General features: G+C 33.2%; 4 protein-coding genes and 1 non-coding gene across 9 annotated transcripts in view; 2 read left to right on the plus strand and 3 right to left on the minus strand.

Moving 5' to 3' along the window:
* Window positions 1-8,609: 8,609 nt before the first annotated feature.
* On the minus strand, window positions 8,610-15,075 carry LOC108451169 (aconitate hydratase, cytoplasmic-like). The gene is made up of 6 exons (XM_053027560.1): window positions 14,952-15,075; window positions 13,971-14,083; window positions 13,761-13,859; window positions 13,196-13,675; window positions 12,933-13,031; window positions 8,610-8,675 (listed from the first exon to the last, which is right to left on the minus strand). The coding sequence occupies exons 1-6, from the start codon at window positions 15,073-15,075 to the stop codon at window positions 8,610-8,612; spliced, it is 981 nt and encodes a 326-aa protein (XP_052883520.1).
* A 1,862-nt stretch (window positions 15,076-16,937) lies between these two features.
* On the minus strand, window positions 16,938-23,005 carry LOC108453314 (microtubule-associated protein 70-4-like). 2 transcript variants are annotated; one of them, XM_053028112.1, is made up of 12 exons: window positions 22,403-23,003; window positions 22,203-22,288; window positions 20,692-20,757; window positions 20,442-20,612; window positions 20,150-20,320; window positions 19,871-20,026; window positions 19,621-19,767; window positions 19,464-19,535; window positions 18,867-19,376; window positions 18,602-18,783; window positions 18,079-18,121; window positions 16,938-17,459 (listed from the first exon to the last, which is right to left on the minus strand). In XM_053028112.1, exons 1-11 carry the CDS (start codon window positions 22,659-22,661, stop codon window positions 18,097-18,099), a joined length of 1,845 nt encoding a protein of 614 aa, XP_052884072.1. In that variant the 5' UTR covers window positions 22,662-23,003; the 3' UTR covers window positions 16,938-17,459; window positions 18,079-18,096. The 2 variants fall into 2 exon arrangements, with proteins under 2 accessions (XP_052884072.1, XP_017606829.1); XM_017751340.2 differs by lacking the exon at window positions 18,079-18,121 and having other exon boundaries at window positions 22,403-23,005.
* Window positions 23,006-26,067: 3,062 nt separating this feature from the next.
* On the plus strand, window positions 26,068-28,647 carry LOC108452285 (E3 ubiquitin protein ligase RIE1-like). The gene is made up of 5 exons (XM_017750062.2): window positions 26,068-26,785; window positions 26,924-27,043; window positions 27,168-27,300; window positions 27,392-27,550; window positions 28,275-28,647. Exons 1-5 carry the CDS (start codon window positions 26,280-26,282, stop codon window positions 28,434-28,436), a joined length of 1,080 nt encoding a protein of 359 aa, XP_017605551.1. The 5' UTR covers window positions 26,068-26,279; the 3' UTR covers window positions 28,437-28,647.
* An 11,772-nt stretch (window positions 28,648-40,419) lies between these two features.
* On the minus strand, window positions 40,420-40,526 carry LOC128293493 (small nucleolar RNA R71). The gene has a single exon (XR_008283674.1). It is a non-coding gene; the product is annotated as a small nucleolar RNA R71 (small nucleolar RNA).
* Window positions 40,527-67,598: 27,072 nt separating this feature from the next.
* Window positions 67,599-72,089, plus strand: part of LOC108453667 (protein VAC14 homolog) — a 9,502-nt gene continuing 5,011 nt past the window's right edge. For all 4 annotated transcript variants that reach the window (XR_008283114.1, XR_008283112.1, XR_008283113.1 and 1 more), the window contains exons 1-16: window positions 67,599-67,950; window positions 68,061-68,174; window positions 68,290-68,355; window positions 68,925-69,014; window positions 69,120-69,239; window positions 69,333-69,361; window positions 69,477-69,619; window positions 69,698-69,792; window positions 70,015-70,101; window positions 70,306-70,413; window positions 70,538-70,629; window positions 70,789-70,870; window positions 71,045-71,110; window positions 71,443-71,558; window positions 71,730-71,850; window positions 72,064-72,089. The exon at window positions 72,064-72,089 is cut by the window's right edge and continues 136 nt beyond it. Coding sequence is in view for 1 of the 4 variants with exons in the window: in XM_053028347.1 (XP_052884307.1) it covers window positions 67,861-67,950; window positions 68,061-68,174; window positions 68,290-68,355; window positions 68,925-69,014; window positions 69,120-69,239; window positions 69,333-69,361; window positions 69,477-69,619; window positions 69,698-69,792; window positions 70,015-70,101; window positions 70,306-70,413; window positions 70,538-70,629; window positions 70,789-70,870; window positions 71,045-71,110; window positions 71,443-71,558; window positions 71,730-71,850; window positions 72,064-72,089 (1,445 nt within the window). In the remaining 3 variants the exon portion in view is untranslated. The remainder of the gene's footprint in view (window positions 67,951-68,060; window positions 68,175-68,289; window positions 68,356-68,924; window positions 69,015-69,119; window positions 69,240-69,332; window positions 69,362-69,476; window positions 69,620-69,697; window positions 69,793-70,014; window positions 70,102-70,305; window positions 70,414-70,537; window positions 70,630-70,788; window positions 70,871-71,044; window positions 71,111-71,442; window positions 71,559-71,729; window positions 71,851-72,063) is intronic.

Below are 72,089 nucleotides of genomic sequence, written 5' to 3' on the forward strand. Positions count from 1 at the left end.
ATTCTTAATTATGAATATTGTCCCTAAACAAGTGTCTACAGAGCCTATTTATAGAGTTAGGGTTGGCCGTCATCCTTAGCCCTCGGCCGGCTGATGTTTTTACGTAAATATATATTGTATGGACCAAAATACCCTCAGCTCATAATTCTTTTTTGTGTAGGGCCGATGTCACGACATTTAGTGTCTGTGTCACGACATCGACGATAGTTTGGTTGGCCTCATGTTCAGCTTCAGAGGTGTGTCAAGACATCCATTGGCTGTGTCGCGACACCAAGGGCAATTTTAGATTTCTTGTAATTTTCTCTCTATGTTGCGACATTGGACTACAGTATTGCAACATGACAACCAGCCTCGAGCTCTTATGCCTTTGAATGGTGTCTTGCATGCTCATTAAGTATGTTAGCCCTCCTTTGGGTCTCATTTGACTCTTATGGTCATAAAATGACTCGATTTACACTTTTTATTGAATCAAAGCTAAAATAGAAAAACTAACTAAAACTTACTAGAAATGCTCGTATTCAAGCTCCTTAAGTATGAAAACTAGTTTAAGTTGCTACACTGAATTACGGCAGATCAGAATTCTTTCAGATAATGTGTCATAGGCATGCCCAGGTCTTGCCACAAGGGTGGAATATTAACTCGTCATTTAGGCATTGCAAAATTCACAATATAGACCTTCCAAAAAACTTGCCACATGTATTCCCCAAATTACCCTGCCACTGAGGCTTTCTAAATAACACGCTAAGAAGGTTTTACAGAGAGTTTACGACAAAGGCTTTACAGAATATGCTATGTCCATTGTCTTTTCACAATGATTGTCATACTGGCCTTTTCCCGTGTTTACTATCTTGACAGACGTCTTCAAACACCATATTGAGGTCCATTATTGTATCACATATTTTCTTGAAACTCCACCAGTTCCCCCTTAACGCCAACATACATTGTCATACACCACTCAAATAACATAATGGATACATCTACATAGATTTCACTCATAATCTTAACAGAGACATACTTTTTAACATATAACTTCTCATGCATAATTACCACACATTATCATATTCATGCAACGCATCATACACTTCAAAACATACATACGAATGCTTCACAGAGAACATATAACCATACATACACAGAATAACTTCTCAAGAAGATATGCGTATCAACCATACAAGGAATCATTATAATATAGTGTGCAGAAGTTGGGTTTAGAGGCTTATCAGAGACCTACCTTAACCTCATCTTGGAGCTTCCATTTCAAATGTTCATCCCAAATTAGTAGCAACTGCTTAAAAATTCATAAGATTTCCATTATAATCCCTATTATAGACATTTTACTAACATTTCAACTACATGTGACCCCCAAGTAAGGCCTTCCTATAACAGCCTTCCTTTCTATAATTGTAACGTACAAAGCTGTAAGACTTACTAGAAGGCTGAATCGTCTAATCGTTAAACAAAAACTTAGTTCGATCTTAATGATGATGATGATAATGATGATGATGATGATGATGATGATGATGAGACTGTTGAGGTTAGAAAGAAGAACCTAAACATTAAGTAGATAAAAAAACCATCTGAAATGTTCCCTTCCCATAAATATACTCTCGGTCCCTTCGATTTCCCTACAAAATCTAGGGTAAGTATAAGAAAATTTGGCAAAGATTTAACTTACTATTGACTAGTCATTGGTAGGGTCTAATCAATCCAATTGACTCCTGTTGAAAAGTGGCCAACCATACTGCTATGATGATTTGATTAATTGGCTTGTTTTAGTGTACAAGCAATCTTTCATATATCTTGCTACCCAGATCTTTGCTTCTATTGTTGTAGAATCCCAACAACTCCCAACTAAACTCAATACAAGATCCTTGAAAAATATTCAGACAAATCGAGTGTACTATGTGTAATACCCCCTACCCGTATTCATTGCCGGAATAAGGTACGAGGTATTATCAGAGTTTATGAATTAAATTTTTTTTAACTCAATATAACCCCTTTATAGATATCTAACCTTCCCTGCAATTTTAAACCAAAAACAATTCACATCAACCAATCCAATTCAACATATTTTCAAAATAGATTAACGCATATAGATTCACGCATATTTATAAGATAACATCATCACATACCAAAACCAGGTTTGTTAACCATACCAATGACTAACTTTGCATTCATTTCACGTTAACATTTACTTTATTAGCTTATACATGCCATTGATTTCCAAAATAAAGTTTCTTGATATACCGAAATCTTGAAGTTGATAGTGTGATGTGTCTCCGACTAAATTTGACCTCTGAACTCTTAACACTACAAAACAGGGAAAAAGGAAATAGGGTAAGCACTTTGTGCTTAGTAAGCTTATGTAACAAGAATTATACTTACCTAATATTTTCAATACAATGCAATAAACATTCAAATATCCATTCAATGCATTATTACCCTAACATGCACAAACTCAACATTCAAGTTAGTACAATAATTTCCATGTGTCAATAATATATATATCATGATTGTTGAACTCATCGATACCATGATTTCCATTCCCTTATATATTTTTTTTCATATTTATCCCGTTGAATCTCTTGGAATTTTCGATGGATTTTTAGAGGTACACTTTTAGTGTACATTTTCGGGTCCGTCAATTCATATTCATGAGCGCACATTTCCATTTCAGAGAGCACACTCCCGCGAACCTCATCCTTACAGCGGGGTTACCAGTCCAGGCTAAATCCCCTATAATATAAACTCATAGAGTGTTGTCGGGATTACCAGTCCAGGCTAAATCCCCTGCAACGACAATTACTCTAATGAGCTTGGATCTGAATTACCAGTCCAGGCTAAATTCAGACCCTGATTCGGATTACCCGTCCGGGATAGATCCTTTTTACCCTCAATTTCTTTTCAGAGATCCATCGAATTTCCTTTTTATTCAAACGAGATTTCTTCCTCTTTTTATCAAATATATCAATGTTTCATCAATTTTCATACAATGAACATTCAAATTATTTTCACATCAATAACATACATTTCAAGCATTTAAGAATATAATTCAAGTTACACGAACTTACCTCGATACTTGTTCGTATACACAAATCTACTGATCCCAAACTTTTTCTTTTCCTCGATCTAGCTTCGTATTTGAATTTTCTGGATCTAAATAAATAAATTTAATTATCAATTTAATACATTTCATGTTAATATGCAACATTCTCTATAATTCAACTATTAGTTATAATTCATTCAAAGCTGTCTACTTGAGTCACTAAATTATTTTTATCTTGAGATACAGAACTCCAAATTAGGATCTGCTAATTTTCCCTGAAACTAGACTCACATATATTCTTACCATAAAATTTTCAGAATTTTTGGTTTGGCCAATAAGTACAGTTTATTCTTTAAAGTCACCCCTATTCTGCTGTCTGATAGTTCTAAACCTTCTTCACTAAAAATTAATTATCTCTTCATACAGGATTCAAATGATGTTTTTGTTTGTTTCTATTAAAAATATACTCATTCAGAATTCTAGACATATAAATTTAAGCCCCTAATTATTTTTATTCAATTTTTTATTATTTTTCAAAGTAAGAACAGGGGAACTCGAATTCATTCTGACTTTGTCTCACAAAATTCATTATATCTCAAGATTTACAAATCCATTGCTTACACCGTTTCTTCTATGAGAAACTAGACTTAATAAGATTTAATTACATATTTTTCATCTTCTAATTCTATTTCTAAAAATTATGGTGATATTTCAAAGTTAGTCTACTGCTGCTATCCAAAACTGTTTTAGTGCAAGCTGTTTATTACCATTTTTCCCCTAGGCTTTTAATAAATGATAATTTCGTCCCTACTCAATTAGCCTCTCAATTGAACTAATTTTTCTCAATTAACACTTTATTCTATCACCTTAAACTAGTTTACAACCTTTGGAAATCATAATTTCAGCACTAGACTTTAATTCCAAACATTTTCACAATTAGGTCCTAAAAATCAATTTCTATTGAAATTACCTAATAAAATCATCTCATAAACAAATTAAAGCTTCAATTTCATTCTATTTCATCATAAACTTACAGCACTCAACCATGGTGACTTTCAATGTCATCTATGAAATCAAAAACTAATGAATTTAATAGTAGGACCTAGTTGTAAAAGTCTTAAAAACACAAAAAATATAAGAAAAAGGCAAGGATTAACTCACTTGGTGCAAAAATTATGGAATACCAACTTAAATAACCCCTCCTATGGCGTTTTGGCTGATGAGAATGAAGAAAAATGAAGAGAAATCTAGATATTTCCTATTTAGTCTTATCTTTATTTAGTTAATTATGCAATATTCTAATTTTTCCCTTAAATCATCAATTGTCCTGCTTATTTCATGCCCTTTCCGTCCATCCCAAATAAATTTTGGGTCTAATTTCCTTTTAAATCCTTTCTCATTAGACACTTAAGCTATTTAATCATTCTAGCAACTTTTACACATTTTCCAATTTATTCCTTTTCATTTAATTACCTACCCAAACATTAAAATTTTCTAACGAAATTTTAATACCACATCACTAACATTTTATAAATATTTATAAAATATTTCCTACTAACTTTTACGAGATCAAGGTCTCGATACTTTGTTTTTACCCAATTCCTTCTATAATTTCTTTTTTTCTAACTAACCACTAAATTGGTAAAAAAAATTTATCGATATTTTCATACGACTTTCCTATTATATAAATATTCATGCAAAAATATTAAAATAAATTTCTCTTTAAATCGGATCTGTGGTTACGAAACCACTGTTCCGATAACCTTGAATTTAGGCCATTACACTATGTCTTGGTAATGTTTCAGGTTTGGCATAGTTTTAAATACAATTAAGTCTCCTACAGCTTACTCATACACTTGGTAGGCTCTCAATGCTCAAACAAAACTCTGAGGCCTGCTCTTTTTAGGCTCACACTTTCTTGGGCGTAATCCTTTTTTACTTGAAAACATCCTGCAATTAATTCTTTAGATACCACCAACAGGCAGATACTTTAATGCTAGAATGCGCCAATACTTTAACTCGCCATCCAGTCAATAGGGTAGTGGATTATATTACACAGTGCACCAAATAATTTACATACATACTTTACTCATCTTTTCAGATTCGCCGATTTTGGAGATGTAACATGGGCTAGCCACACACCCATGTGAGTACTGTAGATTTGGTTAATTAAATTTCACATGGTCTCAGTTTGTTACACGACTCAGCCACACGGCCATATGAATTTTGATGTAATTTTGCATTTTGATCCACATGATTTCTTAGATTTACACGACCTAGACACACGGCTGTGTGACCCTTTTTTTGCATGATTACCTTTATCTTTTGAAAATATTTTAATTTGATCCTTATTTGTGTTTGGGTCTACTTCAGAGCTTCGTAAGCTTGAATAAGACTCAAATTTAATCGTATATCATATTATTGAATGTTTATGACATGATTGATTGTTTGAAGGATTTATTTATGATTTAATTGATCTGTAATTTTAGAAATGTTTATTAAAGCATATGTAAACTCGTATAAGACCGAGAAAAGTCATATTTGATGATTATACATTGAATTGACTATCATTTTGTGCTCATGTTAATTTCAATGTTAAATGTGTATTTATGAAATAATTCTATGTTTATTTGAAGTAATTAATGTGAAGCAAATGTGTTCTGTTCCAACTTTGACTATAGCACTCCATAGCTCAGGTCCGATGACTAGACAGGGTGAGGGTTGTTACATATCTATTTGAACTCAGGCTTTTACTTACATCAAAGTATACGAGTCACACATACATAGTTTATCATCCACTCAAGATTAAGGTATACATAGTTTATCATCCACTCGAGATTAATGTATGTCCCACTATGAACGTCACAAGTGAATAAATCCATATCTTCTAGGATATATTCTACTTGGGTCATGTCCAATGTACTATCAGTCTAGTCAGTCACATCTATGTCTCTATCTTCTAGGAGTCATTCGCTCTAATGCTTAAGACAAAGCATCTTCCCAGTTGGACTTTATAGACAACATATTAGTCATTCAATTGGTTTGCTAATTTCTGATTAGACTACAAACATGTTTAGGTTTATCTACCAATTCAAGTTGTCTTTCTATATTATGATTTGACCACGTAATATCACTTAGCATTAATTAAATGTTAGATAACTAAAGAGCCAATATTTCCATCCATTTTGCTTTGCATGCAAAAACATTGAGGAAAATATACATAGACTATTGATGTAATCAATGGATATTTTATTAAACCATTTTTTTTTGAAAAATACAAGTATACAAAATGAATATATTACACTTAGGGCACTAGATCCAACAATATGGCATTGTCCATAATGGATGTTGAATTTGTGGCATTTTTAAGTGACGGTTTATAAGTGTTTGGCCTTAAAGATTTTAACATTATTTGGGATTTAATAAAAACACATCATAGTGATGGTGTAATGCAATTTCAAGTTGCAATTGCATTCATGATGGACCACATATATTTTTAATGACTAAACACATAGGCACCAAGTATAATTTTGTAAGAGGCATGGTTATGCATAAGGTCAACATGTAGTAAACATCTATGCATAAAATGCTTGCAAATTGATTTACAAGATTAATACCTAGAGATTATATAATGGACTTGTTAAACTGTTCAAGTTGACTATTACTTTTTCCCATTTGTGTTATTGTTGATAAAGATTAATGCATTCAAAAGAGTAGTACTTTGTTTCATGAATGCATATAAATGTGTGTGTATGTTAAATAGATATATAAGATTAAAGGTATGTCGGAAAGATGATTGGCCTTCTCACACAAGCAATCTCCTTTATGGCTTAGTGTTAGATGAAAATGAAATCTTTAAAACTGAGAGTTTTAACTAGAGCTCAAGCTTAAAACGAAATTGCCTTGATAACATATCAAGATGAGGTCATATAGTGATGAAATTATGACCAAAAGTAAATAAAAGATCCTGCAATTCATTTTATCTATCTTTTATGCTAGGTGGAAGCCAATGTTGAATTTTTTAAGAAAGTAGAGTTATGGACTCAAGTTAGATATTGAATGTATCTGAACTATCACCTGTATTGTATTAGATTTTTTAAAAAGATATACACTACAAGGGAAGATGAGGAGTAATATCATAGCATGTGTTTCATAGCACATGTGCATTATACGACCAATAAGGGTAACTGAAGAATTGATCCCTGCTTCGAAGTTGTGCAAGACTCATGAGATCAAACAAGATCTCTATTTAATACCCTTATTGACATTTAACTGTTTCTTGAAGTTTCAATTCAATGTTAGCTATCTCAGAATGTTATCAATTGTCATGAATTATATGATCTAATGGAACATATCTAGAGAACAATTGAATTAAAATGAAAAAATTTAAGAAAAAAGGAAAATCATTTAATGTCTCATTTAGTTGTACTTATTGGTCAACCAATTGTGTTTTATATTGTAAACACAATTATGAATACAAAAGTTTAGTATATTATTGATAAAAGAGAGATCTTAAGAAATTTGAAGTGTGACTAAATGAATATGAGGTATTACATACTTACTCTACTTAAACTTAGAGTTGCTATATATACCTAAGAGTTGTATAGCAGTCAACTCTGTAAATTATAAAATATGCTAATCGCATGACCTATTTTATTGTACGAAATTTGTGAAGAAAAGTGATGTCGATCTCCTAAAATTGATTATATGGGTATTGTATTTATGTGCGAGTGGAAAATGTTGAAATCTGGTTTCGAATTCACCCACAATGGGTAATTCCCAATTCAAATTAATAATATAAAACCGCTAAAGCAGTTATACCACTATAACTGCCAAGGCAATTAACATGAAAATATAAATAAAATAAAGGAAGTTTAACGTATTGGTTTTTCGTGAATGGCCAATTTCAAAATAAAGAAAGAATTATGCAATTCTTTCACTAAGGCTCCATTTTTTTGCCAGTAAAATGTTTTCCGGAAAATGATTTCTAGAAAATGATTTACTTTTCTGAAAATGATTTACTTTTCTAGTGTTTGGATGAATCTGTGTAAAATATTTTCTGTTGTTTGGCAGATTTCCTGAAAATATTTTCCAGAAAAACTGTTTTTACATATATTAATAAATTTATATGTCATATACATAAGTAGTTCGGATTACATATGTTGGTTTTTTAGCATAAAACTAAAGGAGGAAAAGAAAAACGAATGAAAATAGTTTGAACAAGAAGAAAACTGAATTTGATCTCCAAAAATCAGATCTTTTCATTGACTTGAGAAGCATTTATGTTGCAATGAAATATGGCAGTTACCTAATGTATAACTGCTCCCACTAATACATGACTAAAGCTTAGCTAGAATTGCACACAAAATGTAGTGACATACTAGCTATAACATTAAACATAAATCAACAACTACTCCTACTAACTTTAAAAATTGAAGGGGGAAACTACCAAGTCCCGGTAATGGGAAATTTTCGGCTATTTGATAGCCTTATTTTTATTTACATCTCACATTCTACATTTGATGGAAATCTTGGAAAGCTAGGCTCCCAACCCATGGATTTACTACTTAATCAAGTTTCTGATAACATATGGAAGTATACCACCATTATTGAAGTAGGCCAATTCAACCTGCAGTTTCAATCACAAGGTTCAGTTTTAGTATTATAAAGTCCCAAAAAAAAAACAAAAAACGTATAGCATATAAACTTTTTAAACTGTTCTCACCATGCTTATATGTAGTGGCATTTGATGCAAGAAATACATTAGTTCAAGGGAATCACATCACATCCCAAGCATTAAATTGCTTGGAGTACAAGATAAATATGTACACTTTCCATCAGTAAGTTGCCAAGCATAAAGTTGCCAGGCATAAAGATACAAGGTATGTTATTTAGATTTCGATGTGCATTGCATGATTATGTGTCCAAAACAACTATGCTTTAAAAAAAAAAGTTTATCTATATATTTGAAAGGTCTTTGAAAGATCATATTCTGATATTCATATCTGAATGTATTGGACATGGATTTTGGATGGAAACTTCAAGAAAAGAAAGAGTTGAAGCAACATAGCAAGATTGGAAATAAGTAAACTTTGATTTCTGTAGATAAACATGTCATGCAAGGACTAAGGAATTATCTTACTCGGACTTAAGGACAAGTATTAAATAGATTGTGTCTTAGATAAACATATTTTAATTTTAATTTTTTATATATATTAAAATATCTTATTTTCATATTCATGTCTGAATATTTGTCAAAACAGATGCTTAAAGAAAAAAAAAGAAAGAGAGTAACGTATATTTCAGACAAGGAAGAATGTTGAAATGTCCAGGCAGGGATAATCAGACAATAGCAGATTATGAAAGACATGTATAATTTGATGGATTACGTTGCTCATAACAAATTATTGTGAAACGATTTATTACCTCAGTGTCGAAGTGGACAGTGCAGGTGAAAGACTTCCCATTATCAATTGTGACAGTTACATCTTGGCCGGGTCATATTTCATTTATTTTGCGTGGGAGATCAATGGTGTAACGCTCGTGACCTGTTAAACCTGGTGTGTCCACGTCCTCACTAGACTTGAAACAAAGTGGAATGATTCCCATTCCTACCAAATTACTGTGATGGATTCTTTCAAAACTTTTTACAATTACTGCTTTTACTCCCTGTTCATACAAAACATTAGCACGTTACTTGAATTCGGGACTAGTATCAGATATAGATATATGCCTCAGACATGAATGTTCATGTAATACCCCCTACCCGTATTCATTGCCGGAATAGGGTACGAGGTATTACCGGAGTTTACAATTTTTTTTTATATTCAATATAGCCCTTTTATAAATATCTAACCTTCCCTGCAATATTAAATCGAGACCAATCCACTTCAACCAAACCAATTCAACATATTTTCAAGATAAATGCATGCATATTTATAAGATAACGTCATCACATACCCAAAACCAGGTTTGTTAACCATACTAATGGCTAACTTTATATTCATTTCACGTTAACATTTACTTTATTAGCTTATACATGCCATTGATTTCCAAAATAAAGTTTCTTTATATACCGAAATCCTGAGGTTGATAGTGTGATGTGTCTCCGACCAAATCCGACCTCCGAGCTCTTAACACTACAAAACAGGGAAAAAGGAAACGGGGTAAGCACTTCGTGCTTAGTAAGCTCATGTAACAAGAATTATACTTACCTAATATTTTCAATACAATACAATAAACATTCATATATCCATTCAATGCATTATTACCCTAATATGCATAAACTCAACATTCAAGTTAATACAATAATTTCCATGTACCAATAATATATACCATGATTGATGAGCTCATCAATATCATAATTTCCATTTCCTTATTATTTTTCCATATTTATCCCGTTGAATTTGTCGGAATTTCGATGGATTTTCAGAGGTACACTTTTAGGGTACAATTCCAGGTCCGTCAATTCATATTCATGTGCGACATTTCCATTTCGAGAGCACACTCCTGAACCTCAACCTTGTAGCGGGATTACCATCGAGCTAAATCCTCAATATAAACTCATAGAGTATTGTCGGGATTACCACCAAAGCTAAATCCTCGCAACGACAATTACTCTAATGAGCTTGGATCTGAATTACCAGTCCAAAGCTAAATTCAGACCTAATTCGGATTACCCGTCCGGCTAAATCCATTTTACACATATTCTTCGGGAGGGCTATATCAGGATAGGATCACCCGTCCGGGCTAGATCCTTTTTACCGTTAATTCCTTTTCAGAGATCCATCAAATTTTCCTTTCATTCAAACGAGATTTCTTCCCATTTTATCAAATATATCAATGTTTCATTAATTTTCATACAATGAACATTCAAATCATATTCACATCAATAACATACAATCTCAAGCAATTTAAGAATATAATTCAAGTTACACGAACTTACATTGATACTTGTTTGTAAACAAAAAAAAATTTACTAATCCCGAACTTTTTCCTTTCCTCGATCTAGCTTCAGTATTTGAATCTTATGGATCTAAATAAATAAATTTAATTATCAATTTAATACATTTCATGTTCATATGCAACATTCTCTATAATTCAACTATTATTATTTATAGTTTATTCAAAGCTATCTATTTAAGTCATATTCAATAAATTATTTATAACTCGAGTTACAGAACTCCAAATTAAGATCCATTAATTTTTCCTGAAACTAGACTCATATATCTTCTTACCATAAAATTTTCAGAATTTTTGGTTTAACCAATAAGTACAGTTTATTCTTTAAAGTCACCCCTGTTCTGCTGTCTGACAGTTCTGACCCTTCTTCACTAAAAATTAATTATCTCTTCATACAGGATTCAAATGATATTCTTGTTTGTTTCTCTTAAAAATATACTCATTCAGGATTTTATATATATAAATTTAATCCACTAATTATTTTTATTCAATTTTTTATGATTTTTCAAAGTCAGAACAGGGGAACCCGAATTCATTCTGACCTTGTCTCACAAAATTCATTATATCTCAAAATTTACAAATCCATTGCTCACACTATTTCTTCTATGAGAAACTAGACTCAATAATATTTAATTCCATATTTTTTTCATCTTCTAATTTGATTTCTAAAATTTATGGTGATTTTTTAAAGTTAGTCTACTGCTGCTGTCCAAACTGTTTTTGTGCAAGCTGTTTATTACCATTTTTCCTCTAAGCTTTTAATAAATGATAATTTCGTCCCTACTCAATTAGCCTCTCAATTGAGATGATTTTTCTTAATTAACATTTTATTCTATCCCCTTAAACTATTTTACAACCTTTAGGAATCATAATTTCAGCAATAGACTTTAATTCCAAACATTTTCACAATTAGGTCCTAAAAATTAATTTCTATTAAAATTACCTAATAAAATCATCTCATAAACTTAAAGCTTTAATTTCATTCTATTTCATCATAAACTTACAGCACTCAACCATGGTGACTTTCAATTTCATCCGTGAAATCAAAAACTAATGAATTTAATAGTAGGACCTAGTTGTAAAAGTCTTAGAAACACAAAAATTACAAGATAAAGGAAAGGATTAACTCACTTGGTGCAAACTTATGAAATACCAGCTTAGAGAACCCTCGTATGGTGTTTTTAGCTCCTGGAATTGAAGAAAAATGAAGAGAAATCTAGATATTTCCTATTTAGTCCTAGTTTTATTTAGTTAATTTTGCAATATTCCAATTTTTCCCTTAATTTATCAATTTTCCTGCTGATTTCATACCCTTGCCGTCCAGCCATAATAAATTTTGGGCCTAATTTCTTTTTAAATCCTTTCTCATTAGACTCTTAAGCTATTTAATCATTCTAGCGACTTTTACACCTATTACAATTTAGTCCTTTTTATTTAATTGACTACCCAAACATTAAAATTTCCTAACGAAATTTTAATACCACATTACTAACATTTCATAAATATTTATAAAATTATTTTCGACTCAGTTTTACAAGGTAGAGGTCCCGATACCTTGTTTTTACCCAATTTCTTCAATAATTTTTTTTTCTAACTAACCACTAAATCGGTAAAATTTTTTCTATCAATATTTTCATACGATTTTCCTATCATATCAATTTTCATGCAAAAATATTGAAATAAATTTCTCTCTAAATCAGATTTGTGGTTACGAAACCACTATTCCGATAACCTTAAATTTAGGCCATTACAGTTCAGCTTTTCATTTCTTAGATAACATCTCATACTTATATCGAAATATGTTCTGGACATGAATACTTCATGAAAACTAAAAATTCAGAGTAAAATGATTACTAGAGAAAAGGACAAGCACAAGAGTAAAGACCAATAAGAATTTCCTTATTGTGGGGAAATTAGGACTTACCAATAGTATTGGGCCTTTGGCAGCCCAATCTCGGGAGCTACCACTTCCATACTCAGCTCCAGCCAAAACAATGGTGTCGTGTCCTGCATTTTTATACCTCTGCAATTACATGCTAATCAAAACCAAAAATTTGATTGTAAAACTAGAAAAAATGGACTAGTTTCTCTCTAATGAAAAATGGAAAATGATATGTAGTTGTTCCTATTGAAAAACAAATTGGTTTTATGTTAATTGTGGTATATATTTAACATTGAAGAACTTACCATTGCTGCATTAAATACATATAGTTTCTCTCCTGTGGGGACATGTATTGTCTTAGGTCCAACTTTCCCATTCAACAGCTTATTCATAAGGCGGATGTTAGCAAAAGTTCCCCGAGCCATCACTTCATTGTTACCACGACGACTTCCATGTGAATTGAAGTCCTTGCGCTCCACTCCACAGTCTAGTAAGAATTTTACAATAGAACTGTCCTTATGGATACTTCTTGTTGGCAAAATATGATCTGTTGTGATGCTGTCACCAAAGTTCAGTAAGCAGTAGGCATCCTTTACACCAAGGGCACTAGGTGGCTCTATAGTCATGTTCTTGAAGTATGAAGGCTCATGAATGTAAGTCGAGTTGGGGTCCCATGAGTACATAGTGGAAAAAGGCACTGATATATGATTCCACATGGGATTTCCCTTTGTAATAACCTCATAAGTACTTTTGAACATATTCGGCAAGACCCTGGATTGAACATCCTAAACAGTAGAGAAACCCTAGTATATTAATTTCATTCTTATATGCATGAAAGTTTACATTTTATGCAAATTTTAGGGCGCATACCTCTGCAACTTCTTCAGTAGATGGCCAGATATCCATAAAATATACACTCTTACCATCCTTCCCTGTTCCAATTGGCTCCTTATCGAAGTCAATATCAACCTAGATCATCACATTTGAAGTTTTCATCAGACTATTTGGATCATATAAAGAGAATATTAATCTTGATAAATATTTTACAAATAAAGACATCACTAATTAGATATTAAGTACAGTGCCAGCGAAGGCATAAATAACCACTAAAGGAGGTGAAGCAAGGTAGTTGGCCCTTGTTAAGGCATGAACACGACCCTCAAAATTTCGGTTCCCGAAAGCACAAAGAAATGCTATAATGTCTCAGATACCATTAAAATTAACTTCAATTAGTAAGTGGAAAATGAACATTAAATTTGGAAAAGGAATACCGCTTAACACATTAGAACTAACACAATAGTTTAGTATTTACGAGCTTATATTATCCAAGTTAAATTTTATAATGGTACATTTTCGAAATAGCAGAGGCAATCGATTCATCTAAGTCTCCTCAATTTCCAATACATGTTGTGCAACCATATTTAACAATATGAAATCCTCGCTTATTCAGATATTCTTACATTGACCCAAGGAACAAATCTATATAGTTAATAATTATCTCATAATTATGTAGAAATATTCTACAAATGTTATCACTCTAAGTCAAGTTTAAATACATCTGGAAATTAAGGAATACCTCTGAAGTAAATATTTTGTAACAACTCCTGAACCTGGTGCAAGGCTTGTCTTTATCCAAGGTTTGACCTAAAGAATAATTATGTAAGGAAATTTTTATACACATTTATATTAGCATTTGTGTAGTTCTACTGAAGAGGAAGAAAAAGAGAAAAAGAGAGAAAGAGAGGGGGGGAGGAAGTAGAACTGGAATTGTAAGGGAGAAAAAAAAAACGAGAGTAGAAGAGATCGATGAGAAGGAAAGAGTAACAAAAACATATAAACAAAAATTTGGCATACTTGTAAACCAAGTTCACAAGCCTTCTTTGCAACAAGACCTGCCCTAAGCATGACATTAGGGTTTGATGTATGTTAGAAATCAAAGAACGATCATCGCCTTAAGCCAAGACCCAGCGAATAATTTATGGTAGATTTGCTTGAGAAAGAGAGAAAGAGAGGAAACAAAATAGAATATGTTGAGAAGAGAGATATGCGATAGACTTTTACCTGGAAGAGAACATGAAGAACGAAAGAAGGAAAAGGAATGAAGAACAGAAGAAGGAGAAGGAGAATGAGCCTTGCCTGGATGGAGGAGGAACTGGAAAGGTCCTTGACCAAACTTTCTCGTCATCGTTCTTCGAAATCGCGCAGCTCTTGAGGAATTTAGGGCGGGGGGTAGGGTACCTGGCAATGGCATTGATTTGCAACCGAAGGGGAAGGGGAAAGGGCAGAAGAAGGTGTCATTTTTTCCGAAAAATGTCTTACTGAATTCAAAAGGGTAAGACATTTTCCCCAAATTGCAGGTTATTTTACCCGTGTCTTGGAAATCATTTTCCAAATGGAAAATGTTTTCAGGCTTCCAAACACTATAAAACTAAGAAAATATTTTCCTGGTAAACAAACGCACCCTAAGTTCTTTCAAGAAATTTTTTTTTTTAAATGTAGATTACTTCATTTTTGAGAAGAAGTAGATGTCAGTCGTCATTTCAGATCAAAATCGCGTAAGTCTATGAATTTAATATCGCATTTTGCAGTGAAAAGTGGATAATTTTCATGACATGATTTTATTTTTTATCAATCAATTAAATTTGGTTTCATGTTTATGATCTTGTAAGTTTCTTATTATTTTTTTTTATTTTTTATTTTATTTTTGTGCAATAAATTATTAGAAGTTATAACCTTCAAGTGTATTTAATTAATCCATATCTCTAAGTCATTAGACGATCAATCAATAGGCTCGTTTGATTGTAAAAAGTTGGACAGGATAGAGTAACATGTCCATGTCAAAAGTGGAGAGAATGTAAGAGAAGACGAGGCATATTCAATGAACTAACTTTAAAGATTTTAAATTATTAACATAAAAAAAAAAAACATATTACCAAACATGTTCCCATATGATTCGATGTTGAGAATCCATATAAAGGGAACCATTAAGAAATAATGGTAAATAAGACATTTGAAGAAGATGAAGGAAGGATTTGTATGCCAATATTGGCCTTTGATAATTCGCAGGCTTTTTTAATTAATGTGAGGTCAAATTTTTTTATGGTCAAATCAACAAGTGAGGTTAGTATCAAACTATTAAATTAATAGAGGTGACAAATAAGAGAGGCTTTCTCAAAGAAGAATCGAAGAGAATAAAAATCCATAATAATAAAAAAAAAAAAGAAAAGAAAAGTGAAGACTTCTACTGTTATCAATAAATCTCTTATTGATTTTGACATTCAAAATTATAGGAGAATTTTGCATAAAAATATAGAATATTTATGAAGGGTTGCATGTTCATTAAGTTATCGACAAATTGTAATTATCATGTAAATCATCAATGAACTAATTCATCTTGAAATCATAAACAAAATTGGAGTATATGATTATTATATAACTATTTAATTAATTTATATAAAGTTTTCTATGTAAAAAGAATTATATATATTTTTAGTATAAGAATTGTGACTCATCTCAACTATATTTATAAATTTTTAATATAAATTATATTTAAAATTAATTTGACAATTCTTGTACATAAATTTTCTATTTCTGTCATTCATGTATAGATATATTTATAATCAAATTATTTTACGTTCTATTATTTTCAATTAATTATTTTAATTTGGTAAATTATAAATTATATATAATAACCGTCAAAGTTATTATATTTGCTTGTATCATTATTATGTCAAAATAAAGATGGAATTATTTTAATATGTAGTTCAAAAATATATAAATTATTTTAGTTTAGTTTTTTAAAAATATATTTTATGTTATAAAATATTGATAATTTCATTATATTTATTTTTTAATATTTATTGAGTTGACTTTAATTATTTAAAACATATACTGAACATGCAAGGCACATGTGTAGTTGCATCATGAGTTAAAACTAGTCTAAGCTAAAAAAGAAACAAAGTTTCAAATTTGGGTTGGCTTTAGCTAAAATCTAACCAAGCCGAGTTTAAGCTCTTAACTCCATCCATTTATGTAGAAGCATGCACCTTATCTTTAAACTATGATATTAACAAACTTCAAATCACAAATCAACAACTTATCTGCATATTGATATTACAAATATGAACTCCCCAGAAAAGTGGGTGGGAAAAAGCCATTAAAGTTGCCTATACATACATATCCATAGCCACTTGCCACTCCCAAGGAAAACCCTGCCAAAGGTTAGCTCATAGTCAATACTTCCCTTCTTTTTTTTTTCTTTTTTTTTTTTCTTTTTTTGGCTCATCTCTAGGCAGAGGAATAAGTATTCTCTGTCTGAAGCACCACGACAACCGATTTCTTCCTTCGAATTTTACTCTTTACCAAATTTCTTCTCTTCTCTTCGCTAATTTCAGTGAACATGAGTTCATCAACACAAAAACTTATCATCTTTATAATCAATCACCAGAGAGGTAATATATAATAGATAGAACAACAGACGGAAGAGACCTATGCAAGTACTTGCGGCAGCTCCAATTAGAATTTTGCTGTCATTGAGTGCTGCGTGTTAACCCACTTCGAGATACGTTTCTGCACAAGTTTGAGAAATTTTATGTTACATTGAATGTCAATGTTTGGAATATACTAAACATGAAATCAAAGGAAAACAAGCTAGCATGTTTGCATTTACCGATTACAGGCCTCGGCTCTTGGTCAAGCAAGTCACAGAAAATCAATTAGGTGGAATATCAAACAAGAACTAACAAGTAGATTACTTTTGAAGTGATCACTACTTTAGTACCAAATTACAATGAATCCTAACAGATCAAATGACACTGATTCACATGTTCATTCATGGTCTTCAAACCATCTACAGATTGAAGGGTACACTAACGTTGATGGGGTAGCTGCAAAACTGACAGATCTCTACTTCATGCTATAAAACATTTGTGGGAGGAAATTTTGTTAAGTAGGAGAAGCAAGAAACAAAAAACGCCGTAGCTCAGACTGGAGCAGAAGCTGAATTTAGAGCAGCAACTCTTGGCTGTTACTCCGACTTGGTTGTGTTATTTTAATAAGGATATGTTCAAATTTTTTAGTATCCCCAGACCCATGTCCAAATATGTCTCGGATATAGATATTTCAAGAAAAATTAAGTCTAAGCAATTTAGACTTGGAATATGTAATTTGTTATGGTTGGAGAAATTACCCAGAGGCCTAAAGATTTCTAACTCCCCTCCTGTGACTGTACCCTGACAACAAAGCAACTATCAGTATAGCTCGTAGGTTGGTTGGACATGACAGGACAAAGCACATTGAAGTATAACGATTCTTCATCAAAGAAAAGCTAGAGGGATGTGTATGTTAGCCATACATCCCAACTCAAGAACGATAATTTTATGGAATCAAATCAAGAACAATTATTAGATGTTCTAGAAACGGGAATCTGCAAGGGACAGTTTGATTCCTTGACTTGCAAACTGGATTTGGAAGACATCTTCAAACCCGCTAGGGGGAGAGTGTTGGAAGATTTAGATAAAAATCCCTGAAAATTAGGGATTTGATTATCTTATAAATATTTGGCTTTTAAACCAAATCTGTAGAATATATTGAGGATTTACTTCTGTTCTCCAAATATTGTTACTCTAGTAGTGAGACTAATTTTAGCTTGAAGCATTATAGGAAAATGAGAATTATTAAAAGCTAAACAACTATCAGTGGAAAAAAAGCACCTTCCGGTAAGCAGCTGAGCAGCAGACCCCTTGGAGTTACCAAACCGCTTGGCCCGATTCTCATGTTCTTTCTCGACACGCATGGCAGCAACCTCTTTCTCCATAGCGGCTACTTCACGTCGCATCTTTTTAGCCTCAACTTCCATTGCCTTTGTCAATGTTTCCACCTTCTTGGCAAGCATCTGAAAAATACATGGATTACTAAAGCATTTAACTAAAATGATAAATCAATATGATGTTAGATTGAAAGAACACAAGCATCAACCTCAATTGCCTCATCCTTATCCTTAAGGCTTAGATCTTTCTCATGACCAGCTTTCCTCAAAGCTATGACCTCTTTTTGCAACAAATCATACAATACTCCTGGTACATTATCCTCTGCATCCACTGCCAGGAAATTATTTGGTTTTTCATCACTTGGTGCCTGAGCCTTTCCCTCAGAAGGCTGGTTGAGTGAAATATTTGAGTCTGTTCCATTTAAAAGCACTTTTGTCACATCTAACGATCTTGTGCCTCCATCAAATGACTTGGATGTTCCTTTAGCATGCTTCAATACTGTACTAGATAAGAAAGATGATCTCAATTGAAAGCTTGGTGATCTCTTGGATAAAACCCCATTGGGGGTAAGTTTCGAGAAGTTATCAGCTCCACCAAGAGACTGACGCCTAGAACGCCCATTGCTGACACTTCTTCCATCTGATGTACTGCGACTAACACTGTTAGAAGATCCTCTCAAGCTGTCTTCTAGAACTCTGAGCCGCAATAGATATTTCTCCTAGCAAATCAAAATAAAAGCTCTTATTCCAAACCAGCGGCATCAACAAAGAGAACAAAGTGATAATTGTCACAATCAGATTATTACTTTCAACTGTGCTTCAGATTTTGCAGTTCGCTCAGTTACAGCAAGCTTGTCACGAAGTTGCTGCATTTCTCCCTATAAGAAATAAAGTCTGCAGTAAGAGAAATGACTAATTTAAGTGCCTATAGATTTATTTGATGGAGAAACTATCCACAAAAACCTGCAAGCATCTCCGCTCTTCAAGCCATTGTTTTACAGGCATCACTTTGTCATTAGCATCTTTCCACTCATTTGCTACAACTGTGGCCACTCTATTAGCACTTACTTTTGCACGTGCCAGCTCTCGATCAAGTGTTTTTCTTTCCTCCTACGAAACACCGAAATAATCATTCATTTTGGGAAGAGCTTTAAGAGTATATCACCAGAAAGTTATCAGGAAAGCTTGGACAGTTAAAAACTGAGCACATTACATTCATCTCCTGAACTTTCCTCTGGTAGTCCCTCACTGCATTTGCAGCAGCACCACCAGCAAGAACAGCCTCTTCCAGCTCCCTAACTGTTTGCATAAGCTTTTCAACCTCTGCAACCTTTTGGCGATGCATTTTGTCCAAAATTTTGTTTTCTTCCTACCATAGACAGGTCGTAGATATGTGACTTTCTTAATCATATGGTGTACTGAGTGAGCAAAAACCTATATACCCAACTCTTGATGCACCTGAAACAGGAAATGCAAAGAATGATGGGAATACCTGGCAAATTTCTATCTGCTTCATCAATTCCTGGTTTTTATTTTGGAGATCATCTACCATGGAAGCTTTCGCCAATGCAAACTCTACGGTTCTTTCAGCATCAATTAAAGCTGCTTCTTTTGATTTAGTTAGACGATCGAGAGCTTTGTTATCATCTTGAAGCTTTGCAATCTGTAGAGAACCAAAAAAAACCTAATCAGTGGGGGAATAACCTATCACATATAAGTTTATAAAACATTCTCCAATTCCCTTGGTGAGACAGAACCAGTTGTTGAATTGTCCCAAGAAATACCTCTTGCCGAGCAAGCTTCAGCTCAGCCTCCAAGGGTGCAAGAATTGCTTCAATTGGAGGCATATCATCGTCCTTTTGAGCAGCATGAACCCTCCGCAGAGTGGCCTCAGCTGCAAACTGAGCAGCCATGGATGCCTTCTTCTCATCATTTATTTTCTTGATTTCTAGGTTCTGGAGAACATGTTTCACAACTTAATATAACAGAACAACAGAAAAATAATATGGCTTGAAGAAATTTTTGAAGTCATACCTTGCTTTCCAGAAGAGATTCTGTCAGTTTAAGCTTCTCCGCCATTTTTGAGAGATCATCAGTGAGCTATGATACAAAAGAAAACAAATTTAAAATAAAGTCAGTCTCCATCTCAATTATCAGTCTCCATCTCAATTACAAAAGGTGTTACAAAAATTCTGGGTCAGAAGACAGATATAAAACCAAATTTCAGATGTGTCCAACACCTTATATTATATATTGAGTTAGTACTGAAGAAGGAAAAAAAAAAAAGATACCGAAGAAGAAAAAAAAAAAAGATAAACTAAAGCCTTTGATGCAAGAGCGTTGCGAAGTGTTGAAGACCTCTAAATTACATAAAGATCACGAATTCTCCCGAACAAGACAAGATCATTTGCAATACGCAGAAATAGCAAGTCATAAAACAAAAAGTGCAATAGATCATCAGAATCTCTCAGCATGAGAGCCAAAATTTCAATCATGAGATCACATGCTACCCTAAACCTCATCAAACAATTAAATTTAGAAAGAAAAAAACATACATGGGAAAACAATTTGATAGTTATAGGAAGAAGATAACATGCATGGAAGAACATTTGGTCTAATAAAAGAACTAACATAAGTTTTAGATTGCAGGTAGCACGAAATTTTGTAACAGCTTTAATAGTGACAAGTCAAACAACATTAGAAGACAGGAAAAAGCAACTGAACGATGCAAAACCTTAAATTAATTTTCCATAATATGCAATCTTAAAATAAAAAGATACAGATACTACAAGGAATCTGACAAAGAAGTCTGATAAAGCATTAAAAAATTATTCATAATTGTAGATGAGACGGCCCATCACTGACTTTCTAAAATTACTAACCAATAACAACGATGAAACTCTACCAAACATGACTTCAAGAGTAAAATGCACAGTAAATTGTTCACCCAAATACCAGAAAGCCAACTTTCCAACCATACAAAGAACAGAGATTTGCTATCAGCAATGAAGACACAGGCAGGCAGAGCAAATTTACATATAAAGTTTACAGGATCTACTTCAGTAAAACTACAATATACAGTGATATACAAACAGCCTATGTTACTGGGTCACGAAATGAGTGTCAGATAGGAGTAGCATTCGACATGGGTATGTTAGTTTTCTACGTATTTGGAGAGTCCGTGGAGCGTCATAATCTCCATAGACCAATGTATGGATGCGCATCAGCACTAATAATTCATGAAAATTGAAGAGTGGAGAAACATAGCAAACAGCCCCTTCTTCCATCAGTTTCAGCAGATTATCCATCACTAAACTTCAAATAAATTGAGTTCTTTTTCCCCAGAAATCAAACATCCAAAAAAGGGAAGGAAAAGCAGTGAACTTTCCACTAAGAACAGACATAATTTAACGAAAAATAAGAAAATTTCAAAACATTTCGAAATAAATTACTACTTTTAACTACCAGTATTACTAAGGCGTTTTCACAATTTAATTATTTTATTAAATTAAAACCTAATAATTAATAATAATAATTTAATCAACCTCTTCGACAGCCTTTTCTCTTAGCCTTTCAGACATCCTTAATGCCTTAATTTCGGCTTGTGCTTCTCCCAATTCTCTATCTTTATCTGTAAACATATCCAAAATATTAAAATAAAAGGAAACGGTTAACCGTTAACTAAAAGCAGCTAAATTGAACCGAATCGAGGCGAAAAACAACTAGATCGAGCCACATTCCAGACCTCTAACTTCATTCTCCAACCGATTAAGCTCAACTTTCACCGGATCCGAACCGTGAAGCAACGTAATGAAGTCGTTATCCGCATCGAAGCTAGGTCTGACAGTTCTCCTCCTCGACGAACCTTTCCCTCCACTCTCCTTAAACGGCGCCGACACCGCCAAAGGCGGAGGTGCTCCCGACGTGGTCGAAGTCATCCTCACCGGCGACTCACTTCTCGCATTGCCTGTTACCTCTGCCGCTTCGCCGGCAATCTCCGCCATCTCTGATCCAAACACTTCCTCTCACCACTTCAAATACAAAAAAAAAAAAAAAGAAGAAGAAGAAAAGTAACTCTTTCCACGCAGAGTAGTTCTCTTCACATCTAAACCTTGAAGTGGATCCAAAACGATAGGGTTTGAAAATCAGTTGAAATACACAACTGCTCAGCAGATTCTCAGATAATAGAAAAGATAGAGTGAAGAAGAATGGCTTTAGAGCTGAGAGAGAGATAAATCAGTTATATATAAAATAATAATAATGTTATTATTATTATTTTCTCTCTGTAGATTATGGATTTTAAAATCTGGTTACAATGACAGAGTGAGGAGAGAGAAAGGAAGAGAAATGAGTGATGGAGACTTAATTAATTAAATTAAATTAATGGAGTTGCTGAAATTAGAGATTACTGTGTGTGTTTAAGCAGTGAAATCTGCTGCTGGTTGCGCTTCGAAAATTGATTCCACCTCTTTCTTTTTCCGATGCTTAAAATTGCGACAGCCTTTTTCTATTTTCTCTTTTCTAAAATTACGTTCGCAATAAAAATTAAAATATATCTTTCAGAATTTTCCAAATATTTTTTGATTTCTGATTATTTTTAATTAAATAACAAATTACATTCACAATAAAAATTAAAATAAAACAAATTATAACTGGGATTCGAAATTTGCTATTTTTGGTAGCTGGCGTGTCTCGGTTACTTTACCCAAAGGGGAAAAGTTTGATAGAAAATCTCTATAAATATTATTGGCAACTCGGATTTAGCATTAAGCAATAGTGTTTGAACTTTGTCCTATTTGTGCAATTAATTATAAATATAATATTATGTTGTGCACATTATGATTAGAGTTACATATAAATCGGATCAATTGAAATTCGATTTCAAAATATATTTTAAATTAAAGTCCATTTTCAGCCTGAGTTAGACTGTTGCTCGTTTTATTATTTTAAAATAATAAAATAATAAAATATATTTTAATTGTTATTTTATGTATTTTTATTTTTTATTTTTTAAAAATAATTTTATTATTTAAATTGAATTCAAACTGAGTTAAACTGGATCGACCTAAAGTGAAAAATTATTATTCAAACTTAACTTAAATTAGGTTAGGTGAATTATGTAACTTTTGAACAGGTCTAATCACAAATTATTGTGATATGTGAAAACATTTCTGTCCAACAAAACCAAATGCTAAGGTTTTACAAAATATAATTTAAATCAAAATAAATTTTATTAGAGACTCACACATAATTTATATTACATGTATCTCAAATTTTAAATTTTAAAAGCTTTATTTTTACAATTAAATTAATAACGATTAAAAGAATTTGAGTTTTTATTTTTATTTTTAAGAATGTATTCAAAAATTATTGGACAATTGGATTTGGTGCAAGTATTTGTAGATACAAATATGTGGTATGTTTGATTTACACCATCCACTTCTCAAAAAAAGTGTGAGAATTGGGTAATCACACAAGTAATTTATAAATAATTATACTCAAATCAAATGATCATAAAAATTTTAAACATATTCTTGAATTAAGTTTAAAATGTTATTTCTATACATTAATAATATTAGTGTTTTAATTTTTTAAGTTATATTTTATTTACTAATCTTATTAAAATAATTTGAAATTTTTATTAACAAAAGATAATTTTTCATACATTTTGACATGCTAAATAATTAATAAAATTATATATTATTTATTACTAATTATTTATACTTAATTAAAACCAATCAATAATAACAACTAGTATACATTATGAAATGTTAGAGTAATTAGATAAAATTGTATTATATTGTCAAATTTTTTGGCCTAGCATATTACATACGATGATTTAATTTTAAAATTTTTATTTAGAGTTTTATCTCTAAAATTATAATTTTAAAATTTAAAATTATGTAGTTGTATAGTTATTATCGGCACTATTAAAAACACATCTAAATTTTTTATAATTAGAGATATAATTATTTTGATAATAATTACAATTTTATTCTAGAACCATGTAGTGTTTAAATATGCCCAAAAATAAAAATAAAAAAGAAAGAAAGAAAGAAAGATATACTATAATAAATTTTGAATTATGCTTGAATTTATAATGTTTTAATTTTATTAAATTCAAACACGTCCAAAATTTTAAAATACATTTAAAAATTGTATATATATTAAGTGATGGGAGGCTATCTTATTACATATTTAGATATTTTCTTTTTTTTCAAAATTACATATTTAGATCATCCTGTATAATATTAGAAATATTGATTAGATTGTGGTCCAAAAGATTTAGTCATTTTTGTCTACACTTTAGTAGGTCAGCTGCAATATCTTTTTAAAATTGTTTGCTAAATGAATGATGGATATTTATACTAAATTATTTTTATCTTTTTATTAAAAATATGTAAATTAGTCTCTATATATTAGATTAGAGAGTAAAATAGTTATTTTTATTAAAATTTTATTCATTTTTATAGTTAAAAATTGACATAATTGACAGAATAACTAAACATTTACACACGGTGTGCCATCATGTTGACCATAGAAACTAAATTTTAACAATGGAAATAGATAAAAATTTTAACAAAATGACCAATTCGCTCTTTGATCTAAGGATTAATTTACTCATTTTTTCAGTAGAAGAGACAAAATTAAACCCAACTCCTAAAACAATGTCCTCTATATTACTTTTACCAAAGTTGCTCTCATATTAATTTATATATATGTTATATGAGTTAATTGTACCATACATCCGTAAACTATAACCTTCATTCTAAATTGATCTCCAAATTCTAAAATATTCTAATTATATCACTAAACTATCGAGATAATATCAATAAAGACCTTCAATTACCAAAATAATTAATTTAAGTTAAATAAGATGTCAAATCTTACAGAATAATTTAAAATGAAAAGTTCAAAGAAATTTGAATATTGTAAAAATCAAGGTCTTGAGATTTTCATAATTCATACAAAAGTTATATCGCTCTATATCTCTCTTTTATTTTTAATTTTAATTTTTATTATTAAAAGTCACGAGGTAACATTTTATTTTGATCTAAAATTTTTATTTTAAATTATATCATATAAGATTTGATATATCATTTAAGAGTTAAATTAAATAATTTTAATAATCAAAGAATTTGGTTGATATAATATGGATTGTTTTAAATTTGTGTTAAAGATAAAATAATTGAATTTAAATTCAAGCACGAGATTCAAAGTTGATCTTTTAGTAAGTGAAAAAAAAAAAAGGAATTAGTTCAGACAGCTGAATTCGCGGTACTTATCCAAACAAACTTTTTGAATATTGAATCTAATTTACTGTTACAGCTGAAGGATTGTAATACTGTGATTGCAATCCAAAATGGTTATACGGTTATAAAAAAATTTGTATTAAAAACAATTGGGATTAGAAAAGAATACCAAAAAGAACAGAAACCGAACTGACAGTAATACCCTCTTTCAAGTTTCAACCATCGAAAACCAAACCAAACAGAATCTCTTTCTAAGCAGTCACCTCTTTCATTCAAACATTCCCTTTCCATTTCTATAAATGATTTTCCATTACTTTCCCCTTCTTTCAACCCCAGCAGAATTTAGAATCCTCGAAATCAAATTCCCACATGTCTTCCACGTACTCAACGGAAACACCAGCAACTCCCGCCGCCGCCCCGTCTGATCCTCACGCTCCACTCCTCAGCCCCCGCCACTCGGATCCTGCTTCCACCGCTCAGCTTGCAATGCCGGGTCGGCGGCGTGGAGGGCCGGTGCTCGCGAGGGAGACGGCGGCTCGTGAGCAGGAGGAGCAGAGAGTGGACTGCGAGTACTCGAAGTCGGTCGTGGCGCTGGACATGATGTGGAACGCGGCGTTCGTGGCGTTGTCGGTGGTGATGTTACCGTCTACGATGAATGAGAAACCGAATACTCCTATTAGGCTGTGGGTTTGCTGCTACGCTTTGCTGTGCATGCTGCATGTTGTTTTTGTGTGGTGGGAGTATAGGTGGAGCAACACAAGAGCAACATCTGCCGTCGATGAGGAGAGAGGAGACGCTGCTGCCGAACATGTTAATGATAGTGAAGATGAAGAAGACGGAATTGAAATGAGTCTTTTTGGTTCAAATCAATCTAGGTCAGTTTTTTTTTTTTTAATTTATTTTCATGAAAGCGTTGCATTTTCTTTACATTGGAGCTATCTTATGTCTAGAAATTGAAATTTAGGGTGATTAAACTATATTATTCTCACACGGATTTGCTAATGAATTGACAGTGTAGCTAAACGATGTGAATCCTTGAATACAATGGTATCGTTTCTTTGGTGTATAGTAGGCTTCTATTGGGTTGTTTCTGGTGGTGATATCCTTCTGCAAAATGCTCCACGTTTATACTGGTATGTCTTTTTACCAGCCTGTTCTTCCACTAAGCAATTTATTTCTCCGTATTTGGTACTTTGAGAGAAATGAAGAATTGGAGAGAAAGACTTTAGGATATTTAATTGTGTGATATATGTGCAGGTTGGTTGTGGTTTTTCTGGCATTCGATGTGTTCTTTGCAGTCATTTGTGTTGTTTTAGCATGTTTGATCGGGATCGCTCTCTGCTGCTGCTTACCCTGCATCGTCGCAATTCTTTATGCTGTTGCCAAACAGGTACTTAAAAACGCACTCACACAGACACACACACATTGAATAAATCGTTAATAGCTAAATCATAGATTTTATTTCTTGTGCTATTGATTAGGAAGGTGCAGTGGAAGCAGATCTGAGTGTCCTGATGAAATATCGATTTCAGATTATAAATAACGGCGAAAAGCCATGTGTGGGGGCAGGGAAAATGGTTCCTGTAGAAATGAGCGGTGGATATTTGGCAAATGAGCACTTACTCTTACCAGAGGATGCTGTAAGTTACAACTTTATCATAGATTTGCATTGTTCTGGTATTAGTTTGAAATCTATGTTGTTTCAATTCTTCGATTTTCTTAAAGCATCCATATGGATACGGAGATATGAGCTTTCAAAGATCCTTCAAATACTTAAAAAACTAAAGTTAAACATAACTGTGTAGGACAGATACTTTGTATCTAACATATACTGAACTCCTAGTAACATAGGATTCAATACACTAAAACTCAGGTGTGAGTGTCAGACATGGGTATGTGTTGAGTAGTCGTGTGTTCAATTTTTTCCAAGGTTTCCATGCATTTGGAAAAGGAGGATCATATCCCTATACTCTTATCTCTATATGCAATAGACACGAATGCTTCAAGAAAAATAAAGAGTCGGAGCAACTTAGATTTCTGCTGTCTTGATGCATAAATCTGACTACTGCTAGAATGATAGATGACAAATCTGTGCACGCTGCCATTATGAACACATCCGGTTATGCCAATTTCAAATGCTCAGAGAGGCACAGTCATTGACTGGGAGCTAGCCTTTGAATTTTATCTACTTTTCTTGATTCTGGCCTTACTTCCCCATCCCGGGGCAGCCGGAAGGACAAGTGATGCATTCAATGTTCTTGTTTTCTTTTGGCAAACGAGTTCGTCGACTTTTTAGTATCTGCTGAACTAAAACTCATTTGAATGATTGCTTTACTAAAATTCTCCTTTTTCTTCCTTTTGTAGGAGTGTTGTATATGTCTAAGCTCATACGAAGATGGTGTTGACCTCCATTCTCTCCCTTGCAACCACCATTTTCATTCAACATGCATCTTGAGATGGCTCAAGACGAATGCGACATGCCCCCTCTGCAAATACAACATATTGAAAAGAAACGAACACTTATGATGAACACTCATTTCTGGATATATTTATCGGCACTTCCCGCTTATGTTCATAGGAGAGTAAATCACGAAGAATAGCAGCACTCAGATAAGTTGTTAGCTTTTTGTTTTCCATTTCTAATGGCATGTTGAATATTGAGTTGATTCTTCTTGTCCCTGCCTGAGTTCGTCCGTATAACCCTTATGAAAACATGGAAAATATTTTCATTGCTTAAGAGTTTTTGGTTGTTCTTGTTTCATCATTAGATGGAATGAGAAGTAAATGGATTAATGTAAAAAAATAGTTTTACACTAACTCAAAAAAAAAAAAAAGAAAAGAAAAAGGTTTACACACTTGTATATAATTTTATTTTAACAATTCAATAGTTTTATTTTATATTCTATAAACTTAGATTATGCTTATCAAATTTTGAGTATATTAGATAGATTTGAAATTTTATATATATGAAAAATATTATTACTATAATGTTGTAACTTTTACATACATTTGAAAATCCTTAACAGAAACCACATGATAAAATTTTTGTTTATCATGTTTTAGTAATAGAAACCACATGATAACATTGGTTTCTTAAAAGGTCTGAAAAATAATTAGTGAATAAGACCAACTTATCAAATATGGGTATCAAAATAACCTTAACTGGAAATAACTTCTTCTTTTTAACTTTAGATTTTATATTTATTTTAGCTTATTAAAATGGAACCAACAAGGTTTTTTTTTCTTTTCACTGTAATTGAAGTAAAAAAATACTCTTTACTTTCAAATTTAATTTCATTTGTTTTAGAAAAAATGGAACAAAAATTAAAAGATTAGGGTTATTATAAGATTAATTAATGTGGGTGTTAGGTATTTGTTTTTCTTCATTGAAAGAATTGGTCGATCATTTTATTCTAAAATTTTGAGAATTTTTTGTTGATTTCAAGTACTTAAAAGAATTTCAAGCATAAAAATTTAGAAGTTATCTCGTTTTTCTTGTGATATGTTTGAAATTCTAAGTACTTGAAATCAAACAAGAAAAAAATCTTCAAATTTTTAGAATGAAATTAGTCGACTAATTTTGGTTCTCATTATTTTCACTTTAAACGTTCTCACTATAATTACCACCATTATCAAATAACATTTTCAATTTATTTCATTTTACTTTATTTCTTTTAACATTATATTATATTTTAAAACTTTACGATTAAATATTGACATTGTCTAGATAAAATGAAATATTCTTTTAAAAAAGGAAAAATGTAAAATAAAAATTTTCATAATTTAAAATCTACATTTATTAAATAATCATACTAAACATATTTTATAACCTAACTAATATGAAGTACAAATCTAGACTATAAACTTAACTTGAGTTTAATTATCACTTTAATGTCTCATTTGGTTACTAGTGTACTAACTTGTCTAATAACTTGTATAGAGATTAGTTAAAATTTTTATCAAACGCTTAGTTGGCTCGGGTTCAAATCTTGTCGCTCTCATTTTTCATCCCAATATTGTATAAAAAAACTTAACTAATAAATATTTTAATATTTGATAGATAAATTGAAAGCATATAATAAGAATATTTTACTTTGTTTGATTATTGTATTAGAAAGTAAAACATAAATATTATCTTATAAAATATCAATAGCTTGATAAATTAAACTTTGAAAATATTTGAACATACAACATCACCTTTAGCTAGACCTATCAAATGGCCAAACTTTCATCTATATTTGTTAGATCCAAGTGCGAGATGTCGATGTCACAATATGTTGCCAGAGAAACTCGAACATTATTCATCAATAATTAAGTTAAGAAAGAAACTTCTAAAATATTTTTATAAATTTTAGAAATATTTTAAAATCATTTATAGATCTTTAAAATCGATTTAAAATACTTTAAGTTTGGTTTTTAGGTGATCAAAAATGTTCGGGACCGATTAAGGATCCCCAAGGGTGAAAATAGCACAAAATAGGGGAAAGATCTTATTCTGCTTCACTTTTATCAGTTTGTATCGATATAAGTACATGTTATTGTAGCATTGGATATACTATTTGACTTATACCAAAACAAGTGACCCTTTATACCTATACAAGTTTGTTTAGACCCAAAACTCACTTAATTTGACCAAAAACATTAACATATCAAAACCAAGATTTGTAGTACTTAAAAATCAAGTTTCAATTACTATTTACACTCATACAAACTCAACTAAACATCATGGACTTAACCATGTTCATTCGTTACCAAACTTAAACATCAAGTTAACATAGTTGACAAACAAGAAACTAATCATTTACATACATAACATACTTAATATTTAGACTTTTAATTTCATCATGCTTAACCAACAATCTCTTCAATTAAACATATCATACATGATTCTCTAATTGTCTAGACCTAGGTACATGTCGTTGACAACTCTTGAAAAGAGTTATATTTTAAGTCTCTAAATTTGGTTAATTGTTTGTATTTAGGTAGATGTATTTGTGTTTTAGGATATTAAATTAGTATTTTTAGAAAATTGCATTATAAAGCTTGGATTGTGCTTAAATGTTATTATGTTACTTTTACTTGTGGGTGGAAAGGATTTGTTTGTGTTTGAATGGCAGGTGTAGAATGAGGAAAAGAAATGGAGTGAAGTTTTGTTATGGCAAAATGTTGAACGGATTGTCAACATTAATGCCATGGAAATTTCAGGAAAACATGGAGTTAGCATTCAATTCGTGCCACTCTCAGCCAGCTGTACTTATACTAGAAAGATCTACCTAAAAAAGAGGGAGGAAAAACTGTATGCTGAAAGGGGGATCTAGCCTATAAAAAGTGAGGAAAAATGAGAGAGAAAATAGGGGAGAAGCCTTTCTCAGAGGAAAGATCTTAAGGTGGAAATAAAGGGTAATAGTAGAGTCTGAGCAGCAGAGCAGAAAAAGAGGGAGAAAAAAAAGGCAGTCAGTCTAGTCTTTGCAAGACATTGCTTCACTAGAGTTGAGGGTTGGGTCGGGGTAAGCTTCCTGAAGTTCTTCATTTATTTTCTTAAAATTACATCTTTGCGAAATTAATTATAAAAGATGTTGAATGATGTTTTGAATTTTGATTTGATTAACCAACCCATGAGTTAAATCTCATTGGGTTGGGATTACTGGATAATACTTGAATTTGCCATTAATGTTGAAGCTTGGATTTGATCTATTTTAATGTTTCATTCAATTTGTTCTTTCGAATTGCATGCATGCAATCTCTAGACATAGATGAATGCACACTATGCTTATAAACATAATCTAATTCTGAAAAGGTTAGGTTAGTTAGACCACAATTGATTGATACGAGTGGATGTTCGATAGAATGCTTATAAAAGTCTATAGACATAGAGCAACGTTCGTGCAAAGTGATGAGTAATCAGTATCGGGATTCTCATATGAGGTCTATAGACATATATTTCCTTAGGTGAGTTATCCTAAGGTATTGCTCTTGAAAGAAGCAGACCATTTCAAATCCATTCTAAGTAGTAAGTTGATTAAGAATTTGTGAAGGCATTATTGGTTTATAAGGGTAGATTCCTAGTAATCCCAACCTTCCCAATCAACAACATAAACTTTCTTACTTTTGTCTTAGTATTTTTGCCATAGCATATTTTTAAATATTTTTTGTTTACATATTGCACACATCATCATTATTTTGATTACCATTGCATTTCTGTCATTGTTTTGCCTTAACATAATTCACATACTTTATAACAAAAACTTAACCAAATTAGTCTTATCCGATCCATGTGGAGATGATATTGAAATATAATTATATTACTTGATTCGACGTGTATACTTGCATATTTTGCATACTATATTCACACACGATAGTCGTTACCATAAAAACTTTAGAAACACTATAAGGACCTTAATGAGCTGAGTTCTAATACATTTGGATGCCTTTGAACTAAACAATCATGATCTAACTTTGTCAATATTTGCATACAGAATAAACATGCATCCTGAGTATTAGATGCTTAGCGGTGTTAACACAATTTGAACTCAAAGCAATAGAAATATTAACTATTCAAGCATACAATAGATCACATCTTTAATTAACAAGCTAAAGTCAATATTTCACATGTCATTCAAAAGAATTTTGTCATGTTAAGGTGGGCCATATTTCTAATGTTTTGATTGATTTTATATGCATGAAATTAATGACATTTCTCCTTTCATTTCATAGCATCTCATATGTGAACAACTATACAAAAATAAACATATACGTTTTTGAATCACATGAATAATCATGTTATCAAATCTTTCTCATTGTCTTTTGTAGTTCATATTGAACGTATAGTCCTTTGTTTCTGTGGGAGAATGCATTTTATTTTAACCAAAAAATTATTCTGGATTTTCTTCTCCTAGTTAAACTATGTTTTTAGTTTCCCACTTGAACTCTGATTAACCTAGAGTTATTGTAGTCATATATGCTACAACTTTCAGCCTTTAAATAAGCCTTAGTTACTCTAGGTTTTACACAACAACAAAAATATTTAGATTGAGCAAATTTTGTTTTTCTCTTTCGAAGGTTTTTCTTGTGAGGCTTCGGGTTTTCTTTTAATTCTCTCTATCTTTTGTACTCTTTTTTTATTATTGTGAAAACTCATTTTGTCCTTTCTTTTTTATCCTCTTGTGAGCAGTTTTTTCACGTAAAATTTACTTGTTCAATTTTTTCGATTCTTATTTTCTTCACTTTGTTTGTTGTTGAATCGGATTTATCCCCTACAAATTTCTATTAGAGCTAGTTTGATTTCCGTAGTCAACCTGTTCAGAGATAGCAGCATCAAGGTTAAATATTGAGAAGTTTAACGGAATTGGAGATTTTAATTTGTGGCAAGTTCGGATGACGACAATACTGGTTCAGAACAGTCTAAAAAAGGTCGTTGAGGGAATAAGCCTGTAGATATGGATCAGTCAGAATGAAAAGAGCTCGATGAAAAGGCTCTATCCATTATTTAATTATGCCTCATGAATAATGTGTTATAGGAGGTTTTGAAGGAGAAAACAATGTCTACATTATGAAAGAAACTATAAGCCTTATATATGATGAAATCTCTTACTAACAGGTTAATATTAAAATAACATCTCTACACATTCAGAGTGGCCAAAGGTGAGTCCATCAGAACTCATATTAATGAGTTTGTTGCCCTTTTTAATGACTTAACTAGTCTCAAAGTAGAGATTAGTGACGAGGATCAAGATATGTTATTGTTATGCTCTTTGCCCTCTTCTTATAAAACTTTTAGGGAAACTCTAATTTATGGGAGAGATCACCTCTCGTTCGAGGATGTGAAGGGGAATATTCTGAGTAATGATAAACTTGACAATGAGTTTGGCCCAAACAAAAAATCAAATGGGCAAGCCTCAGTTCTAGTTGCAAGAGGCAGACAACAACCAGAAAGACTAATTGAAACATGTCTAAAGCAAGGTTCAAATTCATAAATCATGAAAAATATCGTGACTATTGTAAAAATGTGGATCATGTTAAGGAAAAATGTTGGAAACTTCAAAATAAAATCAAAAGGGACGCCAAAAACAACGAGAAAGATAAGCAGAAAGCCAAAGTTACTGATGCTAGTGTAGTCGAGGACAGAGGTGATGATTTCTTGTTGGTCTTGATGAGCGAAAGCTCTCATCTTACTTCTGAATGGATCTTAGATTTAGGGTGCTCGTATCACATGTATCCCAAAAGGGATTGGTTTTCCACGTATAGTTGGAACGATGGAAATGTGCAAGTGTATACAATTGCAACAAGTAATAACATAACAAGTAAATGTCGAGTTATCGTATCCACAGGGACTATGAAAAGAATTATTTATGAATGTTATTTAAAACTTTTTGGTGAAGAAAAATATTTTGTTTGAAGAGGGTGATTAAAAACTAAGATTTTAAACTAAGTAAACTAAATAAATAAATCTCAAATGCACAATTTCAAAATACGATTTTAATCAAGATGACATAGTTGTGTTAGATTAATTACATTTCATAACTTAGAATTACTAAATGTTTATATTGTTACGAATAAATTCACCACAACTCGGTAATTTGCTAACTTATAAACATACTCACCTACCAAAATCTATTTATTTCTTGACTATATCCTTATGTCAATTCAAACAATTAACTCGATTTAATAAGCACATAAAAGACTACGTGAGGTAACAAAGTATCCTTACCTTGAAACAGTTTAATCACAATAATCTTGCAAGTTATGCAAGGTAAATGTATCGTCAGATACTGTTGCTAATTTAAACCTCAACTACCTTAGATGATTAAACATGCGCAAATTAAGTACTATGTCCATTAATTACAATTTCAATCCGTTTAAATAATTAATTTATTACTTAACAATTGTAATGCAATAATAACTTAGTCATGATTTTACTTAATCAAGCATCTTACTGAGGCCTATAATAACGTAAACACAATTTTAACAATTTAAGAAGACGAAATGTAATCAACCTAACACGAATTAGATTCAAGCTAAATTGATTAAATTAACCATTCCAACATAAATATCCATAGATATGTTCATCATAACAACAACAAAAATTAAAGAGATAGGGAACAAGAATCAAATTCGGTGTTTTTTCGTGGCTTGACTAGTTTGCTCCGTTCTTCCTTCTCCGTTGTCCTTGTCGATCAAGGCTGCTATGAACACTTAATTGCTGCTCCAAATGGCTGATGAATGCCCCTTTTCCAAGAGGAGAAATCGGCAAGAGAGCAAAAGAATTTGAAATGGAAAAGAAGAGAGAAAGTAGAGAGAAGAGAGAAAAGATGTGAATGCTTGAGGTGTGTTGAATGATCAGCCAAGGGGGTTTTTATAGCTGAAGATGGCTACTAAAATTAGCTAAAAATAGCAGCCAAAGAGCCATCCCTTGGCCAGCCACACATGTGGCAAGGTTGATGGTTTCAACTTTGCTAAATTTGGCTTGGGGTATATCTACAAAGCCACCAATTGTGGAGAGGTTTGAATGCAACTTGAACAAGTCTTCAAGGGCCTCTTTGCAAGCTTAAATAATCAGTTAATAAGCTGATTTGGGTCAGCTCTTGGGACGGTTTTTGGGCAGTCCATTTCTTGGTCAGTTCAGTTCAACAGGATCACTTTTTCATAATTAATTAATAATAATTTATTAACCCAAATTAAATTGGATATAAATTAAAATTAATTATATTATAAATTAATAAATATAATTTTGGACCGTCTTAGACTGAAATTTAGTTCACCTCGATACTTCAAATTGTTTCTCGGTTTTGTACTTCTAGCAGTGTCTGCCAAGCCATTTTTCGTCCTTTGTGCAAATCTGTCGAAAATAATCAAAATTCATCAAAATTAATTATAAAATTAACTAAAATTCAACATGTTCATATTTTAAGTGCACTTTAATTATTTTATAAAATTTAATTATTTTTCGATAAGAATTTTATTGAAACTGTATGATTTTAAGTTAAAAAAGGTATGTAAAAATATGCAAATTTCTATGTTTCCAATAGTTCAGTTGAAGGTGGATTTGTGTTGATGGGGAATAACTCTCTATGTAAAATATCTGGAATTAGAACAATACAAATTAGGATGCATGATGGAATTATTTGGACACTGCTAGATGTCAGGTATGTTCCTGATTTAAAGAAAAATCTTATCTTATTGGGAATTTGGATTCTAAGGGTTGTAGGTAGCCATTGAGTCAAATGACTTAAAAGTTTCTCATGGGGTTTTTGTTATGATAAGAGGATAGAAAAATGGCAGCCTATACATTCTACAAGGTTCAACGATTGCTGGTGCAGCTAGGATTACTGAAGAAAAGCTGAAATTGCCACCACGTCGCAACGAGAATCAACCTGACGTCGCGATGTCACGATGTGACTCTTTCTCTATCAATTTTGATTCAACCAAACTTTGGCACATGCGACTAGGTCATATTAGTGAGAAATGTAAGACAATCTTGTGCAATAGAGGTTTTCTTTAAGACACTAGAGTTGGTAAGTTAGGTTTCTACGAGCATTACATTTTTAGAAAAAAAAACTTGAGTCAATTTCGATTCAATAATGCACAAAACAAAAGGGACTCTAGATTACATTCATTTAGATTTATAAGCTCCATCTTCTAACATCTCAAAATGAGGTAATAAATATTTATTAAATTTTATTGATGATCACTCCATAAAAGTTTGGGTTTATTTCTTGAAATAAAAAAGCGAAGTCTTCGGAATTTTCTAATAGTGGAAGACAATGTTAGAAAAACAAACCGAAAAATCCATGAAACGGTTGAGAATGAATAATAGTCTTGAGTTCTGTTCATCAAAGTTTAGTGATTTCTACAAACGTGAAGGAATTGAAAGATATCTAGCCGTTGCTGGAACTCCATAGTAGAATGGAATTGTAGCTCGATGTATGCTTTCTAATGCATGCTTAGGGAAGGAATTTTGGGCTGAAGCCATAAACCTGACAATTTATTTGGTAAATTGATCTCCCCGTCAAGCATTGAATAGTAAAGTTTCAGGGGAGATATGGCTAGATAATCCTTCCAATTATTGTAACCTTAGAATTTTCTGTTGTCCTGCTTATGCTAAAGTTAGCTAGGGAAAGCTCAAACCATAGGCTTTTAAATGCATCTTTCTAGGATACTCTACTGGTAGAAAAGGTGTTAAGTTGTGGTGTTTAAAATATGAAAAAATAATTGTTAGCAGAGATGTTAAGTTTGATGAATCTGCCATGTTTCGATCAAAAAATGGGACTTTTACTTTTAAATACACAACAAATCAGAGTGTGTTGAGCAAGGTAGAGTCAAATGTCGAAATAGGGGATGACATCTTAATGAGAAAATGTCTAATGTCATAATGTCATGATGAACAAAGGTCTCGTTCTGACGAAGAGTCATACGACGTTACTACGACATGACAAAAATTTTTATTCTTGAAAGTTTGAAGTTGTTTTAGATATGTTTGGGGCTTCATCTAACCTTCAAATACCTTCAACATCTCAGTTAACTAAGTATAAGTTGACTTGTGACAGGAAAAGGCAAGAAATCCGGCCACCATAGAAATATTGTAAAGGAAACCTACTAGCTTATGCTCTAAGTGTTGCCGAGAGCATTGATTCAACTGATCCTTCGTGTTATTATGAGGTAGTTAAAGCCTCTGATTCTAGCAAATGATTCGTTGTAATGGAAAAAGAGATGGAATCTCTTCAAAAGAATGAGACTTGGAGGCTCGTTAAACCACCGATTGGTAAAAGAATCATTGGTTGCAAATGTGTGGTTAAAGAGAAGGAAGGTTTGAGTCGTAACGACACTAGGTACAAGGCAAGACTGGTTGCAAAAGGCTACAGTCAAGTGGAGAAAGTTGATTTTCTTGATGTTTTCTCTCCCATAATGAAACATACATCCATTCGGGCACTTTTATCCCTTGTTGCATCAAATAATCTTGAGTTAGAGCAGTTAGATGTAAAGACTGCTTTCCTTCACGGTGACCTTGAGTAGGACATTTAAATACAACAATCGGAAGACTTCAAATTTGAAGTTAAAGAAGATCATGTTTGTCTCTTATAAAAGTCTTTGTTTGGTTTGAAACAATCTCCTCGGCAGTGGTATAAAATGTTTTGACTCCTTCATGTTGAATATTTTTTTTCTCGAAATAAGTATGATAGTTGTGTTTATCTACAATGTCTTGATGATGGTTCTTTTATATATTTGCTGCTTTATGTTAATGATATGTTAATTGCGACTAAGAATTCATCTAAAATTGATTGTCTTAAAACCATGCTTAATTCTAAGTTTGAGATGAAGGATTTAGGTACAGTAAAGAAAATTTTGGGATGGAAATTTTGAGAGGTAGACATTCCAGGAAATTGTTTTTATCACAACAAATGTACATCAAGAAGTTTGATAAACCGTAATTTATACATATTTCTATCCCATGCTTATCACATTTTATGGATTTTTTTCCTTAGATTTGGTGAATTCGATGCTCCTAATGCCTTAAATTCATGTTTTATACTTAGGTGAGCATAGGAGAGTGAAAGGAACGAGAAACAAGCCAAAAACAGAGAAAATGGGCCAACGTACGAGATCAAAACGGCCTGGACTTCTTCACACGGGCAGACCACACGGCCGTGTCAATTTAGTAGAATCGAAGCACGACTCACATGGGTAGACCACACGCCCGTGCCTATTTAACATGCCTGACCACATCCTAAAGTAATCGCACACGGGCGTGTCCCTGTCGAGTCCAAGTATAGTCTAATTTGGAAAAGGCGAATTTTGAGGGCTCTTAGGCATTCCAAATCCTATAAATACACCCAAAAGAAGGAGGAAAATGGGGGACGCACAGGAAGGAGCAAGGAATTGCTCAAGAAAAGCTGATTGATCCATCTCAGAAGCCGGATTCACCATCAAGACTGAAGATCTCCCTTCAAATTCCCTCAAGAGTTTTGGGTTTTCTTATGTTTTGTTATTTTTTATTTTTTTGAGATGTTTTCTTTCATTAGTATGAACTAAAACCCCTAAATACCTAAGGGGAATGAAACCTAAGATGGATCTTGTTATTATTATCTGAATTGTATGATAAATATTTAATTTGTTCTTAATTATGTGTACTTAATTCTTGTTTTGATATTCCAGAATATTGATTCAAGTTAAGCTCTTATTCAGAGGAGGAATAGACCCTATCTAAGAGTAAACTTGTCATAATTAAGCGGAGTTGGTTGCGCGACTAGAGATAGGGTGACAAGATTTTTTTGGATTAGGGTGAAACTTAATAAGGGGATCCATAGATCGAGTTAATGCAACCCTAGAGTGTTAATTAAAAAGAAATTTCAATTATTCAATCTAGGATTAGACGTTGTTAGTCTCGAGAGAGATAATAATATAACTTAGGAATCTCTACGGAACAAGTTGAATGAATAAATCGTCCGATTCAAAGTCAAATAACAAGTGAAGTCTAGGTGGATTTTTCTTTAGGTATTGTCTTAATCAATCGAATTTTCCAAAAAGTATTTTCCCCAAATTTCTTTTCTGTGATTTCTTAGTTTAATCAATTAGTTAGATAAAAAAAAACCCTTTTATTTTTTAGGCTAGATAATAAAAAGAAAGTTGATACTAGTACTTTTAGTTCCTTTGGGTTCGATAATCCGGTCTTGTTAAAGCTATACTACTGTTCGATAGGTACACTTGCCTTCATCGTAATAGTTAGTTTCAAGAACGATTCATTATAAATATTTAAAACCTGTCACAAATATCACGTATCAAGTTTTTGGCGCCATTGCTGGGGAACTAAGATATTAGGAACACTCGATTTTTATTACTTTAGCCATTTACTTTTACTGCAATTTAAATTTTATTCTAATTTTTATTACTAATTCTTTTTTTTTTTCATTTTTCTAGCAAGTTCTTATAGTTTATGACTAGAAGAAACCCGTCAAAACCATTACTTTTTGACAGTGAGATCGATCGCACAGTTCGCAGAAACCAAAGAGAAATAAGGCGAAGATTAAAATACACAGCGGATGAGCAAGAGGACGATATTCAAACCACAACCAAAGAGATGGTTGAAAATCAGGAAAACCTGATACCTCCTGCGATTGCTGTTAATCCAGTAAATCAGAATTCTGCTCCACATACTATGTATGATTATGCTAAACCTTCTTTAACAGGAACTGAATCAAGCATAGTTAGACCTGCTGTAGCTGCAAAAAATTTTGAACTGAAACTTAACACAATTCAAATGATACAGCAATTTGTTCAGTTTAATGGTTTGTAGGACGAAGATCCCAACGCTCACTTGGCAAACTTTTTGGAAATATGCGATACATTTAAAATTAATGGTGTTTCTGATGACGTCATTCGCCTTCGGTTATTCCCTTTTTTGTTGAGGAACAAAGCTAAACAGTGGTTAAACTCGTTACTACGAGGGTTAATTACTACTTAGGAACAAATGACCGAAAAGTTTCTATTAAAATACTTTCCGCCGACTAAAACGGCTAAATTACGTAATGATATCTCTTCTTTTGTGCAGATGGATTTAGAGACGCTCTACGATGCATGGGAGAGATACAAGGACCTTCTGTGAAGATGCCCTCACCATGGGTTACCACTCTGGCTACAAGTTCAAATTTTTCATAATGGCCTGAATCCTACAACTCGACAAATGATTGACGCAGCTGCTGGCGGAACCATCAATAATAAAACACCTGTAGATGCCTATGAATTTATAGAGGAGATGGCACTGAATAACTATCAGTGGCAAGTCATGATGACAACGCTAACGAAAATAGTTGGTGTTTATAATGTCGATTGTCACCATGCTCTCTAATCAGGTAGAACTCTTGAATAAGAAAATTGATGATTTTCTTAGTTCTTCACAGGTTCACCCAGTAATGCAGTGCGAAGCAAGTGGAGGTGGATCAAACAGTTTAGAATACCCACCTTATGGCCACAACATAGAGAATGAGCAGTTAAATTACATGGGTAATAATCCTCGATCTCAAAACAATCCTTATAGCAATACTTACAATGCAGGTTAGAGGAATTACCCAAATTTTCCATGGGGAGGCCAAGGAAATCAGAAACCACCACCCCCTCCAAGCTTTCTACAACCACCATACTAGCAGGAGAAAGAGCCGAACCTTGAGGAGATGCTAACCAAATTCATTTCGGTGTCAGAGACTCGTTTTTAGGATATCGAGACGGCACTCAAAAATCAACAAGCATCGATCCAAGGGCTCAAAACTCAAATTGGACAGCTGTCTAAGATAATTTCAGAAAGAGCACCAGGAAATTTACCTAGTAACACGGAACACAATCCAAAAGCACATGTGAAAGCAGTTACACTGAGGAATGGGAATGTGTTAGCTGAATCGAAAAAAAAGCTACAACAAGAAGCTGACAGAAGCAAAGAAGAGGAGGTAAAACCCAAAAGCAATGACAATCCAATGCTAAAGGAATATAAACCACCAATTCCATACCCATAAAAGTTGAAGAAAGACCGCATGGATGCACAATTTGGTAAATTTCTTGAACTTTTTAAACAACTACATATTAACTTACCTTTTGTTGAAGCTATATCGCAGATGCCTACATACACAAAATTTTTAAATGAGCTCCTAACAAACAAAAGGAAGTTTGAAGACTTATCTACAGTGGAACTTAATGAGGAATGCTCGGCTATACTCTAAAACAAACTGCCAACCAAACTAAAATATCTAGGAAGTTTTACTATACCTAGCTTAATTCGTAGTTTTAACGTTGATAAGGCACTAGCTAATTTAGGTGCTAGCATTAATTTGATGCCATATAAAATGTTTAAACAACTTGGTATTGGGGAACTTAAACCCACTAGGATGAGTGTTCAACTAGCTGATAGATCTGTTAAATATCCTAGGGGTATTATAGAGGACATACTTGTAAAAGTAGATAAATTTATATTTCTTGTTGACTTCGTTGTGCTTATTATGGATAAAGATGTTGAAGTGCCTTTAATCTTAGGGCGTCCATTTTTAGCCACTACTAAGGCTGTTATTGATGTGGGTGATGGTAAAATGGTACTTAGAGTAGGTGACGAAGAAATCATATTTAAAATTTATGATGCCATGAGATTTTCCAGGGAACAGAATGACTCATGTTATTTTATTTACTCTATTGATCATGCTGCTCAAGATTCTTTTCAAGAAATCATACATAAGGACACGTTGGAACTGTGTCATGCCCAAGGAGAGGAGATAGGTGACGATGATTTCGAGACAGGTAAAATAAAAGCTAAACTGAACTTCAATGAATCTTCCCAAAGACAAGTAAAATATGAGGACATTAAAGGGAACGATGATTTGAAGCAAAAACCCTCTATTGAAGAACCTCCCAAACTGGAACTCAAACAATTACCAAATCACTTGGAATACGCATTCCTTGGAAAAAATTCTACATTACCAGTTATTATTGCTTCTAACTTGCAACTCAAGGAGAAAGAGGAATTAATCCAAGTATTAAAAGAACATAAAAAGGCCATAGCTTGGAAAAATTATGACATTAAAGGGATCAGCCCTTCTTTTTGCACCCATAAAATTTTAATGAAAGATGATTATAAACCATGTGTACAAGCTCAAAGACGACTGAACCCCAACATGAAGGAAGTTGTTAAAGCCGAGGTAATTAAACTTCTAGATGCTGGAATTATTTATCCTATTTCTGATAGTTCTTGGTAAGTTCAGTGCAGGTTGTTCATAAGAAAAGAGGCATGACTGTGGTAGCCAAAGAGAAGAATGAACTAATTCCAACTAGGACAATCATAGGTTGGAGAGTTTGCATTGACTATAGGAAGCTAAATGATGCCACGAGAAAAGATCACTTCCTCTTGCCATTCATTGACCAAATGTTGGAAAGACTATCAGGGCATATGTACTACTGCTTCTTAGACGGACTATTTGGCTATTTTCAAATCCCAATAGCTCCTAAAGATCAGGAAAAAACGACATTCACATGTCCATACGGTATATTTGTTTATCGAAGAATGCCCTTTAGATTATGTAATGCTCCTGCTACGTTCCAGCGCTACCTGATGGCCAACTTTGACGAATTTGTAGAAGATATCATGGAGGTATTTATGGATGATTTCTCGGTATTCGGCAACTCTTTCCATCTTTGCCTTAAAAATTTAAAACGAGTTCTAATAAGATGTGAGGAAACGAACCTTGTACTTAACTGGGAAAAATGTCACTTTATGGTTGAAGAAGGTATTGTGCTAGGACATAAAATTTTTAGTAAAAGAGTTTGAGGTTGATAAATCTAAAGTTGAAATCATTGAAAAATTACCTCTTCCTAGTTCGGTTAAGGCTATTAGAAGTTTTTTAGGACATGTTGAGTTTTATAGAAGATTTATTAAAGAATTTTCTAAAGTAACTAAGCCTTTGACCAAATTACTAGAAAAAAATATGCTATTTAATGCTCCAATTATAATAGCACATGATTGGATTTTACCTTTTGAACTAATGTGTGATGCGAGTGAGTTTTCAGTAGGTGTAGTTTTGGGACAACGAAGGGACAAGCACTTTCAACCTATTTATTATGCTAGCAAAACTTTGACAGCTGCACAGGAGAACTACACCACCACGGAGAAAGAATTGTTAGCTGTGATTTTTGCATTCGATAAATTTAGGCCATATCTAATACTGTCTAAAGTTGTTGTTTCTACTGACCATTCTGCCCTTCGCTACCTGTTAACTAAGACTGATGCAAAACCTCGACTCATTCGATAGATTTTGTTATTGCAGGAATTCGACTTGGAAATTCAAGATAAGCAATGAGTAAAAAATCTCGCAACTGATCATTTATCCAGGCTTGAAAATTCAAGTACTAAAGAATTAGATGAAGTGGAAATAAATGATTCGTTCCCTGAAGAATAATTTTTTGCTATTTCTGACTCAGAGGTACCTTGGTTTGCAGACATCACGAATTTTTTAGCCGCTAACGTTATCCCAAAAGGGTTGACACTTCAGCAAAAGAAACGATTCTTTACTGATGTGAAAAACTACTTTTGGGAAGATCATTTTCTTTTCCGTATATGTGCAGATCAAGTCATTCGGCGATGCGTTACAAGAACAGAAGCATTAAAAATCTTGGAAAATTGCCACTCAGGACCAGATGGAGGACATCACGGTGGAAATAAGACCGCACATAAAATACTTAAATCAGGTTTTTATTGGCTCACTCTATTCAAAGATGCCAACATGTATGTTATTTCTTGTGACAAATGCTAAAGGACAGGTAATATCTCTAACCGTGATGAAATGCCTCAGAGATGTACTTTCATGTGAAATATTTGATGTTTGGGGTATCGACTTCATGGGTCCATTCCCTAGTTCATTTGGAAATAAATACATCTTAGTAGCTGTCGATTACATGTCTAAATGGGTTGAAGCTCAAGCTCTGCCTAGAAATGATGCTAGAGTAGTGGTACATTTCCTTAACAAACTTTTCTCTCAATTTGGAACACCTAGATTAATCATCAGCGATAGGGGGACTCATTTCTGTAACGCCCAATTTGAAAAAACCCTCAAGAAATATGGAGTTTACCACCGAATAGCTACCCCTTACCACTCTCAAACTAGTGGCCAAGTCGAAGTGGCAAATCGAGAACTTAAATGTATCCTAGAAAAGACGGTAGGATTAAATAGGAAAGATTGGGAAATGAAAGTAGATGACGCATTATGAACTTATAGAACTGCTTTTAAAACCCCCATAAGAACATCACCATACAAATTCATTTATGGAAAAAGTTGTCATTTACCATTTGAGTTAGATTACAAAGCATTCTGGGCTATAAATTTCTAAACTTTGATCCCAAACTTGCAGGTGAAAACAGGTTGATGCAGTTAAACGAGTTAGACGAATGGCGAACCTATGGATATGAAAATTCAAGACTATACAAGGAAGCAACGAAATGACGCCATGATGCTCGGTTAAAATAAAATAAACAATTTAAAGTTGGAGATCTTGTACTATTATATAACTCGAGGCTCAAATTGTTCCCTGTGAAGCTTAAATCACGATGGTCAGGTCCGTTCGTAGTCAAAACAGTTTTCCCATACGGCACCGTAGAAATAAGTCACCCATCACAAGGTACTTTCAAAGTAAATGGACATCGCCTCAAACCTTACAATGGTGAGAAATTTAAAGATGACATGGAGGAGATACGGCTCCACAAATCTCTTTAAGTATACTCACATGGTAAAGTCTAGCTTAGACTTTAAATAAGCACTTCTCGGGAGGCAACCCGAGCACTAACAATATTACTTTCTTTAAATTTTAGTTTTTAAAATCTAACATACTAACCAAATCATTGAACACAGGCTTTTCAAAACCACACGATCAGGCACACAGGCGTGCCGTAGGCTGTGCACCTACTACGGGATGCAACACGGCCGTGTAATACGGCCGTGTGAAAACAGGCCAAAAATTTCTTCCCCAACACGGGATGCGATAAGTAGTCACGGCCGTGCGACATAACTCTGGGTGAAACTACCAAAATAACATGGGCGTGTAACACACCCGTGTTTTGAAACCGTGGGTAAACCTGTCAATTTAACATGAGCATGCACCTGTATACACGGGCGTGAGAGAAGTGAACGGAGATTGACATGGCCGTGTACACCAATGCTCCTAATTTTGAAAATTATGAAACGCACGGGCTGAGCTTAGAGCACACTCAAGCGTGCTACTACTGTGCCCCAATTTCTCTATAAACACCTATTATTTATTTTATTTTATTTTTATCTTTATATTTTGAAATTATTTTTTATTTCCTTTTAATACTATTTTATCCTGAATTTATACAATTTCTATTCTCTGGCTATTTCATTACGAGTAATTATGCTTCAGTATACCTCTTAAAGAGTTCCTGATTTTATCACAGTCAGAAAGAGCTCCAAAGTTCAACCTCGCATAGGAACTAAAAACTCCATCAGGAAAGGTTCTCCACGACTGCCATGTCCTGCTCGACCACGACCATAGCTACCACCAGATATAATATTCTTTTAGGTGCAAGACTTATGGTCTAATGAACCTCTACCACCACTGGAGTATCCTCCTCCACTCTCACGCTGATTATCCTCCAAAACTCCAGTTCAAGGAATTCATTCATCATTCAGGAAGTTTCACTTCTCTCCCTATCTTATGATTATAAATCTATCTTTTTTAATATATCTACCTTTGTACATTGAGGGCAATGTACATCTTAAGTGTGGGGGGTCTTTTATATCAGAAAAATCCCTGAATTTTGTTTTTTTCTCATGCGATCTTCTCATATCATTATTAGAATGAATTCCAATTAGTCTATGATTTTTATTGACATGTCTTGAATTAAAACATAGGCATTTATGCATTGATTGTTTAAACTTTAAGACATTAGGGAATCAAGTATGATAAGTTGATTTTTGAAGAATTAAAAACTTTTAGGTTGTTTCCCCAAGTTTAGGTATTATTTTGAGTTGGAATTCACAAGTTTAAACATCAAAAAGCCAGAATTTTTGTGAGATCTTGAGCCTTTAGAGCATCTATTATTTCTTTCATGCTCACTTTCATTATGAGTACGTCAGTATTGAATTGTTATTCTAGAACTTACTTGACTATGCACGTCTAGACCACACCATTTGATTTGATATGTCAAATGATAAAGGCACTTAGGTTTAACCCACTCACTCCATAAAAAGCCTACCTTCACAATTAACCCTTAGTGAACCCCCTTAAGCCTAACAACCCATTCATTGATTTACCCTCAATATTAACCCATAACTCATTATTGTTGAAATCACCTAAATTAATTTGATCCCTATTTTTGCTTAGTTATGTTTTATTCTATTTTGTAATTTGACTTGTTCTTAAAAATATATATATACATGTATACATATTAGTAGTAGTGATCTTCTGTGCTAAAGAAGTTAAATTCTATATTCTGAGAAAAAGCTCTGTTGTACGCAATTGATGACTAGTCATTTTTCTAGTTTGGCAATTTTTCAATTCAATCTTGATTCTAACCATTTCTTGCAGTTTGTGACCACACCCTCTAACCAAAGCCACGTTACAACCCTCTAAAGACCTTTTGAATGATGTTTCATCTTAATTTATAGTGGTGGAGATTTGATTTTCATGCAAGCCTATGGTAATGACTTTTTATTATTGACTATTGAGTGCTTCATTTATTGTCCTTAAACACCTCGAGTGATTTGAGTGAATCTTTAGTGAGGATGTGAAACTCTGTGATATTTTGAATCAAAGGTAATTACTTAGATGAGGGGAGACACCTATGTTTTCATGATAAAATGCTCAACTTGGAATATTTGAAACTTTGATGTTCTTTCAGTTGAATTTTCAATGTATGATTACCCATGGATTATTTTGAGATATTATCGATAGAAATTATAAGTTGAGAAGAATTTATTTTGATTATGAGTTGAGGATTTTGCTTAAGGACAAACAAATGCTTAAGTGTGGGGGTATTTGATAAACCGTAATTTATACATATTTCTATCTCATGCTTAGCACATTTTATGGATGTTTTTTTCCTTAGATTTGGTGAACTCAATGCTCCTAATGCCTTAATTTCATGTTTTATACTTAGGTGAGCATAGGAGAATGAAAGGAATGAGAAACGGGCCAAAAACAGAGAAAATGGGCCAACGTACGAAATCAACACGGCCTAGACTTCCTCACACGGGCAGACCACACAGCCGTGTCAATTTGGTAGAATTGAAGCACGACTCACACGGTAGACCACACGCCCATGCCTATTTAACAGGCTTGACCACGGCCTGAAGTAATGGCACACAGGTGTGTCCCTATCGAGCCCAAGTATAGTCCAATTCGGAAAAGACCAATTTTGAGGGATTTTAGGCTTTCCAAAGCCTATAAATACACCCAAAAGTAGGAGAAAAAAGGGGGACGTACAGGAAGGAGAAAGGAATTGCTCAAGAAAAGCCGATTGATCTATCTCAAAAGCCGAATTCACCATCAAGACTGAAGATCTCCCTTCAAATTCCTTCAGGAGTTTTAGGTTTTCTTATGTTTTGTTATTTTTATTCTTTTGAGATATTTTCTTTCATTAGTATGAACTAAAACCCCTAAATACCTAAGGGGAATGAAACCTAAGACGGATATTGTTATTATTATCTGAATTGTATGATAAATATTTAACTTGTTCTTAATTATGTGTACTTAATTCTTGTTTTGATATTCCAGGATATTGATTCAAGTTAAGCTCTTATTCAGAGGAGGAATAGACCCTGTCTAAGAGTAAATTTGTCATAATTAAGCGGAGTTGGTTGCGCGCCTAGAGATAGGGTGACAAGATTTTACCTGATTAGGGTGAAACCTAGTAAGGGGATCCATAGATCGAGTTAATGCAACCCTAGGGCGTTAATTAGAAAGAGATTTCAATTATTCAATCTAGGGTTAGACGTTGTTAGTCTCGAGAGAGATAATAATATAACTTAGGGATCTCTACGGAACAAGTTGAATGAATAAATTGTCCAATTCATAGTCAAATAACAAGTGAAGTCTAGGTGGATTTTTCCTTAGGTATTGTCTTAATCAATCGAATTTTCCAAAAAGTATTTTCCCCAAATTTCTTTTCTGTGATTTCTTAGTTTAATTAATTAGTTAGATAAACAAAACCTTTTTATTTTTTAGGTTAGATAATAAAAAGAAAATTGATACTAGTACTTTTAGTTCCTTTAGGTTCGATAATCTGGTCTTGCTAAAGCTATATTACTGTTCGATAGGTACACTTGCTGTAGCACCCCTAACCCGTAATCGTCATCGGATTAGGGTTACGAGGCATTACCAGACAGACAAAATATTTTGGGCCAATTCAGAATCACAGATATCATATATCAATAATACAGAAACATTCAACACCAATTCATTCATCAAAGTAGTCTACGAGACCGAAAGCATACATTTAAGGAAAGGTCAGAACCAAACCTAACCTATTCAGAATTTTCAAAACTTGACCAAATATTCAAAACTGTCAAATCCACACACCCGTGTGACTAGGCCGTGTGTCACACACGGGCATTAGACACGCCCATGTGAACCAGCCGTGCCAAAAATAGGTCCTATACTGACTTTTTCACACGACCAATAGGCATACCAGTGTACTATGGTCGTGTGATACTTAGCTAGCCACTGACTTTAGCCCACGGCCTTATGACACGCCCGTGTTCCCTAACCATGCAAATTTTAATAAGTTACTGCCAAACTAACACGACCACCAGGCACGCCCATGGCCTCTGACCGTATGGCATAATGTAGGCTTGGTTTAAGCCAACTTGCGACCCCTTTTTGGGTCATTCCTACTAGCAATGCTAAGCAACATTCGTACAACAAATTTTTAGCCAATTTCATACTCAAAACATGCTTCATTACAACTATATCATCATCATTCAACAACCCATTCAAAACCATACCAAATCTTAACACACACATACCATTTTCTAGCCAACTCTCATGGCTTAACATATATACAATTCAAAACTTAATACATGGATATTCTAGCCTATACATGCCATACTTAAAAGTATTTACACTTTCAAAAGTACCAAAATGAGATCGACAGTGTGGTGATGATCCTCGACTATCCCCGAGCCTTCAGTAGCTACGATAACTGTAAAACAGACAATAATCACACAGAGTAAGCTACAAAGAGCTTAGTAAGCCAATTACAATTGGTCTAATTACTAAAGCATACAAGTACAATTTAACCATAAAGGTTCATAACCATTTCATAGAATAAATCATAAGCTTAACCATGCTCCTTTATTGCATATATATCATGCTTCATTTCCAACTTCCATACATATTTCACAGAGACAGAGTCTTTCATATTCAGAAATTTAGTACGATAAAAACGTACCTACATAGGTTATACATTTCATATACTCATTCTCATATTTCATACGCTATCATCAGATGATTTCGAAGTGATACAGATACTCATAAACAAGTACAATGCCAATGTCTCAGACGTGGTCTTACATGTAATTCAATATCGATGCCTCTGTCGCAGATAGGGTCTTACACGAAATCAGATATGATGCCAATATCCCAGACATGGTCTTACACGTAAATCTTAAATCGAAGCCTGTGTCCCAGACACGGTCTTACACGATATTTCAGATCGAAGTCAACGTTCCTTTGGAAGCATACCAATACTTTTCAGATACTAACGTATTATCATAATCTACTCAAAGTTCATTCATGTAACACCCCGAACCCGAGACCATCGCCGGTGTCGGACACGAGGGGTTAACAAGCCAAGTTCACTTGTTTTGCCCACCAATTTGACATTTCCAGTCAGGCTGGAAAACTGCATCACCGTCGCCTTAAAAATCATATCTCGAGTTTCAAAACTCGGAAACTGGTTTCGTAAATTTTCCCTGAATCTAGACTCATGTATCCATCCATGGATTTATTTCTAGAATTTTTGGTCGGGCCAATTGGTACAGTTTATTAGTTAAAGTCACCCATGTTACAGGGATCGACTGCTCTGACCTTCGCGCGTTACAACTTGAATATCTCACTGTACAGAACTTTAATACTGGTGCCGTTTGTTTCTAATGAAACTAGACTCAAAATGGAATCTGTACATATAAGGCATGACTCCTAATTCTTTCTGGATAATTTATAGAAAATTTTTAAAGTTGCGATAGGGGACCCAGAAACCGTTCTGGCCCTGTCTCACAATAGCTTTAATATCTCTTAACATGTAACTCCTATGACCATTTCGTTTCTTCCATATGAAAATAGACTCATCAAGGTTCATTTACATAGCTTATTCACTATTTAATACCATTCCTACAAATTTTGGTGATTTTTCACATTCACGTCACTGCAGCTGGCAGCATCTGTTTTTAAGGTAGGTCTTACCTATTTGGTAGTCTCCATGAACCAACTAGTCTTGCCATACATAGGTTCATATATGATCATTTTAACCATGCTAATGGCTGATCATGTGACCAACATTCCCATTTACAATCCATGGTCACATCATGACACTAAATATATACATATACAAACCGCAAATAGTCTAAGTCGATACTTCACTTTTACGAGCCATTTTCGCATGGCCGCATACAAATACATCACAACATATTTAACCAACAAGGGTAGTCCTATACATGCCATTTCAAAGATCAACCAAAATTTATACCAAAATTAGAGACGTTGATAGTGTGGATGACTTCGACTTTATTGATCCCGAATCCGATTGCTATCGAGCGAAATCTATAAAACAGAGCCAAAGCAACGGGTAAGCATTTTTATGCTTAGTAAGTCTCAAGGAATATAATCAACTCTAATTACAGCAATACATTCACATAGCCAAATGCATCATTTCATTAATACACATTCTTACTTCACACTTCATCATTATATACTTTCACAAAGTATCAATCAATTCAATAACTGAAATTCATTAGTCGATTGAGCGAATGTTGCTCAAACATGTCGACTTTCCAATGCACATATAAACGTACCTTATTCTTTGGGCTTCTCGAGTGTACTAATTGAATTTATTACAGCAACCAACACTCACCTCCAGCCCAAGATTCTTGAATATAACCGGATATAACCACGTGCACAAATGCCTTCGGGTCTTAGCTCGGATAGAATGTCTCGCACGAATGCCTTCGGTCTTAGCCCGGATGTAGCCACTAGCACAATTGCCTTGGGTCTTAACCGGATATAATTTCCAGCATAATTGTCTTCGGCTTAGCCCGGATATCATTCAATTTCTCATGCACACATACATCAATAATCATTGGACATACATATTTCATTCTCGTTACTAAGGCTCAAACACAATTATAATCACTAGCATAATCGCCTTGGGACTTAGCCCGGGTATTATTCAATACTCATACACACATAAATCAATAATCAATACATCCATATTTCATTCCACATAATTCAAGTAAGGTCACTTCTTGAGGACTTACCTCGGATGTTGTCGAACGGCTTTTACGGCTATTCGATCACTTTTTCCTTCCCTTGTCCAATTGTGGCCCTCTTAGCTCTTGAGCTAATTCAAACAAATTCAATTTATTAAAACCTCATTGTGCTAGCTTATGGCGAATATGACAAGGAGTTTAAATGGTCATATGGCCACTCTTTAGCTTGAATACACAATGGTCATGCACATTTTATACTACATCAAGCAATTCAATACAATTTATTCGAGCATCAAGGAAAAGCTAAGGCCTTCAATAGGCTACCCAAGGCCGAATATTCCTGTACATGTTGAGGCCAATTATGCACTTAATACCTCACGAAACAGCATGCATTTTACTAGTTAATGCTTTGCATATTGTAGCTCAAAACTTATAATATAGCATCAAGCACTCATATGTGTGCTAGGCAATGTGCTTGCAATTTCACAATCATTCTTCAACATCTTCTTCTTTAAACAACCATATTCATCACTTAGTTCATAACCAAAACATCATGTGCAAACATATATATACATATATGAGCATGGCGAATTTCAAGGTGTCCATAGCCATCCAAAACACAAATTTTAACTAACATGCAAGAAGCATGAACCATGCTCATGAATGCATCATGGCGAATATGACAATCATGCCCTTTTCAACTTCAATCATGATTAAACAAAAGAAAACTCAAAATCTTACTCAAAAGTAGACAATCCATCATTGCATGCATCATCATCAAGCTTCACACTTAGCATGCAATGGCTTTATCACCATAACAACTTTGGCCAAATACCATTTCCATGGCATAACAAAGATTTGAGCCATGGCTAACATGCACATCAAGTTAGCAACCAAAACATGCATGAAACTCCTAACACAACCTCATACATACCTTAATCTTGATGCAAACTTAGCCAAATCTCCTTCTAGATCTCTTCCAAACCAAGCATGAAGCAAAATCCTCCTTCTTCCTTAGTTTTGGCTCAAAGAAAGGATGAACAAAATTTTCTTTTTTCTCTACAACTCACGGCAATGGGGGGAATACCACACTCACACACATTTTTTTCATTCTTTTCTTACCCATACACCTTTGTTTATTATTTCTCCCTAATGCACCAACAAAACATGTTTCATGACATGTTTTGCCCATCCTCTCTGCCATGGCCTACCACTTCATGTTGGGGAAATTTGACATGCAAATCCTTATTTTTGCATGCATGAGCAACTAGTCATCACACATTTCCCCATCATACTTTCAAAGTTCACTACTAGGTCCTTTCTAGTGAAATTCGCATTTATAACACTAAATCGAAACATCAAAAATGTCACACACAAATTAACACATATCATAGGCATCAAAATAAATTTTAAATTATTTTTATGCCTCGGTTTTGTGGTCCCGAAACCACATCCCGACTAGGGTCAATTTTGGGCTGTCACAATTCATCAGGCTCTCAAGGCCGTCCAATACAGATTATAGTTTATATGTGCAGAATTTAGTCAATTTAACACGTAATTGTAATTTGACTTACCTCGTACGAATTTCGGATAAAACGAGTCGACTATTCAACTATTTGGACTTCTCCTTATCTAAGTCCAATTTTTTTTATTATTGGTCTAATTCAATACAAATTCAACCATTCAATCATTCATTTCATTCAATTTAATCCATATACATATATTTAGGGTACTTTACATTTTAGCCCTTACATTTTCACACTTTGACAATTTAGTCTATTTTTCACAAAATCACCAATATGCAAAATTCACCAAGATTATAGCTTGGCCGAATATATATGGCTTCCATACAAGCCCAAATAACATATTTAATTCACAATTTAGCTCAATTAGCTCTATTTCATCAAAATTCAAAAACAAAGCTTAATAATCTCATACATATCTTTCATATTCCATATAAAAACATCATAAAGCGCATATAATCATCAATGGCACATTTCATAATCTTCAACAAAAATAGAAATTCAGACATGGGTTTTGAAGAACACAAAGCAACGATCACAGAAACGTAGAAATTATAAAAAAAACCGAACAAATTTCATACCTCAATTTAGCTATCAAACTGCCGAATATACAAAAGCTTCAAACCCTTCTTTCTTTTGCTGATTTTCGGCTAACATGCATGAAAATAAAGCCATCTTTTGTTTTGTTTTTATTTTATTACACATTATAAGCTATATACCAACTTTGCCCTTACTAAGAACATGTGAAATTTCACCTACTAATGTCCATAATTGTCCATCATTTAAACAAATGGTAAATTTGACATGCAAAGACCCCCACTTTACTAAACCAAATCAAATAGGTGCTTTAACATCTAGCATTCAACTTTTAGACTTTACGCGATTTAATCCTTTTTCATAATTAAGCATAGAAACAGACAAATTAAATCACAGAAATTTCGCAGATATAAATTCACATATCACAGGCATAGAAAATAATATTAAAATATTTTTCGAACTCGAATTTGTGGTCTCGAAACCACTATTTTGACTAGGGTCAAAACTGGACGTTACACTTGCCTTCATTGTGATAATAGTTAGTTTCAAGAACGATTCATTATAAATATTTAAAACTTGTCATGAATATCACGTATCAAAGTTCCTTGAGTGATTTGAGAAGCAAGATGTAAAACTAATAAGTACTCCTTTAGCTGGACACTTTAAACTCTCAATTTTAGATTTCCTATAGAATAAAGAAGATGAAAGGTATATGTCAAAAGCACCTTATTCAAGCACAGTTGGAAGTTCGATATATGCAATGGTATGCAGTCGTCCAAATATTTCCATGTTGTTAGTGTCGTTAGCCGATACATGGCAAATCCTGGTAAGTTACACTAGCATGCAGTTAAGTGGATTTTCAGATATTTATGGGGTATTTCTAACATGTGCTTAAAGTTTGGAAGACTTCAAAAGGGTCTAGTCAGATATGTTGATTCTAATTATGCAGGAGCCTTAGATTGAAGAAAGTCTCTCATAGGTTACCTATTTGCTTTTGAGAATTGTGCCACTATTTTGAAAGCGGCACTTCAAGCTACAGTTGTAAAACCCCAAAACTCGACTTAAAAGTTTAGACCAAATCTTAGATGTGACATTGATCACCAAAGTGGTCTAAAAGTAGTTTACAAAATGAATTATCGAAATCTCATTTCAAATATAGTTTGCTTGATTCGAACCAAACCGTTTAGCCCTTTAGGATTCAAAATAGAAAATTTTTAATTACATAAAAAAACATTCAGAAATAAAGTTCCTCAAGTTCTAGATTTTAGTCCAAAGAAAATAGTTTACGAAAACCCAAATTAGAAATGTACCACAGTTCTTATAGATATTTACAGTTCAAAAAAGTTAACAAATTAAAATATTCGAAGAAACATTTTATTAGTCTGATTTATAATGTATCACTCCGAGACCTCAGATGTGCCAAGTCCAGCATCAGAATACAAGAGTACCTGAAAGGGGAAAATTAAGCGGGTGAGCTATACAAGCTCAGTGTGAGTTCGAAAACGATAGAGAACGAAAAACCAAATGTTACAACCAAATATATGTAAACTGCAATCTGATACACGAATAGTTATCACAAACAAATTAAACGCATTGATGTTATCAGTCCATACACTCTTATACCCAAATACATCAGTACAGAAACTCATCGATCTCTATACAATTAGTCTCGCAATCATACAGATAGATTTAACAGAATGTGAAATGAATGCATCAATATAAAACCCACGCATCTAGCCAAACACCTCTCCGACTGCCCAGCACACCACATATGAACTAATCAAGTTCAACCAATTATGCACACCACATAAGACCTCGAAAGGCCCATCCAACCCTACACACCATATATGTGGAACTAAGCCACGTAAATGACAATATACAGCTTCGCTGACATATGTATAGTACAGAGCGGTAAACTGCTGTACAGATGTATTACAATTGAAACTGCCAAATCAAATCAGACTTCCTTCTCTTTGCAACCAAACCCAAATATTTTATGAAAATGCATGTATACAAACAGGCTTGCTGAAATAGTGTACACAACTTACAAACAATCAAACAGAATCTGAGGCGCACATATCCAATCGACTAGATTCAGAATCAGATATCCCGATACTAAATTATTAGGCAACATAACATTAACAAATCATTAAACTAGTGCAATGATTACATATAAAGCATAAGTCTGAGCCAAAACAGAGTTTCAACTACCCTTATTAAGGCCTAGCCAAGGGTCGGAACACACAAGAATACAATTAAGTCACAATCCAACTCAGAACCAAAATTTGCGAAATAGAGCCACAGGGCTGTATGCCCCAATTGTGTGGAAGTTCCTAGGCTGTGTAGGGGTCAACACGCCCATGTAAAGGAGGTATACGCCCGTGTAAAGGGAGGCATGTGGCCGTGCAACCTAGGAACATGGCTGTGTGCTCCAATTTATGCTAAAATAAGGTGTAAGGCAGACATGACCGTATGGAAGTCTCACACACTTGTGTGCCCATGGGATATAGCCATGTGTCCAAAACACACGCCTGTGTGAAAATCGACTAAAATCCTCAAATCAGTCACGCAGCCATGTGGTATCATAATTTACCTAAAAATCCTAATTCCCAAATGTACTCGACCATGTGGACCACCCGTGTGCAGCACACGCCCGTGTGGCCACCCAGTGGTCATGAAGCCACCTTGAAACAGCCTGCAAATCATGGATTTCATCCCCAAACATTCCCTAACCTCCAATAATTTAGAAACATACAATAATAAATCAAATTTGATGCAATCTAATATCGAAACAATGTTACGATTGCACCATTATCAAAACACACGAATTTGTCGAATCCTACTGCATTTCGACACCAAATTAGACAATTCACAAATAAAGTTGAAAAGTTCCAAACTCATACCTGATTTTGCGATCAAAGCATCGCACCCTCAATTTGGAACTCAATTACCCACCATCCCGAGATCGTATTGAAAGAAATTTTAAAATCTCTCCAACAAAAAAAAACAAAAATTTTTGAACCAAAGAAAATGGAAAAATCTCACGTAAAGAAGAGGGAGAGAAGAAACTGACAAAAGAAAATGGAAGAGAGAAACGTAAGAAAATTTTGGCTCTTTCAAAATAAAAATGATTGACATAAATAAAAATAAAAGAATAACTAAATATTTAGATTTTATAAACAAAACAAAACTAAGTCAAAAATAGTCCATCAAAAAACACCTGAGAACTCGAATCGGGGACCCAAAGGTTCACTAACACACAACCAACCACCAGATCAGCAAGCCCATTCTGTCATAAAATACAACAACAAACCCAATTGCCCGATCTAGGCACTAACCTTACCTTCCAATCTCAAAACTTCTAACCCCAAATTTCAGGGTGTTACAACTCACCCCTCCTTAAAAAAATTTTATCCCCAAAATTTTCCACTAACAAAATAATTGTCTAAACAGAAAACTTACCACTACGTTCCTGCTCCGCACTCTAATCCCGAAGCGCTGTTATACCAAAAATTTAAGTCCCACACTTATAACCCGAACATCTAACCCCTAAATTGGATTAACGTACCTACATACACGGATACTCGAACCCAAGACCTTAAACACACACTCAGAACACTTAACTAGAGAATCAGATACATATTTATCCATCACACACACAAACGTTATCCTCCAACAATCGAACGAATCATTCACAACAATAGCACACAACGTCAATGAGCTATACCTATACCTGTCTCAATGTTGCTGAGGACACTCCCTAACTTGATGTTTCGTAGACCTGTATCTGAGACACGCTCCCGACTTCTTCCAATAGTCGCCTGGATGGCGCTTCTTACAGTGCCCACAAAATGAGACACCTGCACCACCACTTGAACCCTTAAATTACCTTTGCTATTGACACTTTATTGTGTTCATACACATTTCATAGGTCGAGGCTCTAACCTCCAAGGACAACGATCTCTTTTCTTCCCACAATCTACACCTACCTTGAACTATCTCTTTATATCTTTCTATGCTAGCCTCAAATACTTTCTCTAACACTTCTCTTACTACCCGAGTCAATGCCTCAGTACTAACCTCCGGTTTGTCACTACCCTAAGTTGGCAGAATCGCATTGACTTCTGACTCCTGAATAGACACACGTTCTAGAAAAATTGTCAACTCCTCAAGGGTCTCACTAGACTGATCCTCGCAATCTCGCTTACATTCAAAATCCATATCGAACCTCGAAATCAACCTTAAGAATCTACATTTCCAAGAGCGAACACAACATAAATATCTAATAGAACAGTTCTAATATAAAAATTTCCAATTTCCATCCAGACCAGCATTGGAGTCGTTGACATTTTATCCTCCTAAAACATTTCCAAAAATGCCAATTATTTTAAAACACTATGGTAAATTTTTTTGAAAAACAAACACTTGTGCACACGGATACGTAAAACCACATGCAGAATTTTTGCAAACTTGACTCTGATACTACTAAATGTAACACCCCAAAACTCAGCTTAAAAGTTTAGACCGAATCCCGGAGGTTACATTGATCACAGAAGTGATCTAAAAGCAACTTACAAAATGAATTATCGAAATCTCATTTCAAATGCAGTTTGATTAATTCGAACTAAACTGTTTAACCCTTTAAGATTCAAAACAAAATTTTTTTAATTAAATCAAAAGCATTCAGAAATAAAGTTCTGCAAGTTCTAGATTATAGTCCAAAGAAAACAATTTATGAAAACCCAAATTAGAAATGTACCATAGTTCCTATAGATTTTTACAGTTCAAAATAGTTTACAAATTAAAATATTCGAAGAAAATTTTATCAGTCTGATTTATAACACATCACTCCGATACCTCCGATGTGCCGAGTCCAGCGTCAGAATACAAGAGTACCTGAAAGGGGAAAATTAAGAGGGTGAGCTACACGAGCTCAGTGTGAGTTCGAAAACGACAGAGAATGAAAAACCAAGTGTCACAACCAAATATATGTCAACTGCAATCCGATACACGAATAGTTATCAAAAACAAATTAAACGCGTTGATATTATCAATCCATTCACTCCTATACCTAAACACATCAGTACAGAAACACATCGCTCTCTATACAATTAGTCTCATAATCATACAAATAGACTTAAAAGAATGTGAAATGAATACATCAATATAAAACCTACCCATCTAGCCAAACACCTCTCCGACTACCCAGCATACCACATATGAGCTAATTAAGCTCAACCAAAAGGCCCATCCAACCCTTCACACCACATATGTGGAACTAAGCCATGCAAATGACAATATACAGCTCAGCTGACATAAGTATAGTACAAAGCAGTAAACTGCTGTACAAATGTATTGCAGTTGAAACTGTCAAATCAAATCAAACTTTTTTCTCTTCAAAACCAAACTAAAATATTTTACGCAAATACATGTATGCAAACAGGCTTGCAAAAATAGTGTACACAACTTACAAACACTCAAACAGAATCAGAGGTGCACATATCCAATCGACCAGATTCAGAATTATTAAGCAACATCATATTAACAAATCATTAAACTAGTGCAACGATTATATATAACGCATAAGTCTGAGCCAAAATAGAGTCTCAAATACCCTTACTAAGGCCTAGCCAAGGGTCGAAACACACAGGAATACAATTAAGTCATAATCTGACTTATAACCAAAATTCGCGAAACAGGGCCACACGACTGTGGAGAAGTGTCTAGGCCGTGTGAGGGTCAACACGCCCATATGAAGGAGGCACACGACCGTGTGACTATAAGCCTGTGTGACCCAGGAACATGGCCGTATGGACAGCCCGTGTAACTCTCTGTCCATTTGTGCTAAAATAAAGTGCAGGGTAGACATGACCGTATGGAAGTCTCACACACTTGTGTGCCCATGGGACATAGCCGTGTGTCCAAAACACATGCCTGTGTGAAAATCGACTAAAATCCTCAAATCAGTCACGTAGCTGTGTGGTACTATAATTTACCTAAAAACCCTAATTTCCAAATGTACTAGACCGTGTGGACCATCCGTGTGCAGCACATGCCCGTGTGGCCACCCGTGTGGTCATGAAACCACTTTGAAATAGCCTGTAAATCATGGATTTCATCCCTAAACATTCCCTAACCTCCAATAATTTAGAAACATACAATAATAAATCAAATTTGATGCAATCTAATATCGAAACAATGTTACAATTGCACCATTATCAAAACACACGAATTTGCCGAATCCTACATTTTGACACCAAATTAGACAATTCACAAATAAAGTTGAAAAGTTCCAAACTCATACCTAATTTTGCGATCAAAGCATCACACCTTCAATTTGGAACTCAATTACCCACCGTCCCGAGATCGTATTGAAGGAAATACTAAAATTTCCCTAACAAAAAAATTTGAACCAAAGAAAATGAAAAAATCTCACGTGAAGAAAAGGGAGAAAAGAAACTGACAAAAGAAAATGGAAGAGAGAAACTTAAGAAAATTTTGGCTTCTTTCAAAATAAAAATAATTAACATAAATAAAAATAAAATAATAACAAAATATTTAGATTTTATAAATGAAACAAAACTAAGTAAAAAATAGTCCCTTAAAACACACCTGAGAACTCGAACTGGGGACCCAAAGGTACACTAACACATAACCAACCACCAGACCAGCAGGCCCATTCTGACATAAAATATAACAACAAACCCAATTGCCCGATTTAGCCACTATCCCTTCTACCAATCTCAAAAGTTATAACCCCAAATTTTGGGGTGTTATAACAATGGTTTTGTCGACTATTGAAGCAAAATATATAGAAATTATAGAAGTAGTAAAAGAAGCAATTTGGTTAAGGGGCATGTTCAGTGAACTGGTAAGTGAGAAATAAGGAGCTGTTATATATTGTGATAGCCAAAGTACCATACATCTCACCAAAGAGCAAATACATCATGAGAGAATGAAGCACATAGACATTTGTTATCATTTTGTTCGAGAGGTGATCATTTAAGGGGATATTCAGATTCTTAAAATTGGCACAAAACACAATTCGACCGTTATGTTGACAAAGAGCCTTCCAATTTTAAAGTTCGAGTAGTGCTTGGACTTGGAAAGTATCTAACGAAGAATTAGTTAAGCCCATAATAGGGCTCGGGAGAGGAGTTGGTCCAAATACAAGTGAAGGTGGTGATTTGTGGGAGAATGCCTCTTATTTTGACCAAAATTTTATTTTGGATTTTCTTCTCCTAGTTAAACTCTGCTTTTAGTTTTCCACTTAAACTCTAATTAACCTAAAGTTGTTGTAGTCATATATAGTATGAATTTCAGCTTATAAATAGGCTTTAGTTACTCTAGGTTTTACATAACAATAAAATATTTAAATTGAGAGAATTTTGTTATTTGTTTCAAAGGGATTTTCTTGTGGGGCTTCGGGTTTTCTTTTAATTCTCACCATCTTTTGTACTTTCCTTTATTATAGTGAAATCTCCTTTTGCCTATGGGTTTTTATCCTCTTTTGAGGAGTTTTTTCACGTAAAATTGGCTTATTTGATCTTTTTTATTCTTATTTTCTTCACATTGTTCGTTGTTTAATCGGGTTTATCCCTTACAGTTTCATTGAATCTATTACACGTTCATATCAATTGTTCATCTAATGTAACCTTAGTAAAAATGGATTCGAACATGCGAGGAAACTACACCACACCAAGATAGCTCGAATGAATATGAATTATACCACACCAAAGCACATAAGTGCTTAGGTCGTGACCAACATATATACATAGACATATACACCCTTCCAGCACACCAATACCTCAAAAGAGATGATACATACCAATTTATCCAATGGCGTAAATCAAATATCAATGTCGTACAGAAATCACATATGACCCTATTAATATCCCAACTGTATCCTAGCCATTGTACATGGTTTATAGAGGCAATTATCATTCATTTACATTTATACATATATTATGTCAGTCACATTTCAATTTCATTGTTCATAAGCCATAGCTTGAACAAAAGCACATAATCATCATGTGATACTTGAAAATATAATTAGTTAATCTCTTAGCCAATTTTTCACAAAATATATCACTTGACATATAATCATTATTTCCATCTCTTAGTTCACATTTCATGCCTATTTTCACAAGTCAGTGTCTCATATACAATACATAATTACCAAATCACATATAATTAGATCCTTAGTAATTCACTTAGCCACCTTTCATTACATATCAAAGTTGATCAATGAGTTGAAGACCTCAACTAAGATCCTTAGACCACATAAATTTATGTCATGTTGCATTCACATTAAATATCACATATATCATGATTATACCATGCCTTAACATATTATAATCATTTACTATATTTTAACATCTCAATTCATAATCAAATTTTAATATAACATCACATAGTCATTTAATACATTAAGTAACATGCTTTACTTGTTCTCATTAAAGATGACTTTCATTCATTTAGTTCATTAATTAACTTAGTAAATCAATTTCATTAAGCTTTATATTTTAGATGTTGTTGAACCCTGCACCCATAAGGAAAATACTTTAAAGCACAAATTAAGTAAGCATAGCAACTTTCAAATGAACTTCCCCATTGCTTATTAACTCATTCTAATAACACATATATACATAGGGTTATACCTTATATTATCAATGATTCATTTGACTTAATTATTTAATAAAATAATATAATAAAACAAATTGAGTTAGCATAAGTCGAATTTGTTGTCCATCGCTCGTTTTCGCCTTTGTCCTTCAACATTCTAACCTTATCATTTACTACGTAAAATAGATTCAATCATGAAAATGACATTAGTTCCTCATTTAATAAAGATAAATTCAACAACCAAATATAATCATACACTCCTGTAAAGTCCTTTTTTAACTTTAATATCTAAAATTTCCATATCTTTCAACTTTTTCAATCAAATTAAAATTCGATTTCATATTTATTCACTAGGAACCTCAAGCTCTCATTATATACTAAAAATTCCAAAAATTCCCATTTCTTTTGATTAGGTCTCAAATGGTTCTTGTCTCATATACATTTATACATGTGTTCGCTTATTATTTAAGTAATAATTATTATAATATAATAACATAAAATAAAAGAAATAAAACACATAAAGGAATGAAAAAGAAAGAATAAACAGAATAGAAGAAAATGAAACAGGAAGAAAGAAAGAGGAAAGAAAAAGAAAAAGAAAAATTAGGGTTTAAAGGTTTCAACCTTAAGTGGTAGGTTAATTTAATCCCTTTTCTTGTAATTTTGATGTTTTTAGAATCTTAAAACAAAATACTACTTGATTTATGTTGAAATTTTATAAGTTAGTGAATTTTTAGATGTTGTTTATGTTGAATGAATTGAAGAATTAGGGGTTAAATTGATAGAATTTTAAGTTAGAAGTGAAAAAGGGATTGAAGTGTAAAATAAATCATAAATTTTAAGTAACAGGGACTAAATTGAGAGAATTTCAAAATTAGGATTTTATGGTGAAATTAGAGAGTTGAAATTTGTTTAAAGAGGAAATTAAATAAGATATGGATTTAGTTTGGAAGAAAAAGAGTTAGTTTTGATTTAAGGACTAAATTGTAAATTAAGTAAAAGTTAGTACAAATTGAAATATTTGATGTGAATTGATCTTGTATTGATAATTTTTAATTGTTTCAATTTCCACAGATAACGTGAAATCGGAGACCTCAGCTAAGAAAGGAAAAGACAATATTATCGAAGGGTAACTTGAGAATTACGATTTGTATTTCTATTATCCGAAGCTAGTTATTAATTGTTATATTTATTATTTAATATGTATGGTAAGTGGAATTGAGGTGAGTATTGATATTGTGGTATTGAATTGAATTGAATTATGAATATATGTGATTATTTGAATTGAAATGTGTATTGATTGGAAATTAAAAAATGATTTGGAAACTCTATTAACTGTATCGGGCTGAGTCGGATATAGTTGGCATGCAATAGGATTGGAAGTGTTTAGGGATACTTTGACCACGAGTAGATGAGACACTAGGTGTCAAACTATTCCTTCGGATAAATTCGATGAGGTACTAGGTACCAACTTATTTCGGCATGGCCAACGAGACACTGGGTGTCAATCTATTATTTCGAATTATCCGATAAGGCACTGGGTGCCATATTAATGTGTTCTGGTTGGATCCGTGTATCCGCCAAAGTCCGAGTCCTATTAATAGGGGTAAATAAATAAATTGGCAATGTGAATGATATTGGATGATCTTGAATATGAATTGGATTGGTATATTGAATTGAGTTATGAAATTGAAATGTATAAACCAATGGGTTCATGAAATGGTTATTGATATGGTGAAAAATATGTGTATCCTATTGAGAAAAGTTATTTCAATATCAATTATGAGATTGAAATAGTAGGAGATGAGAATTTAAAGTGTTATGAATGATGTGTTATAAATTGATTTTTGTTGAATGATTTTTATTATGTGTGTTTAGATATATAAATATTGAAAACTTTTGTTTTATAAGTATTCGGATTATAGAAATACCACTGAGTTTATACTCAGCGTACGGTTTGTTTCCATGTGCATTTTAGATTAAAGACAAATCGTTTAATCAGCATCCAAAGCTGATCTCGAACTCAAAGCGGTAAAGTATATTTCTTTTTGGTAATGGCATGTATCTAGGATGTTACGTATATCACTTTGGAAAATTATATGTAATAATGTTATAAAAGAATAAAGGTTATTTATATAAATTAAAGAGTTAAGTTGAGGTTTAATATATTATGTTTGTGTTGGTACAAAAAAAATGAAATAGGCAAATTTGAGTTGAACTTGGTATGAAAGTTTGAATTAGTTTGATTAGTGTTTTAATGGTCGGTTTGATTAATATATATGAAATTCTTATGAATACACATTAAATAGGTTATTGGATTAATAGTTTTGGCATGATTAGATGTATTTGAATGTGTTTTGGATTGGTTGAATGATTGGTTTTTGTGTTGCTTGAGATTCAAGATTTGCAAGGTTGGTAAACTTGATGAAAAAGGCTCATTTTGAGTCTACACGGCCTAGCACACGGGCTTGCGACCAGACCTTGTGAGACACATAGCTTACACATGGGCGTGTGGTTAGGTCGTGTGTCCCTTGCATCTCAAAAATTTAAAACAGAATGCCCAAAAATCTTCACACCCGTAGAGACACGGGCGTGTGTCTTAGCCGCGTGAGGCACACGGGCATGTGTTTCGGCCGTGTGAAAACTGCACCTAATTTTTGTTGAAGTCAGAGTGTTACACAGGGTTAGGACACAACCTGAAGCACGGGCATGTCATAGGGTCATAGGGGCGTGCCCCTTGACCACACGGGTGTGTGAGCCCTGTACTTAAGAAAAATTATGAAATTTCACAAAAAATTATTTGAGTTTCCGATTGAGTCCCGATTTGTTTCTAACACATGAATTGGGACTCGAGGGCTCAATAAAAGGGACATTATGATTGAATTATGATGTGTATGTTATAATATTATTTAATTGTTCATATTCGATCTGAAATGTTTGGTAATGCTCCGTAACCCTGTTTTGGTGACAGATTAGGGTTAATGGGTGTTATAGCTCAATTGTTTTTCTTTGTATTTGTGCTTAATTGGCAAACACTTTTATCTTGTAAGGATTATCTATTTGTTTACTTATTTGTTCCTCTTTAAGAGGGTTTGGGGCTTAAGATTTGGGTGGAAATCTTAAGGGAGTTGTAATGTTAAACTTTATCTTCAAAGGTTGATCAAATTAGTGAATTTATAAAAATCTTTACTTGTGGAAAGCTAAGATAGTGAAATAGGCAATTGGGGTCCAACCACTTTAAACCACTGTGTTCATTATTTCATGTTCTTTCATTGCTTCCATTAAATTTTTAAAGGGCCAATTCACCCCTCTTTTTGGCTATTCTGTTTTAGTTACCGAGTTAATAATAGTAAGACTGATTTAAGAGGGATCGCATGCTTAAAGCATGATTTGGTCTTCACAGAGCCTTCAATTCCGCAAAAAATATCGTCAATATTAGAGGAAATCCGTGTTAAAAAATTGTGCTTGGAGAACAAATGGATATTAAAAAAGAAAACAAGAATTTTAAAAACCCAAAATAAAATAAATTCATTATGTTAAATTTTAAAAATTAAAAAAATTAAACTAAAAGTAATTGAAAATTAAAAAAAGTTCATATCATTTGCCAAATGTTGGTCATACGTTGATTTTTTATGTTGTCTCATAAAAATAACACTATTAGTATGGTAGATTAATTTGTATAACATTTGATAAGTTTAGGTACAAAATTAGACAAAAAAATCTTAAGTACCAAATTAAGAAAAAAATCAAGTTCGATACAACTTGGACCCAAAAAATTTAAGTACTAAATTAAAAAGTATCAAATTTGGATACCAAATATTATATTAAGCTAAAAAATATTACAACCTTACTGAATATTTTCTAATTGAGATATTTTATTTCTCTTCTTTTTCTCCTCACTTTTTTTAAAATTTTAAAGATGACTAACTTCCTTTTTAGCTTGAGATACTTTGTCAATTCTTTAATTTAACAAAAAATATAATATAATCGATATCGTAATTTATAAAAAGTGATAAATTTGATTATCTATCTGCTTATCTTGAAGGGAATAACTTGTATTCAGACAATCCTAAAAATTAAGGTTTATAGGTACCAATAAAATTTCCTCATATCATCAAAATTTAAAGATATTAAATTATTATTACACCCATTTATATTCAACCTACTCTCCAACTCTACTTTTTTAAATAAAAATAAATAACATAAAAACTTTAAAATTTACACAATTCTTATTATTTAAAATGTAATGCAATATAATTTTTACTTTTAAAAATGTATAACATGAAATAGAAAATAATTTAAAATGAAAAAAAAGAAGAAAAATGAAACCAATATTTTTAAAAATTAGTTGCAAAAAACTAAAAATATATTAAATTTTAGAAAAAACAAAATATTAAAATTGTAAAAAAGGAAAGAGGTTTGTTTATAATTTTAAAAATTAAAATTTTAAAGTAATTTAATTAAATTTAAATTAAGTTGGAGAAAATAATAGATATAGATGAGTGTATAATAATATTTTGTTATTTTTAAAATTTAATGACGTGGTACTATTTTATTGATACTTAAAACTATCACTTTTAAAATAATACTAATATAAGTTATTTCCTTATTTAAAATTTAAGGAGGAAAGAGGTAAGTTACCATTAAAAATGTGTTTGATTAAAATTTTAAAATTTTTCAAAATTTTAAAATGTTAGTATTTTAAAACCCTATTAGAATTTAGTAGTTCAAAATGTTAGCATTTATAATTACTTTGGATAAATAATTGTTTTAGAAAAAATAAATTATTGAAATTTTATAAATTAAAAATAATTATAAAAAGTAATACTTATGTTAAAAATAAATAATAGAAAAAATATTTAATATGAATGTGATTATATTTGTAAAAGGTTATAAATAGTTTTTATGTTATAGTGAAATTTTGAAATAAAATTATGTGAAATTTTAAATTTAAAAAGGAAATTAAATGATTGGAATTCTTTGTTGAAATTAATCTTGAATTTACTTTTAAATTTTTAAAAAACTTGAAAAAAAACGTATTTTACCAAAAAATTAATAAGGAAATTAGAATATCATATCGTATTGACTTTTGTAATTTTTCTTCCTTTAAACGATTCGTTTCTAGTTTCTACTCAATTTCACCAGATCTTAATTACCTCGATTTTTCATTTTCCGTTCCCGAAAGGAAAACATCAAACCCTAAAAAGACCAAAAGGGATGTTCAGGTTCGAATTTGAAAAGATCAGGAAACGAATTTGATTTCATCCAAGGAAAAACTTTTTGTTTTTTTTATTAATTTCTGTTATGGCCGACGCGTTCTCCGTGATTCCCGCCTCCGTCCTTCGTAATCTCTCCGACAAGCTCTACGAGAAGCGCAAGAATGCGGCCCTAGAGGTTATTTCTCCTTTTTTTTTTTACTTTTTGAATTTTCATCGAATTTGATATCGAGGTCTGTTTTTGAATGATTGAATTGCTTACTCTTTTGTCACCATAATCATGTGTAGATTGAAGGAATTGTGAAACAGCTGGCTTCATCGGGAGATCACGAGAAGATATCGGCGGTGATCAAGTTATTAGCTACTGAATTTACTGACTCACCACAAGCCAATCACCGTAAGGTTGGTGGATGATGAATAATTTTCAAAATTTTGAACCTTTTCATGAGAATTTTTTTTTTTATCTATTCAATTTGAATTTTGGCTTAGTTTTGTTTAAGTTGTTGCGTATATGCAGGGAGGATTGATAGGTTTAGCTGCCGCCACTGTTGGGTTGAGTTCCGAAGCTGCCCAACATCTTGAGGTAAGAATCAGTTGTCTTTAAATGCTGTCTATTAACATGTTTAAATCTTATAACTACTAAGGGTAATATTTACCATGGATTTGTCATTTAAGAACCAAGATTTCTGTTTTAAGGTTTAAAAATTTGTGCTTTATGCTTCCAATGTTTTAGTATTGTTAATGTGTGTATGTCTTTGTCTATGAATAAGAAAGAAACTGCTGTAGGCATACATTTGGTGTGCCTTATTAACTGTTACCTGACATAAGCTATCGGATATTCCATTGTAGATTTAATGAACTCTAGATTTTTGACCTCTTGACCTCTCTGATCTCTGGTAGGGGTTGAGATTTTATATGCTTTTGCAGTTAGAGTGGATTAGCATTACTTCAGATTATACTCCTTCCCAAAAAGAATAGAAAGGAAAAATGGAATATTGTTGCCTGCTGTGATGTTCGATGTTTATGTTTTCCTGTTTTAGATAAGGCAGTTCTTTTCCCTGTTGTTGTTGTTGTTGTTGTTTAAACACTTCTTTTTCTCCTTTTCTTTGGTTATTGTTTAGTGATTTATTTGCTTTCTATGCAATCTCCCAGCAAATTGTGCCACCAGTGCTTAGTTCTTTTTCTGACCAAGATAGCAGAGTTCGTTATTATGCTTGTGAAGCTCTATATAACATTGCAAAGGTGAAAGGAGATTGTGTTTCTTTTGTTTTTTTTTTTTTTTTTTTGGTTACAACTTCTTGTTTCTTGACTAATATTGGATTGGAAATGCTTTTTTCTGCCCTACAGGTTGTACGAGGAGATTTTATTATATTCTTTAATAAGATATTTGATGCTTTATGCAAGCTTTCTGCTGATGCAGATGCCAACGTACAGAGTGCTGCTCACCTTTTAGATAGGCTTGTGAAGGTTAGTAAGTGCCCTCTCATCTTAGCGTTGGCATCTTAATAATTATGTGAAATATGGAAATTTATTGCTCTTCTATTTTACAATGTGAAACAGGACATTGTTACTGAAAGTGATCAGTTCAGGTTTGCTTTATTTGCTTCTAGTTTCATTCCATGAATGTTGTTATATTTAGAGGTCTCGTTTTAATTTTCTGGGAACCATCTTGATAATGTTGTCATATGGTTGTTTTCTCCTCAGTATTGAAGAATTTATACCATTGTTGAGAGAGCGCATGAATGTCCTAAACCCCTATGTCCGTCAGTTTTTGGTTGGATGGATAACTGTACTGGATAGTGTTCCAGATATTGACATGTTGGGTTTCCTCCCTGATTTTCTTGATGGTAATAAAGTTTTGGTCTTTTAAACTAATATGCTACTCTCTATGAGAAGTGATTAAATTAGCTCTTGATAACTTTCAGGTTTGTTTAATATGTTGAGTGATTCTAGTCGTGAAATACGGCAGCAAGCTGATTCAGCACTTTCAGAGTTTCTCCTAGAGATTAAGAACTCTCCAGTAAGACTTCCTCAAAGAACTTGTTCTTTTAACTGCACTTTTCTTAAAGTTTCTTATGCCACGATTGCCTTTTTACAAATGTTTATATGAATAACATGATTGGTAACTTATTTAGTAAAGAAAATTATGGCTTTATTGTGTATCATTTACAAAATTTTCTCATAAAAAGAAAATGTTTTTTTCATTTGTAATTTTCTGACTCGAGCAGTGCTACTCTTGAAGTCTGTAGATTATGGTCGCATGGCTGAAATATTGGTGCAAAGGGCAGCCGCGCTTGATGAATTCACTCGATTAACAGCCATCACTTGGGTAAGTGGAATTGGACTTAATCTTGCCCTAGAAAGGAGGACCCTATCAGAAAAGAGGAGAAGAATCTGAAAACAGATTCTGCCCCTGTCAATATGTTTGTCCAGACTATGATAATCTTGACTTTCTTGCTGTTCATAGACTTACTATTCCATCTGGTACATTCATTTTTCATAGACAGTATCAAATTTGATTGTCATTGTACAGATAAATGAGTTCGTAAAACTTGGTGGAGATCAGCTTTTTCCCTACTATGCGGACATACTGGGAGCCATTCTCCCCTGCATATCTGATAAAGAAGAGAAAATTAGAGTGGTAAGTTTATTTCTTCTGCAGTCTCCTTAATTCATCTTAATTATCTACAATTGCTTGTAGAAACTCATGTGTAGTTGTTTTCTTTCTGTCATTTTATGTGTTTGTATTAATATTCTCATATTAGGTTGCTCGTGAAACCAATGAAGCACTTCGTTCAATTGAGGCTAATCCAACAGAAAACTTTGATGTGGGTGGCATTCTCTCCATTGCGAGGAGGTGTAGTCTTTGTTACCTGGGAAAAATGCTAGGTTTATGGTGTTTCTGGCAGTTTGCACTTATATTGCGTTTCTGAATTATGAAGAGCTATGGAAAAGTGCTTAAAATGATGTTTTCTAATACTGCTGAAATAGTTCACTTTACAATGATTTTGACCAGGCAACTGGATAGTGAGTGGGAGGCTACCAGAATTGAAGCATTGCACTGGATATCAACCCTTTTAACCAGACATCGTGCTGAGGTGAGGAAGCACTTATTTTGAATTTATGTGCATCTAGTAGATGCAAAGTATAAGGTCATGGTCTAAATTTGCACTCGTGTTCTTTTAGTTTTTGTAGTTGCTTGTTATTCAGTTGAATTTTCTGATGCTAGTGTTTCTCCAATAAAATGATGTTAAAATTTTCACCTGAAACAGGTCCTGTGTTTTCTAAACGATATATTTGACACCCTGTTGAAAGCTCTATCTGACTCTTCTGATGAGGTAAAGTTATGCTCCTGCTTATGTGTTTCTGATTTGATTGTTTCATCAAGGGTTTTTACTTCTATTTTTGTTTTGCTATTCTGTTTAGCATCATTATAGTTACAGTAGGATGTGCCCTTTATGTATTATCTTATTTCTTGAGTAGAACTGTTATTGGAACTTCTAGTTAACTTTGCTAATTATCATTTTCCCAAGAGCCTAGAAAGAGTTTTGCTTTTGCAAAGAGGATTTCTACTCCCATTGCCTATTAAAATGTTTCTTTGTACTGTTAACCTAAAACTGCTCTTGTTCGTGTATACTAATTTTTTCTTGCATTTGGATTTCTGCACCAGGTGGTGCTCCTGGTTCTTGACATTCATGCTTGCATTGCACAAGATCCCCTACATTTCCGCCAACTTGTTGTTTTTCTGGTGCATAATTTCCGGATTGATCATTCTCTTCTGGAGAGGTGATTCTAGGACCCTCAAGGCCCAAATTTTCTTATTTGAAATTATTATTGTTTTGAATTGTTTTACTGAGTTGAGCACTCATGTAGACTACATGGCCAACTTGCTTTGCTTATTTTAATTTTATACATGTCTCACCTTTTCTTTTGCAAATCATCCTCCTGTTTTCTTAGGCGTGGTGCTTTAATAATCCGTAGACTTTGTGTTCTCCTGGATGCTGAAAGGGTTTATCGTGAGCTATCCACCATACTAGAGGGAGAAGCAGACCTAGTTTTTGCCTGCGTTATGGTTCAGGTTCTGTCATATAGTTAAAAAGCTTATCTATTGGAATAGTTTTCTCTTTGGTTATAAGTAATAACATGAAGCAACTCCATTAACTTTAAACATGTGATAACCATGACATTGTCATTGAAGTTACTGTTTTTTTTTTTTTCAAATCTTTGTTCATTTAGTAGAATGGTATTTTCATTAGGTAGTCATTTAAAATTTTCGTCGCTTGTGATTCAGGCTTTGAATTTAATTCTACTCACTTC

The sequence above is a fragment of the Gossypium arboreum genome, chromosome 5 (genome assembly GCF_025698485.1).
Source record: "Gossypium arboreum isolate Shixiya-1 chromosome 5, ASM2569848v2, whole genome shotgun sequence".
Classification (NCBI taxonomy): Eukaryota; Viridiplantae; Streptophyta; class Magnoliopsida; order Malvales; family Malvaceae; genus Gossypium; species Gossypium arboreum.

Bases quoted from the DNA above. Each gene is read 5' to 3' on its own strand.
- LOC108451169 (XM_053027560.1), bottom strand. From the start codon at position 15,075: ATGACGAGAAAGTTTGGTCAAGGACCTTTCCAGTTCCTCCTCCATCCA. The intron at 14,084-14,951 runs GTAAAAGTCTAT...GAGACATTATAG, and splicing joins TTCTTCATGTTCTCTTCCAG to CATTTCTTTGTGCTTTCGGG. The intron at 8,676-12,932 runs GTAAGTCCTAAT...TTGAAACTGCAG, and splicing joins CCAAAGGCCCAATACTATTG to GTTGAATTGGCCTACTTCAA.
- LOC108453314 (XM_017751340.2), bottom strand. From the start codon at position 22,661: ATGGCGGAGATTGCCGGCGAAGCGGCAGAGGTAACAGGCAATGCGAGA. The intron at 20,758-22,202 runs GTTGATTAAATT...TTTGTATCATAG, and splicing joins GAGAAAAGGCTGTCGAAGAG to CTCACTGATGATCTCTCAAA. The intron at 20,613-20,691 runs GTATGACTTCAA...CATGTTCTCCAG, and splicing joins AATCTCTTCTGGAAAGCAAG to AACCTAGAAATCAAGAAAAT.
- LOC108452285 (XM_017750062.2), top strand. From the start codon at position 26,280: ATGTCTTCCACGTACTCAACGGAAACACCAGCAACTCCCGCCGCCGCC. The intron at 27,044-27,167 runs GTATGTCTTTTT...ATATATGTGCAG, and splicing joins AATGCTCCACGTTTATACTG to GTTGGTTGTGGTTTTTCTGG. The intron at 27,301-27,391 runs GTACTTAAAAAC...GCTATTGATTAG, and splicing joins TTTATGCTGTTGCCAAACAG to GAAGGTGCAGTGGAAGCAGA.